The 72089-nt window shown below is 34.1% G+C and overlaps 1 protein-coding gene and 1 non-coding gene across 2 annotated transcripts; one reads left to right on the top strand and one right to left on the bottom strand.

The window, feature by feature from the left end:
- The first annotated feature begins 8650 nt into the window (after positions 1-8650).
- LOC145631965 (E3 ubiquitin-protein ligase UPL6-like) lies at positions 8651-37376 on the top strand. The gene is made up of 27 exons (XM_081684207.1): positions 8651-8856; positions 9003-9178; positions 10189-10286; positions 10526-10653; positions 14294-14405; positions 15377-15554; positions 17184-17363; positions 19821-20003; positions 20433-20514; positions 20709-20827; positions 20957-21255; positions 22293-22389; positions 24605-24748; positions 25920-26003; positions 26089-26175; positions 27343-27483; positions 27568-27693; positions 28403-28501; positions 30687-30754; positions 31098-31164; positions 32019-32189; positions 32275-32364; positions 32737-32817; positions 35194-35267; positions 36010-36081; positions 36162-36251; positions 36880-37376. The coding sequence occupies exons 2-27, from the start codon at positions 9020-9022 to the stop codon at positions 36944-36946; spliced, it is 3096 nt and encodes a 1031-aa protein (XP_081540333.1). The 5' UTR covers positions 8651-8856; positions 9003-9019; the 3' UTR covers positions 36947-37376.
- A 25086-nt stretch (positions 37377-62462) lies between these two features.
- LOC145633451 (small nucleolar RNA R71) lies at positions 62463-62569 on the bottom strand. Its single transcript, XR_014112776.1, has one exon. It is a non-coding gene; the product is annotated as a small nucleolar RNA R71 (small nucleolar RNA).
- Between the last annotated feature and the right edge of the window lie 9520 nt (positions 62570-72089).

Consider the following 72089-nt stretch of genomic DNA (forward strand, 5'->3'; position numbering starts at 1 on the left):
ACTGAACTGAACTGAAATGAATATTTTATAAGAGAAGGAAATTAGGAGCTGAGCTGAACTGAACTGAACTGAAATGAACTGAACTAAACTAAACTAAGCTGAACTGAACTAAACTGAACTGAACTAAGCTGAACTGAACTGAACTGAACTGAATTTCAACGTAAGAGAACCGAGCCTTAGTTAACTTAGTATCTGTAGGCGTCGTTTGAAGTGCGCCTACGTTAAAAGCATGTGGTGAATATGCTTGGCACTCATAGGAAGTGGGAATTGACATTACGATTAGGGACAACGATTAGGGACAAATAAAGTAGGGAGCCGCCAACAAGTTTTTAAGGAACTTGTAAACCGTTCACGGATCATAAAAAGGCAACCACGATAAGGGACAACGATAGGCAACAACGATTGACCCGTGAAGGTTACACCCCATTCATAATCCATGAGATTACTAACTCCATATGGTTCGGAACCACGAAAGGAGGATCGGGGATGATGGTACGAAGTGAGTCATGGAGTCACATTCGCCCGTATTGGCCTCTACTCGATTCTTATAGTGAAAAGTGATTCCTGCGATCTCAAAGACATACAAACAAAATATTCAATTTGCTCCAAACTATTATTATGCTAAATTGGTTAAATATTAATTCAGCATATAATTCTAAAATATTAGTGATCACTTGAATTAATAACAAGATTAAAAAGGAACCTAAACCGGTTGTCCAAATTATCTTATTAGGCGTGATTTTCAATTACATATTCCCTTTAAACATGCAATATGATGATCATAAAAACAATAGAATAAACATTAATACCAATTTAATCACAATCCCAACAACATAAAAATTGTTAGAAAAATAATAAGAATAATAAGAGCATGATCCTTACTTTGAATCTGTTTGTTTGCAACTACAAAATAATAAACGAGTTAGTAACTTCAAGGAAATAAATAAAACGATAACTAAATTAAATAAAATAAGGTTGATTTTGGGGCCAAACCCTCAAACGATTCTACCTTTCACGCCTTGTCTTAAGGACAGAACCTCGAGTGAAATATGGACTCCTTTGAGTGCTTGAAGAAGGAATTTTGAAGTGAAAAGGGTAGGCTAGTGTTTAGGTTAATAGCATAGAAGAGAGAAAATAAGAATCATCGAATTCTGGCTGCCCCGTACATCAGAAATGAGGGGGTATTTATAGGGAAAATGTGCTGAGGGAGCACACGGAACCCTAAAATGATAAAAACCCTAAAAAAATATCCCGTGACACGGTCAGACTGTACCGTGACACGGTCAGACTGTACCGTCAGACGGTACACTTCCCCGTGACGCGGGAAATTTTCAGAAAACGGAATGAAAAACGCGTTAAGGGTTTACGCGGAAAGGACACGGAGCTTCCCGTGTCACGGCAGACCTCCCGTGTCACGGGAAGTCCCAACGTCAAACGGGAAGGGTTCCCGTGACACGGTCAGACTGTACCGTGACACGGTCACTTCCAGTCCATTTTTCCGTCTAAATTCATTTTTAACCCTAATTTCTTTCGGCTTTTTAAGTGCCGATTGATAATTTCGGCTTTTTTCTGACTTTATTATTCGGGCTAAAATAAGAAAATAATAAAAAAAAAAAATGTTTGGGCCATAAAATAATAAAATAAAAAGGTTTGGGCTTAAAATTAATTAATAAGCTTGGACTAAAATTAAAACTATGCTTTTACCAAACATCAAGACTAATCCATGGACCTTTCAAAAGTATGAATTTAATAAAATACGATTTTTCAAGCACTCTCGGGATTAAATACTAAACCCGACCAATAGTGGCGGTGAAAGGTTATTTATCATCGGGTTTGGTTTTGGGGAGACATTTTTAGGTGTCTACAGTATCCGAATCATAAATAATTGTCGCATGATCCGAAACCGTAATAGGTTCATATGAATAATTCTCCCATCCGGAAAATCATTAAACCATTGTGAAGAAGAATAAGCCCTATCCAAACGCTCCATGATCAACTCCGCTCCTAATATTTTGTTTGTCCAAGTGTAACGAGGCCCCGTAAAAGGAACCTCTAAAAGATTAGTTTGGAATCTCCAATCCAAAAACACATCCAAGCCCTTTATCAAAGATGCCCCCCTAATTTATCACTATAATACTCTAATTGGTTTATATCTCCCATAATCAACACATTCGGAGTATTAGAAATAAGTCTTGAAATTTCCTCCCAAACATTAGGTCTATTTTCTTGTTTCGACGCTCCGTACAAAAACAAAATATGCCTACTACTTCCATTAATGTCCACAACATTGCAAAAGATGAAATTTGAGGAAGAAGCACTACAAAAGACATTCCCCAAATACCAACTAAACAAGGCTAAGCCCCCCTTTGTCCCCTCCGAGTCTACTCCCTAAGAAAAACTTGGAGTAAACTTTTGATAGGTTGTCGTACACCTGTCAAAAATAATTCCTAACAAAACCAACTAACAATGTAGTAAGGTAAGTAGGGTCGAATCCACAGGGAGATGGTATTCAATCTAACCTCTAAGAAATTGGAGAAATGAAACTATGTCACGAAATTGGGATAAGGAAGTAGTCTAAATTAAAATAGGAATAAAACAATTGATAAAAAGACCTAGGGTTGTGGTTCACCATGCTTATAGTTCTAAATCTATCAAATATCAATAACAATTCAATCAATCAATTATCTAGAGCAATTGCTAAGCCTACGGTCGGGTCTTAACGCTCTCAATTCAACATATGTAGTTCGGTTGCTCACATAATCAGAATTGCTAATGGTAGGTAAGCCTCTAAAAGTAAGATCTTTCTATTCAAACTCTTATTAACAAGAATTAATCAAACAATTGATCAGGTTGCAAGATTAACATTAAAACACTATCAATTAGAGAAATCAATAATCAAAATATTAAAATTATAAATCAAGATTCATAATATAAACATGGATTCCCAAACCCTAGAAATAAATTACTCAAACATGGAAAAAATAATTAAAACTAGATCTAAGGAATAAAACATAATTAAAAATAAGAGATAGAAATAAAATACCTCAATGAATTGAAATTATAAACCCAAGAATCATCCATGGAAGAATCCATGGACATGCCATGAGAAATTAGGGTTCAAGAGAAAACTTAAAACGAACGTAAAACAAAAAGTATAAAAAGGCATAAGGGAAAAATAATATCCCTTGGAGTATTTATATTATCCTAAATTCTAATCCAAAAATAAATAAAGAAAATATAAATTACATACGTTGTATTTTTATTGGACGATAGACGGTGACGTGTCACGAATAAGATCGACGGAATCGAGGGACGAGTGAAAGACGTGTAGCGATGAAGCCTCGTGGGTTGCTTGGGCTGGTCGTGTACTCGCCATATCCTGCGGCGGCAGGTCATCCCGCGCCCTGGCAGTAGCTACGGAGCCTCGATTGGGCGCGGGGTATGCTCGCAGGCTACACGCTTGGATTGAAATTGCCGTAACTTCTGTTCTAGAAGGCTTCTTGGGGCGTGTGATCTATCATTGGAAAGATATTCAAGTTTAGTTTTCAATGAAACTTGAATCACTTCAATCTGATCTGTGGAACTCAAGTTATGATCAAAAGAGTGGACAAAAGTCAGTTTTGCCACTTTGTAAAATATCGTTTTTCTTCATTTCTAACTCAAATTCAATTTCGAAAAGTGCAAAACGACCCTTGTGGATGCTATATTCATTACTCACGCATTTTAATCTCATACTAAGCTTCCACAAACACATATCCTTCATTAAGCGACCTCGATTCATTGACGTTTTTATCTTTTCATTGTCCGATTCTTCCAAAATCACTTCGAAAGCGTCCAAATAGCTATAGAAACTATCTGAAACATTCAAAAAACACAAACAAAAGCGTAATAGAGCACAAAAAGGACAACTTATGCAATTGCGATCTAAAAAGGGACTAAAAGACCTAAAATGCTACTATAAAAATAGCATAAATTTGCCTATAAAACCTATATAAATGTGACTCATCAACTTTGTCACTAATTTACTAACATCACTAAACAACATTTTAGTTTCGGAAATAAACATAAAAGTAGGCAATTTAGTAGCTAACAACCACACTAAATAAGGATGTGTAGGGGAAAGTGTGTCGTTTAAACCCCTACAATTCCATGTGATAACTCTCATTGATCATTAGGGGGTTGTTTCGGTGCAGCCACCTCACCAACAACTTCATCAAATTTTTCAGCATAATCCTTGTCTTCTTCGTGGTTTTTGGGGGATTATTGATTTTAAATGAAAGTGTGAAATTGATATATTTATGTTGTTGCTATTTTTAGTGTAGAGAGAATATATCTTGTAAAAATTGTCAAATAATTTTGGGCAAAGGAGATTTTTTTTTTTTTTTTTTTTACAATTATTAGGTGGGGTCATTAAGAGTTGGTGAATGGGTTGGGCTTTATCATAATTGCTTTAGGGCTTTATAAAAGCTTTAATTAAGATTAAAAGTTGGGTCATTGGTTGTACACAACAATGTACAACTAGCTACTTTATCTATATTATTATTATTATTATTATTATTATTATTATTATTATTATTATTATATATACTAAAATAACAACTGTTGATGTCATCACTGCCTACGTGTCACTTTTTTATTTAATTTTTTCCCTCTAAAATGCAATGATGATGTCATATTTTTTTCCTTTTTAAGCTACCCTATTTAACATAGCTTTGAAAATATATTCTATTTGAACTTTTAAATTTTAAATTTTGGGTTTTCTACACATTTTATGCTTATATATATATATATATATATATATATATATATATATATATATATATATATATATATTTGAATAGCAAAAATATTTCATTAATTAAAAGTCATACGACATCTACAATAGAGATTCGACGTTAACAAATACATAAGATATTGAATCAAATAAAATTTTCCTTCATAAACACTACGATCATCGAGTAGATCTTGCATTGCAGAGCATCTCCCGCTTATATCGCTGAAAATTACAACCTTGTTGGAGAGACAATCTAACGATCCTTTGTAGCCGTAAGGATGTTTTCCTTCTGATTCATCTGTTCGTATTCGAAAACTTGATAACTTTTTCACCAACAGAATAATTTCACGACAATCCATTAGATCTGCTACCATGGATTCAAAACTAAGAAATTTCTCCTTCGAAAAGAGGAGATAAACCTTGTCTTTCGAAGGAGGTCAAAAAACCCTTGTCTTTCGAAGGAGATCGGAAACCCTTTCTTTCGAGGGAGAAAAGTTCCTCCCAAAAGGAGGAAGTATTACTATAAACCTAAAAAAAGCAATATAGAGAAAAGGATTGGGGCTTTCCACCGATTAAAATCGATGGAAGCCCCTTCAAAATTCAACAATGGAGGCTAGGGTTTTGGAGAGAGAAAGGAGGAAAAAGGAGGAGAGAGTTGTTTCAAATTTCTTTATTTGACTTCCGTTACATATTATGCTATATATTTATTTACGAGTTGTTAACAATAGTTAATAATATAATTTAATTGAAATTTCCTAATTAAATATGAAAATTATGCACTTTTGGGAATTGTATATTCATATTTAATTAGAAATTAGTTAGGAAAACTAAGGAAGTAGTTATTTTCTTTCAATATGTGTTAAAAGTCTATAATTCAATTCTCATTTTAAAATCGTGCATCGCACGGGATTAATACAGTAAATCATTAATATTGATACCAAAATCATCTAAAACATGCATAATATTATTTTATTGATTTTAATTTGTTTCCATTTTTTATTGATTGTAAATGATATGGATGATTGAAGAAATATTCCTTTTTTGGTTTATTTAGTTGGAAGATATTTGGTAATATAATTTATTTTAATGGAATTTAATGTAGGCTGAGATATGGTTTTGAAGTCATCTCAATGTTCCTACTTTACTTAATGATAAAGGTCTATCTTCAAGTAAACATCTTTTGCTTATTGTTAGCTGAAAAACTAAATGTTGGGTAGTTTTTGACAAAATTTCGTGATTAACATTAACATTATTATCTAAAGTGTACCTATAGAAAAGTTTATTATTAATTTTGTACTAAACTCTATGTTAAAATTTATCCTTTCATATTTTTGTTACCAAAACACTTTCATATGCACAAAAAAGTGACATTTAATATATCTATATTGTTCTCATTGTTATACAATCAAGTTTTGACTAAGAGGTTTTATGTATCTATTCATTTGCACCCTTAGCTATATGTCGTGTGTACAATTTTTTTTTTTTTTTAAATGAGTGAACTGGACATGGTCCATTCTAGGCCATGTGTCACTGCAACTTTTTGTTTTGTGCTTATGTGCATATGCCAAATTTTATTATATTAAGCATGCATTGTTGCCCCAAGTCGTATTGTGTCCTGTCTAGTCATGCTTGCCCACAATCCCATGCATAATAACATGCATTAGTCTTGCAATACACATGCTTGTCAGCCCGGTGCCCTTGTTGTGTTGTGCTTTTTTCTCGCTTGTCTTTCTTATTGCCATTGTTAGCTCTCGTGCTTGTAAATTATCATGATTTAAGTATATTATATTGGATTTAATATAAACAAACCATTTATATTAAATCCAATATAAAAAACCTTTTAAAAGCACCATTTTGCGAAAAAAACCTTTTAAAAGCCTTTTAGTTAAAAAAAAAACCACTGTTTCAAAAAAAAAAAAAACCTACCACGTTTTTTTTTTTTTTTGCGAGAGGAAAACTATTTACTTAATCACCCTCTAGTTTACTTAATTAATCTCTAAATTCCTCCTATTTCTTCTAATTAAGCTCTAATCCACTAACTTACTAAATAATTATATTTAATTAATATATAAAAAAAACCACCATCCCCAACCACCTCCTCCCCATCCTACTCCCTTTCCTCCTCCCTTGGTAGCAACCCCCTTCCCCCCACCAGACCCGTCACCCAATTCCCCCACCTCCGGCGACCTACCTCCACCGCCGTCCAACCCTGTTTTCCCCTTTATCCCCGTCGGCAACCACCACCTTTTTATTTTAAAAAATAAACCCTAGAAAATCATTTTTGGGATTTTTAATTTTATGCTTCTTCTTGCAATTGATACTTGTTTTGGCTTTGATTATGTATATATGTGATGCTAGGGTGATTAAAAGCAAATTGCATTTGATTTGGACTTGATTTGAGCATGTTTGAGAAAACTAGAGCCAAACATTTGAAGGGAGGTGGTGGTCGCCGACGGTGATAAGGGAGGGAGGGAAGGTTGGCCGGCGGTGGAGGTAGGTCGCGGGAGGTGGGGTGGATTCGGGCAGCGGGTTCAATGGGGGTGGGGGTTGCTGCCAAGGGAGGGGTAAGGGGAAGGGTGGTTGGTTGGTTGGTGGTTGGGGTGGTGGTTTATTTAAATAAAATCTAATTATTAAGGGCTTGTTTGGCATCAGTTTTGGTTTTCAGTTTTCAGTTTTTTTTTTTAAAACCAAAAATCAAAAACAGGAAACAAGAAAAAGGAGTTTCCACTTTTTTGTTGTCAGCTTTCATAATTATCATAATTTTAATAAGTTTATATAATTTTTGATTCATTATGGGACTCATATCATATACTTTTAGAGAACAAAAAACCAAAAAACAGAAAACCACAACAATGCCAAACGAACCCTAAGTAATTTGATGGATTAGAGGTTTTACTAAAAAAAAAATGGATTAGAGGTTAGTTAGAAGAAATGGGAGGAAATTAGAGATTAATTAAGTAAATTAGAGGTTAATTAAGTTAATAAGTTTCCTCTCGCAAAAATAATGGACGTGGTGGATTTTTTAAACAAAAAAGCTTTTAAAAGGGTTTTTTATTTATTTATTTTTTTTCGCAAAATGGTGCTTTTAAAAGATTTTTCCTGACAAATTTTCCTATATATGTTTTTTAAAACAATATGTTTTTTAAAACAAGCAACTAAATTTATACTCAATACACTAACATTAATGAAATGGTACAAAGTATATTTTTTTTTTTCTTATTTTAAGAATTTAAATAGTTAACCGTATTAGTGGTTCTCATAAGTGTATTATAAGTGACAATTTATTGATGCTAACTACTAAATACCATTAACAATTTTCATTTAAATGTTTTTATACTTATATGTCATATACTTCTATGATACTCTGCCTAATATGGCATAAGATTTACATCACGGAGTAATAAGCTGCTAATGGAGTCAACCACCAATACCATCGATAATTTTATCCTTGTCAAAGATAAAAGAAAACTGAAACTCCCCAATTAGACCATTCGTGGAGAAATAGTTCCCAAATCAACATAGGTTTTAAAAAAAGTTTTTCTTTTAAGTCAAGGGAAAAAAAAGTTATTGTTTTAGCAGGAAAATCAATCAACTATTCAATTTATAGTACCTCTATTTCATATTATTTGCAACGATTCGACATATTTTTACACTTTATGTGAAATCGTTGCAAATAATATGAAACGGAGGTAGTATATAACATTTGTTTACTAAAAAATGAATTAAAATCAAATTGTTGCAACTAATATGAAACAAATATAGAAAATAGTACATAACATTTGTTTTTACTTAAAAATTAAATCGTTGCAAATAATATGATATTAAAGTAGTATATAACATTTGTTTACTGAGAAGTGAACTAAGGTATGCCGTCATCAAAATTTCACTCCCCCTAATATAAATTTGATTTCTTTCTTAGCATACACAAAGAAGGGGGAGGAAAGAGGGAGAAGAATCACAACTTCTATTCAATCTTTACTCTTTTCAACCAATTTTCCAAAATCTTTGCTTTTTTCCATCAATAATTCAATAATCAAACTCACATAATTAATCCCAAACTTGTTTTTAGGGCAAATTCAAAGGTATCAAGAATCAATCGAAAACCCTCTCTACATTTACTTAATTTTATTTGTTCCAACGCTAAATTTTTCTTTTCACTTTTTCAATTTAATGTAATTGTTACATTTATTTCATTGAATTAATTGTGGGTTTTTGTTTTTTGATGTAGAATTTTTGCAAGAAACAATGTTCTTCTCGGGCGATCCATCTGCTCGAAAACGGGTTGATTTAGGTGGTCGGAGCTCCAAGGAGAGAGACAGGCAAAAGCTTTTGGAGCAAACTAGGTTGGAGCGGAATCGTCGAATGTTTCAACGCAAGCAGAATTCTGCTGCTGTTAAAATTCAGGTATGTTTGTTTTTATTCAATGTTGATTTATTTTATTTTATTGAATTGCTATCATTTAAATTAAAGTTCATTTTTAGAGCATTATATGGGTAATTATGTGCTGTTTATGTGAAGAAATGAAGAATTATGGTGTTATTTTCTAGTTTATTGTTGCAATTTTTGCATTTTTGCTTGGTGGGTAAGTGGTAAATTCTTGAATGAATTAAGATAAAAGAATGTTATGCTATGATAATTTATGGGTGGTTAACATTTTAGTTTATTGTTGCAATTTTTGCATTTTTGTTTTGTTTTGGTATTTTAAATGAAAGATTTCGATGTGGAAGTAGCTGTTAAGCCATTAAGGTATGTCTCTAATTTCAATAATGGTGTGATACCGTCCGTGTCAATCGAAGGTTCAGTTCTGTGCCGAATACTGTGCTCCTTCCTATACTCATGTCAGTCAGCTTACTTTGTGTGAAAGTAAATTTTTGCCCTCGCTGTATGGTTGCACGGAATCTACTAATTGGTCTGTTTGGGCTAAAAATAATGCGTTAAATTGTTGAAGAGTACAGTGGAGAGATCAATCCATGTTTGGAATTTTTGGGCTACCACTTGGTTTGTGATCTTAAGGAACTCTTAAATGTTACTCTGAATTGATAATGATGGTGAAAAGGTTTTAGGAGAAACTTTAGACATTCAAATGGTTGTGGCTGAAAGCTCCATACTATTTGGCTCTTTAAGCTAGTTGCATTAGCTCCTGATAGAAAAACTTGAGAACACCTTGAGAATAAGTTAAATACTAAAATGAAAATATGGTATGATTATCTTGCTGAACATAAAATGCTTATCCATAGACTCATCGTTAAACTTGACTAGCAGCTTCATTTATCTATAAATATGCTTACTTTTCCGTGTCCTATGCTCATGCTGTTTCTTCAAGAAAGGACTTTCAACTCAGTGGGTTGGTAGTCAAGTGAGCTACAAAAGCCTTTTGTACCTATATTTGATCACCACGTGCTCACTAATTGCAGAAATGCTACAGAGCCTGGAAGGTTGTTGAAGTTGAACATAATAAGGTGCGAGAGAAGTTTTTTGCTACATACGGGAAGCGCTGCCAGAATGTTGGCAGGTAAATATGATATTTGTTTACTTTGACCCCTTAATTTATCTCTCTCTCTCTTTCTTTCTTCTTCTTTTTATTTATTTATTTATTTTAATGTGTATCCTTGGTTGATATGGCTTGCTATTATTTACCTTTGATGGGACTTGGATGTATCTTCATTTATTTGGAAATGGTTATGTTTCATATGTAGGTTTAGCCTTTTATTTGATATCTGTTAATGTACATTTTGTGTTTTTCTTTTTCAGACAATGTTTTGCTCCGGATTCAAGGTATCTCTGCGAGTTACTGTTTTTCTTCAATCCGAGAAATCGGGATGACCTCTTTGCTCTTGCAGAGACCTGTCGACTACTTCAGCATTTTTCTAAAGATACTGGTAATTTCTTTGTACACTGTTCAACTTTCAATTGAATTTTATGATTGTTAGAGATTGTCTTCTTTGGTTCTGTGTTTTGTTTGGTAATGTGCTGGGAGTGCACATCGATTTTAGTGTTTTCCTGTGGAATTGTTATTTATTGATATTTATCAAATTACTACGTATATACTTAGAATCCCTTCACCTTTTTGTGTTCATACGGTCTGCATACATAGCATGATTCTATTGATGGCCCATTCACATGCTCCTTAATTGATGGTTGATATGCTATGGGTGTGGGCTTTGGTAAGTGGGTGCTCTCTCAAGGTTATTTAGTATGTTGATGCTGGCTTATTTATATAATTAAATAACAAAGTCTTGGACGTAGATGCTGGAAGTTGGTCCAGAATCTTTATGAGGCATGTGAAGAGATTTAGATTGGTAAGATGATTGGAAAGAAAATATAGGGTACATTTAGAGTTTAATGTTAATCTTTTCTGTACAATCTATAGTTGTTCAATTAAGGTATGTGATTTTTATTTTACGAGAAATAAGTATTTCTATAAACAGATATTGGATTGAATTTTTTTTTTGGGATCTTACACTATGACCTTGCTTAGATTATGTGATGGAAAGTGTTTATCAAATGAAAATGACATGTTTATCAAGCAAAAAAGTTTAGGTACAAACACATTCAATGAATTTTGTTTTGTTAGTTTCAGAAAAAAGTATAGACTTATAATCACAATTCAAGTCTTAGAATCTTACGATTCTATGACTTATATATGGCCATTTGATTCGATTTACGATTCTACATGATTTACATATGCATCTAACTAGTGAAAACTTCACAAATCTAAAACATGCCTACAAGATTATTAATAAACATATATTGTCATCCGTGTTTGGCTGCTTCGTGGGTAAACAACTATTTTCTATCATTTATTTATGTTTTTAACTAATAATATGAACACATTAAATGAATTTGAGTATAATGTCTTGATTATACATTTTTAGAGAATATTACGCTTCTATTTTACAATTCGGTTATGAAAGCCCCGATAAGTTCAAAGTAGATTCATGATTTTGATATCTTTAGTATAGACTACGTAATACGTGCGCTCGTGCACGCACGCGCGCGCGCGCATACACACATGGTTTCCCTAAAATTGTAACACGTAGAAATGATACATATATTAAAAAAAAGAGGAGAGATTTAGAGAGAATGTTTCACCTACCTCTATGCTTTCCACCAATCCTTATCTACCTACTTCCTCCACTTTATGAAGGGTATTCATTGGTGTTTTAATTAATGCTCTTTTGGTTCCTACGAGTTCCCTACATTATAATTATACACATTTGACAATGCATTAATTTGATTATAAATATCTTTAGCTGGATATAGTAAAAACTGTAACAATAGAGTATTAATAATATATATATATATATATATATATATATATATACTCCTTGAAAGTGTTTGAAAAATCGCGCCCTAGGCGCGCTGGGTGAGCGCTTATTTTGGTCTTGGCGAGGCGTTTTGGGTCCGAGGCGCACTTCAGCCAAATTTTTTTAATTGCCCATATAGTGCACCACTGCGCCTCACTTCAAAGAGGCGCACGCAGCAGAACCCTCTCGCTTTAGTGTGCCTTGACATTTTTTATACATTGCTCCTTGAGATGAATCAAATAAGACCTATCATCGATATGTTATGTTTTATATATTGAACGTAATTTATCTCATTTTAAGAATAGTGTCAAGATTTCAAATGGGAATAACCTTTAGGGATGGAGAGAATAGATCTTATCAAATGTAGAACTGCTGTATTTTTATCCCTTTTATGTATGTGTCGCAATCTTAAGAAAGCTGATATTTTTTGGTGTTTAGAGAGCCACGAGGGCGGGTGATGAGAATCAATCCCAGGATCTTCTTAAATATGACGTGTTTATTAAGAAAAGTGATAATATTTCACCTACCCTATACTACCTATCTATCCTTATCTACCCCCTCCCGTCCACTTTATGAAGGGTATATACAGGGTTGCGGACGATCTATGTTAAGTCTAGATTAATTTACTCGGCTAAGCTTGATAAGAATTATTAGTGTTCGAGGAGCTTGAATAAGCTTTTCAAATTCTAAGCATTTGACTTGTTCTAGCTTTTGTTCATGAATGTGCTCATTTGCATTTACGCTTTGTTTGGATAGCAAAGAAGGAAGGAAAAGAAAGGGAGGGAAAATGGAGGAAGGGAAGGGAAAAGAAAGGGAGGGAGAGGTGAGCTCCATTTCCCCTCCAAATCTCTCCAATTTTAGAGAGATTATGGTTATTAAAGAGAGAGGGAAAATGAATCCCTCCCTCTCCTTCCCCTTCCTTCCCCCAATCTTTTACCCAAACAAGAGATTTTGTCCCCCTCCATTTCTCTTCTCTTCTCTTCTTTTTCTTCCATTTCTTCCTATCCAAACAAAGTGTTAGTGAGCTTAAGTCGGGCTTGATCAAATAATTGAACCGTAAGTTTATTTTTATAAAAAAAAAACTTTTTCTACTCCATATTACTTACAAAGCTAAGATTTCACGCTCACCAATGTACACTTTAATCTATTAATATCTTTGGTTGTGTTTTATGGAGTAGTAAAAGTTAATAAAATTAATAAAGTGTAAATTGAGACGAATCGAACACCAGATGACTATATTTTTTCTTTTGTATAAATCACAATATTACGTAATAAGAGTGTATGAATAGTACAAAAATCTTAATGTTGCTAGTAAAATAAAGAGGAAGTATGTACTTTTAAGTTTTTTTGCATCCATATAGTTTTGTTCAAGATTTTATCATCTTTTTATGTATAGAAAAAAGCAATGGCTATGTTTTCATGCCTATATTGATGAACTAATTTGTAATTTTTACAAATGTGTGTGAGGAACAATGATAACATGCAAGATGATGAAAAGGGAAGATACTAAATTGGGTTTAAAATATTAGGTTTTTTTTTTCTTTTTTTTTTTTTCTTTTTTTTTTCCCTGAGCGCTTTAACCAAGTTATTGTTAGACATGAACAAGCTTATTAACAAACTTAAATGAGTTGTTTTTGAACACTATTGAGTAGAACATGATGTTCGAGCTTTGCTCATGTACTTTACGTACTTAAAGAGAAAAAAGGTTTTTTGTTCAAGTATGTTTTGAATTTAACAGATTCTGACCTATCTTGATTGCAAGTACTTCATGAATGTATTATCAATTACACTCCAAGGTATATACTAGTGTTTAAATTAGTAAATCTTATTAAATGTAGAAGTGCTGAAATTTTATTCTTTTTAGGCAAGTTTTGTAATTTTGAAGTAAACTGTTGTGAGTGTTATCTACTTACTTCGTTTTCTTAAAATTGTAACACATGGAAATGGCACATTTATTAAGAAGTAAATAGGAGAGAGAATGTTTCGCCTACTCTATTTTACCAATCTATCCTTATCCACCCCCATTTCCACCCATTTTATGAAGGGTATTTTTGGTGTATTAATTAGTAAATCTTAACAAATGTAGAATTGTTTCAAATTTATTCCTTTAGATAGAGATAGAGATAGATAGATATATTGCCATTAGTGAGCTTCTTTCTTTTAAAATCAATGTGTGTATAAGGCAGCACTAATAATTTTGAACATTTTGCAGGGGGTGTCATTTCATTGTTTACAGGCATGGATTATTCATCGAACCACAGTGTAGTGGATTACCGGGTGAAGCAATTGAGTTATGCGTGTATACGTGCTGTTCATGCTTATAGGTTCGTTTGGCAATTTGGCTTTTAGCGTGTACTATGGCTTACAGTATTTTCTTTTGGAGTCCAAATCTTAAGCCGTATCTTGTGCATTTGAAATAAGGTGCTCTTTTCTTGCTTCCCTCCCTTTCTCGTGAGAGATGAGAGAGAACTGGCCTCTTAGGAACAATGTTGTAAAACTTGCAATGGAAAGAGGCTGGAAAAAACACACACACACACACAAAAAAAAAAAAAAAATAAATCAGAAATTGAAAACATTTTTTTTCTCTTGTTCCCCTATGCATCTGGGAATCAGTATCTTTGGAAATTGTAAGCCTGAATTGGAACATAAGTCCATTACTCTAAAATCATATTGGAAATAGTAGGTTCACTTTTGTTCTTGAATTAGGATATAGCCAATCAGTACACTCTACAATTGATGGCAAGCTTCAGAAATAATAGATTTTTTTTGGAGAGGTTTCCTTGTCTGATTGCTGTACTGTATCTTTTAATACTAATGTGCACCTCACTAATTCTAAAAAGAAAAAAAAAAGCCTTAGTTTCCAACTTTCCACCTATTTTATATCTCTTTGGATTGCTTTGCTGATACTGTACGTGTATCATTTTTTGATTATTTTTTTTCTTTACTTGTGGGCTTGCGGCATTATGGGAAAAGGATGTGATTTGGACTAAGGTTCACATCTTCTCCCCCCTCCTCTCATCTTCTCTTTGTTGATTAAGCAGTGTGTTTTTGCTTTCTTGCATGTTCACATGTATCTGTATCCCCTCTCTTCTTCTCTTTGTTGATTACATACTGTGTTTTTGTTTTCTTCCATGTTTACTGGATCTATTGTGCATATGAAATTGCTATGGATTGATGTGAAGAACTTTTTATTCTTCTTTAGGGTGAATGTTTTGTTAAATTCACTTGATACTTTGTATCTTACACTCTATCCTAATCATTGATAATTTCTTATTTTTTTTAACAACCTATGCAGTAGTCAGTTCAAGAAACAATCGTCTTGGTCAGTGTCCAATCTACATATCTTAGCAGGTTTTTTGGAAGCTTTGGTTAAGTTGATTGATCCTGAACTTCCATGGGCTTGTGGAACAATTAGCTATCTTTTGCAAAGAAATACCTTTACCTTGTTTAGAGAGATAACTCTTGCTGCAAAGGTATACTTCCTTATTTTATATATAGAGTTGATAACCTTATCCTTGATAATGTCCATCTTTGTCTCTTTGCTGTCCCTTCAATACTTACTAATTTTGTTTGGAGCTTTAGTTTAATTGATTTCTTTATAACGTGTAAAATTTTGCTTACAAAGTGGGGAAACTTATCAGTAACTAATGCCAAGCAGTGTTAACTAATGCCTGAAGTTTCTCTTTTCATCTTGCTTTTTTAATATTCACTGTCAGTAGGCATTATTCTTTTTTAGTTTTCCCTAACTATCTTCATCTTCTTATTCATGTCTTTGGCAAGAATCAGTGGTGACTCTTGTGAGTGCCTGTTAAGATTTGTCATCCATGGTCCTTGGACTCTTCATTGCACCTCCAACATATATGATAATCCATACGACCATACTCAACGTGGGTGTGGAGGCTTCACACTTCATGTTAGAGATCACAATATATATAATATAATACTAGAAAAGGGGCGGGGGAAGGAGTCACATGGTTACTAATATCAGAAGGGAAAGTGGGCTTTCAATTCTTCAAATGAGGGAAAAAAAAAGGAAAAGAAAAGGATCATTATTCCGAACTTTAAGGGCTTGTTTGGCATCATTTTTGGTTTTCAGTTTCCTGTTTTTTAGAAAACTAAAAACCAAAAACTGGAAACAAGAAAAAGGTGTTTTCACTTTTTTGTTGTCAGTTTTCAAAATCATCATGATTTTAACAAGTCTAAAATATTTTTGATTCATTATGTGACATATATAATATACTTTTAAAAAACAAAAAACCAAAAAACAGAAAATCACAGTGATGCCAAACGAACCCTAAATTTTCAAATGTTATTACTAAATATATTTTTGAAAATTTTATAAAATTTACATTTTTTGGAAAGTACACATTGAGATGGATCCCTGTATATAATAGTTATTCTTATATGCTAGTGTAAAATAATTGTCAATGTTTAGTCAAACTAGTTCATTAAACTAGACCTCACCAAAATGTTCTTAAGGTGTTGGATGCAGTGGTAAGAAGATGGAGCGGTAAAGAAAAGTAACAGAGTAACAAACTTATAATATTGTGGTTTTGGTCTATTTGCCACTCTGGAACAGGGTTTAGATTTTAGAATTGTGGTGTCCAAAACATGTTAAGTGGTGAAGTTGTTTTGGAAAGTTTATTTTGGAGTTATTTGTTTTATTGTGTGCCAGGTAGGTGCAAAACCCCCTTAGTAGTGATTAAAGTTCTCAAGTGTTATCTATGAAAGTACTGCTGCTTTTTATTCTCTGATTTGAAGTAGTATCAGTATAACTTAGACCTCTTTATATAAAACATAGAAAAAAAGGTTTGCCAAGTATCCATTAGACACACAGTCTTGTGCCTAGGTTCTGGGACCTTGTGCACCTTGGTGTGCCTTGTGCCTTTTTAAACTAAAAGTTTGTGAGGGTTAAGGCTAGTTATCTTGGTCATCTTTCGCTCTTACTCTACCTTTGGGAAAAATAGGTTTGCTGTTATGATTGTTTTTCTGCTTTGGCCCATTATATTGTTTTGTTTTGCAGTTATATTTGGATCTCCCTTGAAGTTTATGTTTCTTGATGTCATTTTTGATAACTAAATAATGTGTTTTATGCTGTGAAGGAAAGTTTGAATTCTCAGAATATGATTGAAGTTTCTTCCTTGGAGCTAGTGCTTACCCTAATAATACCACATGTTGGTGAGAAGCCATGTGTGTGCCAAAATGCTGATCAATGGTGGAGCTTTTCATCACAAATTCTTACTATACCATTCTTGTGGAAATTTTTTCCACACCTAAAAGAGGTAGGTTTGCTAAAAATCTTTTCAGGTTCTCTTGTTAAATTGGATACTGTTTCTGGTCAAGATGTTCTCTGCTTTTGACCCAAAAATGAATCAGATAACCACAAATTTGAATGCCATTTACACAAATTTCACCACATTCCCCGAGATCTCTACTGATACTACCTCTGTTTTCCTAAGTCATACTCACTTTTCATTTTCATCCATTTTCTAGTTCTACTCACTTTTACTTTATTCGTTTTGTGACAACTTTTTATTCATTTTTTATCATCCACAACCCCATTTCGTGGGGCCCAATTTTATTTATTTAATCTTACTCTCCGTCTCTCTCCTCTTTAATTCAAAAGTACCCACATGTATGGTCCCAGTTTTCACTTTTCCTTGGTTTGCATAGCTACAGTAATTGAGTAAGACTCACCAATATGGAGGTATTTGCAAAAAATCTTAAGTGCTTCATGTCCCTTCTAGCATAGCTCTTCTTATTTTTCTTTCTTCTTTTTGTTACACATGTCATATTCTAACTGTTGAGTATCTTATTATTATGTTTTGCATTAATCTTGTTCCATTATTCTTTTGTAATCTTTTGTTAACTGCTTTTCTTTCCTTTTTCTTTTTTAAACATTTAATTACATTATTATTTTTTAGGAAAAATTGCTCCCATTAATCTGAACTTTGCCTCGTCCGCCGAAAATAATCCCAACTTTCATTTATTATCTATTGCACCGAACTTTGGGGGGTATTAATTTTCGTTGCACCCAACAGGTCATCTAACCTGATGTAGCAAGTTACCTAGACACGTGTCAGCGTATGATTGGCTTAATTTTTTTTTTAAAAATTAAAAAAAAAAACAAAAAACAAAAAAATAAAAAAAAACCCACAAACCACCCAAGCCCAGCGGCTGCCACCACACCCCCACCCCCACCACGCCGGAAAATCACCCCCACCCTCGAAAAACCCCTCCCCTGCTGCCGGAAACCGCCGCCCAACCTTCCCCCTACCTTGAAACCCACCCTTTCCCTTCCCCCACCCCCGAAAACCATTCCCCCACCCCCGAAAACCCCTCCCTCACTCCCGGAAACCGCCGCACAACCCTCCCCCTTCCCTCAAAACTCCCCCTTTCCCTCTCCCCACCCCCGAAAACCCCTCCCCCACCCCTATTTCCTCCGTCACTCCCCTCTCCCCGCCGTTTTCCGACCCGAATCCCCTTCCCCTTCGTTTTCGCCGTTTCCCCCTCCCCGCCGTTTCCGCCCCCTTCCCCTTCGTTTCTGACCCAAATCCGGCCTCCCTTCCTATATCCTCCCCCACTGCCATTAACGGTGGCTGCCGTTAAGGGTTGGCTGCCGTTAAGGGTGGCTGGGTTTTTTTTTTTTTTTTTTTTTAATTTTTTTTTTTAAATTTTGTTTTTTTTTTTTTTTATTTTGTTTTTTTTATTTTTTTAAATTTTGTTTTTTTTTTAATTTTTTTTATTTGACCATTCATGTAGTGACACGTGTCCAAAAAAAAAATGTAACACACAAATGTTGACCGGATTAACCGGTTGCAGGTAAATTGGGTGCAACGAAAATTAATACCCCCCAAAGTTCGGTGCAATAGATAATAAACGAAAGTTGGGATTATTTTCGGCGGACGAGGCAAAGTTCAGATTAATGGGAGCAATTTTTCCTATTTTTTATTGGTTGAATGAAAATGTTAAAATTTATGAATATAAGTTTGCAATTTGAGAAAGAATGCCTTAAATTCTGATTAGTGCATATAAGAAATTTTTTAACATATAAGCATTAAATAAGTAATTTTATTAAAAATTCAAACAGTGCATTGCACATGTTAAATATTAGTTTGCATAAATTCAGAGAAATCTATGTTATGAGCTTATGCTAAAAGACATCAGGCTTATTTAATTTTTTTTTTATTATAGGGGGTGTTTGGTTAGGAGCTTTTTGGAGTAAGAAGAGCTGTTTGACTATTTCAAAAAGTTCTTTGGGGTGTTTGGTTAGGAGCCGTTGAAAGAGCTTTTTAGATCCAAAAAGTTCTTTTTGAAATATCTCATATTAGGAGCTTTTTGAAAGAAGCTTTTAGCCTTTTGTTGTTTTATACACTAAAGCAGCTAATTGCTAACAGATAGTTACCAAGCACTTTTACACATATAGAATTACGATTAGCTAGTTAAAACAACTAATGCAAATGGCTACCAGCTAATAGCTAGTCAAATCAGCTAATCGCCAAACAGGGCCATAGTGATTCTATATGCTGATCTTATATTGTAGCTATGCTTGCATATTTTCTGCTGTTGTGGACTCAGGAAGTCATTTTTTCCCCAAAGCCTTTTCCCCTGGCCCTTGTGTCTGAATAAGATGCATTTAGTCTGATATTGCAATTGCAGCCTTTGCAGGGCATGTTAATTTTAGCTTCTATTTGTGGCTACAGTGTAATCTTGAGCTGGTGCTTTCATTATCTTTCCAGGTCTTTGCTAGGCAGCAGTTGTGCAAGCATTATGTACACCAGATGCTGTCATATGTGCGAAGTAACACTCATGTTCTACCAAAAGATGTCTCAGCCGAGTATCCAAGTTATGCTTGTCTACTTGGAAACACATTAGAAGCATCTGCACTTGTTTTATCAAAGGCTGACTGCTCGTTTGAGATGGTATTGATTAAAAACTGTTCTTGTAGACTCCTCTTTTTTTTTTTTTTTTTTTTTTTTTTCCCTACATCATTTGTTATCCTCCCAGAAGGAATGTTAATTTTTTTTTTATTTATTTTGAATAGAGAAGGAATGTTAAATTTGTATTTTGTATTTGATTGCATATGATCTAGTTTATATGCTCCTTTTCAATGCATAGATCTGTTTTCTTTGTTGGTTGAATGAAATTTTTTATTTCCAAGATATAATTTTTGATAAAATTTGTGTGCTGCCTTGGTCAAACTTTTAAAGTTGTGTGAATTATTTATTTATTTATTTTCTAATTTTTATTTTATAAAGATTCTATAGATAGATCTTGTTTTGTTGTGCTTTTCAGAATAAGTCTAGAGTCTTGCTGGTATAGATGATTGTCATTTCTTTGTTATCTCTCAGGCTATTGATTTAGCAGCAGCAGCGACATTTTTACTGGAGATGCTACCTCGTCTAAAGTCAGTCAGTAGAGAAACTAATGAAAGTAAGATTATTTTAGACTTTATCCATATTTCTTTTCTACATTTGTCTTCTGTTCTACTGGGGTCTTTATATGGATCCCTTTCTTTTTATCGTTCACTTCTCTTAGTTTGTTGAATTGAAAACTCTTCCGGAGTCTTCGAGTGCAAAGTGTAACTCATTCCTGAACTCATATTTGATTGTGCAACCTTTATTCAGATTCTGCTGTAGAAGATGAGGATATGACTGACGTGGAAGAATCTAATGAAATTGTTTTAAGCAAGGATTTGGAATCCCAGATATCTAATGCGATAGACCCACGGTTTCTTCTCCAGTTGGTGTGCTTATAGCCTGATTTTCTGTTCTCCTAATACCTTTTTTATTTTAAGATTCACTTTCACCATCACAAGAAGTCAAACCTTTTTTTTTTTTTTTCCATCACAAAGTGATACCCTATTTTTTTGCAGATAAATGTTTTGCTGGGAGGAATTCCTTCGTTCACCAATAATAATGTACCTGATGATAGAGAAGTGACAGCTGTTGGGACAGCATGTGCGTTCCTGCATGTGACATTTAACACTTTGCCACTTGAACGCATTATGACAATCCTAGCATACAGGACTGCTCTTGTTCCTGTTCTTTGGAGCTTTATGAAGCGGTGTCATGAGACTCAGAAGTGGTCATTGGTGGCAGAACGATCCTCTTATCTGCAAGAAGGTGTACCTGGTTGGCTGTTACCTCTGGCTGTTTTCTGTCCTGTATATAAGTAAGCTGCCTGTTTGCTTTTGATGTTTCTGGCTTATTGTCTCCTTATAGTTAGCCTTCTTTATTTTTACTGAGAATTTATAAACCCTATCACCTCTTCACTATTTTATTTTATGATTGTAATCTTTAATCCTGTATCGCTCTTCGATTAAAAATTATTTTCCAGGTTTTTTTCCCCTTCCATTTTCTGTGGATCATTTTGAATCTTGTAATGATTTGTTTCTTCACCTATCCTCTTGTTTGGTTGTCTGTGTTTACACGTTTGTGTTATCTGGGGGTCTATTAGCAAAAAAAAAAACAATGTCATTGCAATTACTGGTTTAAACATGGTGAAGACAAAACAATTTTTGTGATTTAGTGTTTTTAGCTTTGGCTGAATCTGTACCATATATGAGTGAAACTCCCTTACCTGATTTCGAAACTAATTGAAGAACTACTAAACAAAACCTGCTGAAAAGACACCTGTTTGGTAATACATATACTGGTAATTTGATTGAATATGTATTACTCGTGGAGCTCTGTGGACAGTACTGTTATTCTCCATTTGGATTCTTTTCTTTTTTTCTTTATTTAAAAGAAAGGTTCTCTTTTGTTTCGTACTTGTATCAGGGCTATATGAAATCAATTTTAGTGTTCTATACTTCTATTGCACTGTTTGTTTATCTTAAGATAGAAATTAAATTGACCTTTGTCCAGATCGTATTAAAGGAAGAGTGTCACTTTTATTAATCCTTAACGTAACACCACAATTTACAAGATACTCCACCCTTTCATTACATGCTTCATTTCAAAAAAGATATGATTGCGACATACTTCCTTTGTTTTTAAGTTAAAGGCGTTGAAAGTGCTTAAATTTTGTCCATAGAATTTTCTCTTGTGGTTCTTTGAGCTATCAACTTCTTTTTCTAGGAAGTGTATTGTTTCTGAAATTTTGTATTGATAACCTATTAACCACTAAAGATTTCCTGATACTACTGTTTGTTAATTTCAATTGTATAAACTGTGCAAAGGTTAACATTTCTTTCATTGTGCTGGCAGGCACATGCTTATGATAGTTGATAATGAAGAGTTCTATGAACAGGAAAAACCGTTGGCTCTGAAGGATATTAGATACTTAATTGTTATACTACGACAGGTAATTTTTGCCAGCTATGCTCTTCAGTTTTCTTTTGTACCCTCTAGCCATTGTGATTTGATCAAAGACAGTTCTGAAATTGTCTACTTTGATAGTTAGCTGTCCTGTATATCTATATTGTGTTACTCGAACTCGGATATGGATGTTATTTATGGGTATGGATCCGAGTGTTAGACCTCAAAAAACTCGAATTTTAAGATATATTTTAATTTTAGACATGGGTACAAGGACGCAATCAACAAAATATAGGATTTTAAAGGTTTTTCTTTGTATAGTATTGAAAAATTAAATTGAAAATGTCAAAGAAAGCTTTAACTTTACAGTTTTTACATTACTGAAGACTTAAAAATCAGCTTTTAAGTGAAATAGGAAGTACAGCTGAAAAGTATCACATGGGTTTCCTATTTTTCACATACTCACACTTTGTATGACTGATTTATTCCACCCCTCCCCTGCATACCTTTTATTGGAATAAAAATTAAAAATAAGACATAGCAGGCAATTTGAGTGAAAAATTGGAGTTGGTCACCAGTACTCACCACGACTCACCGTTGCCAAAAGACCACTGGAGTAGTGACCATCATGAAAATCCGTTCAGTGTGATCAGATTTATGTACTTAGCAAAACCCATCTTTCAAATATAATTTCGGTAAATTTCACCCCAAATAACTGACGGTCAGTTATTGACCTAGGAATCTTGGATAAATGGAATGAAGTGATTCTTGCACCTTTTCTTTTTCTCTCCTTACCATCTCTCTTTTTTATAACCTGCTGTGTCTCTACTGGACAATCACAGATCTGGTAGGGATTCCATACCGGATCGTCTCATGTTAAGTATGGGACCAAAACAGCCATGTCGGAGTAACATACATAGCTTTTACTTGTCATCTTTTGATGATTTTGATTGAATGGAATATGCATCATTTACACGATACACAGTGTGTATTATGCATGATTTTTATTTTTTAAATATATCTTACAAATGCCTCAAATTTTTCTTAATCTATTCTACATGTGCAAAGCTCATTGACCATTGATTGACTCACATGCTTACTAAAATCTATACCTAGTATATTGAAAAACTATCCTTTAGAGACAGGTGTCACCTGACTAACCTCCTCCTTTTATCTTCATGTTTATCCTATTTTTTTTTTTTCTATGATCTCTTTGTTTTCCTGATATTTTCCCTTTAAACATTGAACATTAATGTATCAATTTAAATTCTTTCAACCTTTAAGTCCAATCTCTCATTATTGAATCTAACTCTCAAATGTTGCTCATCTGTGTCCAACTTTGTTTCAACCGTTTCAAAGAATTTGTACAATGATGCATTTATAATAAATGAAAGAAAAAATTTGAAAGGTAGAAATTGTATCGTTAATAATATGCTATTAGATCAATCAGTGGCGTATTTTCTTAGTTTTCCTTCATATACAATCTTAATCAAATTGATATAGAGTGCCTTTCATCACTTTTAGCCTAATATAGGATGTTCATTGCATTGGCCAACAATATAGTTTCGAGTAAAAATATAAACTTATGAAACAACAGCTTCATGATTTTCATATTTAATTAGTTTTGATTTTGCACGATGCACATGATTTTAATTTCTTAATATAACTTTTTACTTTGCTATAATATTGGTAATCTTGGTCTCATATATTGTGGCAGAAGGCAAGTCACTTATAGCATGATAGTAAGGCATTTGTATACATTGATGCTATAAAATATAATAGTTATGGTGATCACGAGGGAGATGAGGAAAAAGGATTTGTTGTTAATGCAATTATGCCATGGAAATTTTCCTTTTACTCTGCTATTGAAATGTTGCACTTGTTACTATTAATTTGTTCCAGCATCATTTCTTTTGTTGGCTTGATCAGTTAAATGTTGAAACATATCATATGAAATAAAAGTTCTTGGGTTTGGGCATTGATGATGTTTGATGCTTCATTCACTCTTTATTTCTGAAATGCCTTCTAGTCTTTTACAAAATAGACAATGCCAAATCATGAGTATACCTGTGATGGAGTCTTACAGAAATTTACCTTTTTGAATATATGGTGTAGATGTATATGGTCATGCATGCATGCTCTGTGAATGCTTATATTTTGTCAAATTCTCGTGTACACTTATCTTCAACTATAAATTTATGTAATTTTGTTAGTTGGTATATCCAACTTTACTGAATCGGTGATATAATTTGATCTTACAGGCATTATGGCAATTGCTGTGGGTGAATCCAGTGGCTCCATTGAACTTGGTTAAGTCTAATAATGAGAGTATGGCTTATAAGAAGCAGCCATTAGAATTTTTGCAGCATAGGGTCAGCGTAGTTGTGGCTGAGCTTCTCACTCAGGTATTCAAGGCTCATGAACTAAATGAATTATTTTTATTGACTTGTCTCTCTGTTGATAACAGGATTTTAGGTAGAAAGATTATGTTAAATTTGTGAAAAATGTACTGTTGGGTCCTTATTGATAACAGTTTAGATCACTTAACTGTAAATTTCTTTCTGAAAATATTTTTTAAATCCCATTGATAACAGTTGGGTCCTAATAGTTTGATCTGGATAATACAGTTTGGATCTGACACAGGGTGTGGTTGTGAGAATTTGATTTTTGATTTGGGTTCTTGGTTTGAGGGATATACAGACTTTATTCAAAGAAATACTGTGATTGATTTTTGAGTTCTCAACAATATGCGTCAGTATAACTTTGTGGTAGCTTAAGGAACATGAATGGTACTCATTGGTTTTTTGGGATCAAACAAGAGCTGGGTGGATTCATTTTCTATTCAGTATCCTTGACTTTGTCAAAACTATTGTATTTCATAAGGTGTTATGCTCACAATCATCTTTTTAGGATGGTTGATTATTACATGCTCAGATTTCCATTGAGGGACTGGTGTTCTTGAATATATCTTGTTATTGGTCTCTCTTGATTAGATTATGGTGTTTCCAGTATTGGTTATGTGACCATATATAGAGCAAATGTAATCAGCTGTTCAGCTCTTCTCTACATTTATGTTTGGAAGCCTAAGTAGCAGTCAAAGCTTTTGTTTGGCCAAATTCTTCTGTCAACTCTATACCAATGAGGGCTATGACTAGTATCTAGGAGAACCTTAAAATATGTTAGTCTGGTGATGTGTTTTGGTTATTTAAAACAAATTGAATTTTGTTCTTTAATTGCGAGCTGATTGAGCTTGCTACACGTTTGTGAAGGCAGCTTTTAAAGCTGTAGGGATCAAGTGTGTTCATTCAGCTACTATCCTGGAGCAGTTGCAAGTCTCTTGTGCGTGTGTCAGTTTGCATGAGGGACAGTTTTCTGCTCTTCTTTTTCTCTCTTTCTTTTTGGGGGGCGAGGGGAATAAGGAGGGGAAATAGAGAGGATGATGCATAATTGCATAGTATGTGAACTGAGATTGTTGATTTTCTTTAGCGTCTATAGACTCTAAACACATCTACATTACCTGAATTAAAGCGATAAAAAACTCATGTACTTGCTTTACATGTCATGTCATTATTACAGTTGCAAGATTGGAACAATAGAAGGCAGTTTGCCCCCTCAAGTGACTTTCATGCAGAGGGTGTAAATGACTATTTTATTTCTCAGGTATTTTCTTTTTATCTGTGAACCCTCAACCCTCAGAGACACCAGCTTTGTCCAGTGCTGACCCTTGCAATATATTTTCTCCCAGGCTATGCAGGAAAACACTAGGGCACGTGAAATAATCAAGCAAGCTCCATTCTTGGTTCCGTTTACAAGCAGGGTCAAAATATTTGCTGTGAGTAATCATCTAGTTGTTTCCTTTTGTTCACCATTGAAATGTGATTTTATGCTCTTGAAAAATTGATGTATTTGGTCTCCTTTGATAAAGTTTTGTTGCTATTTTGTTCAATGTATTTTGCTTTCCATTCTTAGTAGAGGTGGAGGCATCGTACCGTTACTTATTGGATTTTTAGCTTTCTGTTGTATAAAAGGCTGTTATATGCTGACGGCCGAAATTTGTATTGTTACGTGTTGCTTATTTTATTAAATTGTAGAAGTATAAATTATTTTTGTCTTAAATTTTGCTATATTACTTCTTAAAATATAAGATGTATATTCTCAAATTGGTATATAACTTATATTCAGAAATTATATCAATTTTATATTTATAGAAAACTGTTGTGATTATTGTATAAATAATAATGCTTTGGAAGGTTAAGGAAGATAGATGAATTATGCAGCTAATGAAAGAGACAGAAAAGGTTTATGCAACCTTTTAAAAAAAAAAAGATTAAGTGGGTAAAAAAAAAAACCCAGAAATTCTAGAATATGATGTTAAGTAAAATTTGTGGTCGTGGTTGTCAATGTAAAAAAATAAAAAAAAAAGGATGGAAGAGGATAAGTATGAGTTTGTTGAAATTGGGAGGTGAAACTAATAGAGTTGGAATGAAAAGGCATGAATGTTTCTAAAAGAAGAAATGGAAATATAAGGTGGATTCATGGCATCATGGTACTTTTATTAAATTTAAGTATAAACTTCCTCATATTCTTTGCAGCTGCCACTACAAGTGAGAGTCTGATATGAAGGTATTATTGTAATTGTAGGTAGCTGTAGCTGATATTTTGATACTGGACTTGAGCTTTATTGTGCAATTCCATAAATTAAACAGTCAGTAATGGAGCCATAAACTCAAAATTAGGTGGTCACTTTAGGTTAGATTAACATTTTCACACGTACCGTTGCATGGATTTATAGAGGAATCTAAGTGTACAGGCCTGTCTTTTCCTACTGGCAGTCTGCAGATTCCCATCCTAACTCTTTTAGCAACAATTGTGTAAAATACTCTGCTGAATTACTAAACCTTCGACTCTTATGTTTTTATTCATTGCAAAACCTGCTCTTCCAGTTTTCATTATTGGCAAGCTTTGGTTGTAACCTGTGATTTTTCATTCCTTTTATTAGTCACTGCTGGCTGCAGCAAAGAAATCAGATGGTTCTCGTGCCGTCTTTACTAGAAATCGGGTCAAAGTACGGCGAGATCACATTTTGGAAGATGCTTTTAATCAGTTGAGTACATTGTCAGATGATGATCTTCGAGAGCGGGTAATCTTCTTATTTTTAAATTAACATCGTTTTTTTTCCCTTGGGGACGATGGGTTTATAATGGGAGCTGTTCCCATTTTTCAGATTCGTGTAACATTCATTAATGAGCTTGGGGTTGAGGAAGCTGGCGTAGATGGTGGTGGTATTTTCAAAGATTTTATGGAGAATGTCACTCGAGCTGCTTTTGATATACAGTATGGATTGTTTAAGGTTGTCAATTTCCATGAAGTTATACTTTGTAATCTTATCCCTTGCTGAATCTCCTATTGCTTGCCTGTTATTCACACTTCATAGTTGTAGTTTTGATTCTTTTGATGCAATTAAAAATCTGGTTGGATTACTTATACCATAATATTGAAAATTTACTAATTGGATTATGAGGTTGCTTATAATTCTTTTGGGCGATTTTTTTTTATAACACTTTGATTGTGTGACCTTTTTTGCTTTTACTTATCTCCCCTCACCCTCGTCTTATCTCCTCTCCTCCCCCCTTGTACCTCTGATATTAGGAGTATACCTTCTAATCTAATTTTGAATTCTAGTTTACTCGGCAAAGATGTGAGGGTTGTTGGCTTGGCTCTACTCAGGCTTGTGACTGTGTATGTGTTGTTAGTATACTATGTATGATTCCCTTTTCAGTGCTATATCCTCAGTTTCTCACATCTATTTATTTTTGTCTATGAATTGAAAAATATTATCTTGGTTGTTTATGTCATTTTGGGTTTTATGTCAAATATGTCACTTACTGTTGTTCTTCGGTTGAGGTAGGGATTTTTTAATTTATGGTTTATACAAAGTAGCTGACTACAACTTTTATAATACAGAAATAAGTTATGTTTTGTTCTGACTTACATATTTAAGCTAATGATACCTGTGTTGCTTTTAGTTCAGAAGATTTACTTGTTCTTTATGGATCCAGGAGACAGCTGATCACCTACTCTACCCTAACCCAGGGTCAGGTCTAGTCCATGAACAGCATCTGCAGTACTTCCATTTCTTGGGAACAATTTTGGCAAAGGTAAAATTTATATTTTCTACTCTTAAATCACAGATCCTACCCTTTTTTGGTACTGGAAATTATTGTGTTGGCCTTAGTTAACTTAACATATGGAATTGATGACAAGGTAATTGTTGTTGCTTCTGTAATCCATTTCCAACCTGTAAAATTTTACTCATTTGGATGTGAATTTCTGGTTATCTCAGAAAATAGCTGGGGATGTTTGGTTCGAAATTGATACTCTTAATTTTTCGCTAAGGATTATCTCAATTCAGTTATGAAAAGCTTTTCTAGACTTTTGATTCTTTCACCTAAAATGTTGAAAGGTCTTCCATGCATGAAGTTGGCACCTACCTTGATATGTCATGTTCATTATGACTGTATTTTGGTCAGTAACTTCATATTCCTCCCTGTGAAATTGAATATTAGGGAGCATACTTTTCTGATACTGTAGTGCCTTTTCTTCTCGGTCTTCTTTTGGAATGTGTTGAGGGTAACCTTCATTTTTTTATTGCATGGTTGAGAATGTATTTCCTAACTTTTATGAGGCCAATAATTTTTTGATATTCTATTCCCTTCTCGTGTTTCGGAATCATGTGGGTAGGGTAATGATATCATGAATTGACACTTGACAAGTTGACAGTGTCTCCGAAAGAGCTGGCACAAGGAGTAGGGTCTATAATTTAGCGGGATAGTTTTCCAAAACAGGCAGTAATTTGATTATACATAAACTTCTGTTCTTTTCTATTGTTAGATACTCCCTACATTCAGTTCATAGGCTAGTTTTCCTCTTTTACATTGTCCCCCAAATGTATTATGCATAGTTTGTATTTATGAGGTATTAAATAATTCTTCACTTGTACCAATTACTCTTCACTATTTCCTCACAAGTAGCTCTTGTAAAAACTTAGTGATAAATTTGGAATATCAATGAAAAAGTATTGTGAATTGTGATTGTGTTTTTTCACAAACTTGACCCTCTCCGGTCTTCACCTAGTCATGTACTTGCCCTTATGAATTGAAATGGAGCTTGGAGGAAACACAAGTGTTTTATTACAACTCTTTCTTTTCTTGGTCATAATGAAATTCACTTTCAGTATATTGTATGATGCAATGTGCTGTTTAGAACTATTGATTAGAGGCGCTGAACTTTGGCTTATAATTAGAATTACATAATATCATAGACAAATTATCAGGGAGATAGCCTTTAGCTATACGAGACTATTTTGTGGTCTTTGAAGATTTTATAGCATTGAGTTTTTTGGGTATGTTATTTAATCTGTACATAGGGGTAGTTGCATGTATTGAGTGATTACAGTAATAAAGTTGATTAAGGGAGGCCTCAAAATTTGTTGCTTTTTTTTTTTTTTTTTTTTTTTTAATCTGTACATAGGGGTAGTTGCATGTATTAAAGATGGATGGGTCGATAATTTGAGTATGAATAAACATCAGAATTTAAGATGTAATAATGTCATGATATAAAATTCTTCCCTGTAAATACATTAATTCTGGTCAGTATCTTTGTATGTTTAACTCTTTTGGCCACTTGAAAATATCAAACTATGTCTAGTCGGTAGTTATTTATGTTAACTCTTAAAATGAACTATTGGATGAGGTATTTAGACATTTACACTGTAATGAAATATATTCACTTTGGTTATCTTAGTTGTTTAATATTGGAAACTGGAGCTTTTTTCTTATATAATTGTTATTTGTTAACGTACACTGAGATCAGGTGTGTCTTGACTAGCTATTTTCAATTATGGAATTATGGTATCTTATGTCTTGTGACCTCTTTTACTAGACAGTGGATAACCTCTACCCATTCTTCTATGATTGTTTCTTACTAATATATCGTACTATATATTTTCTTTCTTCTTTTTTTGTGAGTACTGTTGACAAATTTAATATTTTTATGTCTTAGTTGAAATTCTTTCTTTAGCTCCTCTGCGAAAGGTATTCCAGAAAAAAGCCTCCACTTTTGCTGGGTTGAGGTGTATTTGTGTGCCTGTCACCTTCCTAGACTATGCTCCAGCTGGTGTATTGCTGGATTGCAGTTGCTATGGAAGCTGGCTTACTTTGTACTGCAAAAATATATTAATAAAAAATATTTCAACTTCCAACTATAATGAGTTTAGTGAAAAACCTCAAAGTCTCAAGATTTAAATGAATTACAGTTTCTTATTTGCTTTTTCTTATTGGACAGGCAATGTTTGAAGGAATTCTTGTGGACATACCATTTGCAACATTCTTCTTGAGCAAACTAAAACAAAAGTAAGGCCCGGAAACTAATCTCTGTATATTTCACTATGTATTGGAACTATGTCCAGTCAATTGTTTATTCTTGCTATTATGTACTTGACTACTCTGAAACTTTGACATGGCACTTAGGTACTTGTTTCCTATTTTTGTGTCACCTACACCTAGTTGCATTTTTGTCTCACCTACACCTAGTTGCTTAATCGGCCATTGAGCCAAATATGTCAGACCTAGTGTTTTTTGGCTTATGGTATATTTCTTTTTGTGTGTGTGTGTGTGTGTTAAAACTTCTTGATTACCAGCACTGCTATGATATAGTTCACTTTGGATTCACCTTCTTTTGTGTCTTTGATCCCAGGCATAACTATTTAAATGACTTGCCTTCACTGGACCCAGAACTATACCGCCACCTTATATTTTTGAAGGTATGCATCTTGGTCTTGGTTATGTTTTGGAAATCTTATCATAACTTTTTTGCAACTTTGGTTGTATGTGGTTGTTGGCAATGTGATCGATTATAACAATTCAAATCATATATGTGATAGCTAATGATTCTCATCAATATAATGCTCTAGCATATCTTGCTTAACGATCTTTAAAAATTTAGCATTCCAATATCTGTTATTACTGAATTTATACATAATATGACTGCTGATACATCATTTTCTAAAAAAAAAAACAAAAAAGTCTTTTTCAACCTGTACTCTCAATTTTCTGCTTGATGTGAATATTTGTCAAATGTTTCCATATCTTGGGCTTCGTTGAAAACTTTATATGATATTTAGGTATTATTTGACATGAATTAACAGTTAAGGCTTTAAATCGTCAGTTAGGCAGTAAAATGTAGGGAAACACAAATGTATTCTGTATTGACTCTCGATGAAACATAAAAAGGATACTTTCAGTATCCCTCCTGTTCGTTTCCTTTTAGCTTAGAAGTGTTGGTGCATATAATTAACACATTTGCTTTGTGGTTCCTTTAGTATGTACATTTTTTTAAGTCCTTGCGGGGTATACATCCTAGGTTGTAAAGTAGTCATGCAGGTTGATTTTCTTTTATTACTGAGATTGGTTAGTTCTGTATGCATTATCTTTGCCTTTTCTTTCGTGAGATGGAAGAGTAGTAAAGAAAATGTCAAATGTTATCTCTTGTTGTTTAACTGATTGCTGTCAGTTATCACCTGCTTTCCTTGTTTGCCATTTTACGATGTGTTTCAGAATCTACCATCTTTTGCAGCTAATTGGTATTGTTTTACTTTAATCTTGTATCTACCTGCAGCATTATCAAGGTGATGTTTCAAACTTGGAATTGTACTTTGTTATTGTGAATAATGAATATGGAGAACAAACTGAAGAAGAGTTGATTCCTGGAGGGAAGAATATTCGTGTTACAAATGAAAATATGATTCCATTTATACATCTAATAGCGAATCATCGATTGAATTATCAGGTAATTCATATTTCTTTATGTATGTACACTTGGCTTTCTACTTGCAACATAAATCTATGAAACTAATGAATACTACTACTATCAGATACGTCAGCAAAGTTCGCATTTCCTCAGAGGATTTCAGCAACTCATACAAAAGGAATGGATTGATATGTTCAATGAGCATGAACTTCAGGTATTGTCATCTTTTTTCTCTGAAAAGAGTGTATTCCTTTCTTCTGTTGTTTCTGTATTCTATCATTTTGCCTTTTTCATGAAGAAGGAAGCTATTAATAAAATTATAAGCAGCTTAAAGCTCCTGTATAGTGCTAAACTTTATGGGTTTCAAGCCGATTTAGGCTGGAACGCTGGGGATGGAGAGTTTATAAGTGCAGTTATCATATAATTTACAAGCGAGAAAATATTTCCTTGCAAATCGTCTACTGTTCTATGCTTTCTTCTCATTAAAATGTGTTATTTTGTTGTCTTCTATTTAAGTAATTACCTTTTCTGTTCTGCATCAATTTGTACTTGTGGGATGGCCCTTAATTGTTCTTCGCCTGTGTAGATTCTGATATCAGGTTCACTTGATGGTTTGGATATTGACGATCTACGTTCTAATACCCAATACTCAGGCGGATACCATGCAGTATGTCTTCTCTCTTTGCCTTTTCTCCTAACACTAAATAAATTGCACTCAGCTATCTTAATGCAGAAAGTTACTTTTTTGTGAGAGAAAAGTCTGGGGTTTGGGATGCAGAAAGTTATTTTGTTAAGCTTGAAGTACTAGAGAGTACAATAGTGGCTTGTTGGTAATTTAGGTTAATGTTTTTATATTTCCATTACAATAAGAATGGAAACCATGGTGTACAAACCGTACAAGAGTCCAGTTTCAAAGTTTAGAAAAGATGAAAATGCTAGCTACTAATTAATGAGAAGATTTTTTTAAAAAAAAAAAAAAAAAGGCTAGGTAATTAGTCCCATAAAATTTACCCTTATTACCCAACTACTTTTATTCTCTCAAAATTACTCTTAAACTATCAAAAGATACCCATACTACCCAGTTACTGTTATTCTCACAAAAGTTACCCGTAAACTATCAAAAATTACCCACATTACCCAATTACTTTTATTTTCACAAAGGTACCCTTAAACTATCAAAAGTTACCCATTTACTATTAAAAGTTACCCATAGTGTCACAAAAGTTACCCATACTTCTCTCATTTTTCTTCCCGCCACACATTAATTAATATACACCTGGTTTTTGTAAAAGTTTTGTCTTTCCTATTCTCTTTAATAAGCATAATCCCTCCTAATTGGAGAGATTTGAAGGGAAAACAGAGATCACCTTTTTCCTCCCTTTCTCTTCCCTCCCCTTCCTTTCCTTTCCCTCTTTGCTATCCAAACAAAGTGTAAATAAATGGTTAAAGAGCCAAAGGATAGCATAAAATACAAACAATATAACTACTTGCCCTCAAGTTGGATCTGTATACAACGATCACCCAACTTGCATAATAAAAATAAGAACTATTCCTTGCTCAAAGTTCCTATAACAGCTCAGCAGGTTGGTACTTGGTGCATAGATGCAGTCATAATAGTTCCATCTAAGAGAAGCTCACACCCAAAGTGACAACTTATCAAAGGCTATTCGTATGATCACGGTAAAATATTAATATAAAAGACGAATTGGATGAAGATGGATAAGCCCTAGAGAGTTTATGAAATTTCTTCAACCACTTGATTTTACAACATAAAAGCCATAGAATGGTATACCACCTTTCATCCTTTTGGAGAATGAGCTGATTGAATGCCTAAAAAACAATTCTACAAACTTAGGCCTTTAAGTGTGAAGGAGTTGCATGTTACCAAATTAATGCCAGTAGAAGCCAAGTAAATCATCAACATAGACTAGATCAATTAGAAACACATTCTGTCTTTCCATACTGTACACTAAGGCCATTATGCATGACAAGGGTACCCAAAGACTTGTTATTGATTAAACTGGGAGGGGAACCAAATCTCATAAACATATTTCCTTGAAGTTGAGCTGTTGGCTTCCGATGTATGACATTAACGGTAGCAAGGACACTCTCCCTATAATTAATTACACAATGAACCTTAATTTGAAAGATGATGTCTCAATGTGAAAATGTTTGCATTGTATTCTTTTTGTTTGTTGTGTTGTTCCCACATTTGATGTTCGTTGAACTAAAGTAATGGATTGGAAGTGAATTATTTTCCTTGTCATAACTAAATACATTGATGCATTCCTGAATGAGGTTTTGACCATCCTTGTATTCACTTATCACATATGTCAATATTGGTGGAGGTGGGGGGTATGATGGGTCTATATTGTCCAGGGTTTCTGCTGGCACACTCCTCCCACCCCCTTTCCCCTGGTTATGGAAGACCCAAAGCAAAAAAGTCTTTTCTTGTCAAGGATGCTTTTGCAAGTTGCCATGCTATCATTTGAATGGACAGGCATGGGTTCCCAAGTTGCGTGTTGAAGCTTTCTTTTACAAGAGCCTCATTATCAAAAATGAGTTTGTGGCATCTCCGTGTTTTTTTTAGCCTTTTTTTTAAAAAATTTATTTTAGAAAATTTTTCTTTGCAGATACAACTTGAAGTAATGTTCTGTGAATTTACTCAAGTGTTGTGTTATCTATAAGTTCAGTTCTAACATAAAGGCTTTCATCTTTGGGTACTTATATACTTGCAAACTACAAATTGTCATCAATTCAAATGCCTAATTCCCTTGGTGTGTATTTTGTCCAAATTCTTCTAAAGATTCAATCATTGAATAAGACAGGCTGTTTTGATTGAGGATATTGACTGACCTGTTGAAGATTTGACGCCCTTGAGAGTCATCATTAGATTTTTCGATTGTGCATTTTCTGGTCTTTTACATTTTTTCCCCTTACTGTTACTTGCATTACTATTGTTAATTCCTCTTTTCAAAGTAATTTGAAGCAAGAAGTAATTTTGCGTTGATAGATCTAGCTAACCTGTTGTTCCTTTTGACAGGAGCACTATGTTATTGAGATGTTCTGGGAAGTCCTCAAGAGCCTCTCTCAGGAAAACCAGATGAAATTTCTGAAGTGAGTGTTTTAGTAGTCTTTTTGAAGCCAATCTAGATACCATTCTTTTATCTGATGCTTTTAGTAAAACATATGGATTGGACAAATAAGAACAATTTCCCCATAGATCTCTTAGTGATAGTGTGGGTTTGAGATTCCCAGATGTTTGAAGGAAAACTTGTCTTGGGAGCTTTTACATATATATTTTCAAAAATCAACTCTTATGATTTCTGCTAAAATACAACTTAAGACATTAAAATTAAGCATGAAATGTATTTTCAAGATATGAACTTTTATGATTTCTACTAAAATACAACTTAAGATATTAAAATTAAGCGTGAAATCCCCAACATTGCGATTAAAACAGAATAAAGGTGTATACATTTTTCTATCTATGCATTTCTTAAATGTTGGATATGCGTTATTTTACTGCTGAATTTGATTTAGTGTCAAAATCATGTATCCCCGTAGAAAAAGTGCTGAGCATGTGGAGTTTAATGTATAATATTCCACTGTGTTACTTTGTTTTTCAAAATTCGTTACACTTCCCTTATGGGAAGTTGCATAATAATTGCAACATTACTTTATTTGGCTAAGGTTTTTCTATTACTTTAATTGCATTATTTTGTGTCTCTCTTCTTGCATTCCCCTCATGTTGCAATTTTGTAGATGGAAGTGTTTTTAGTACAAGTGTGAGTGAATTGAGTTCTTGCATGAATTTCTGAATAAGACTCAAACTTTTGCTATTTCTTTTGCTTCCTAGATTCGTCACTGGATGCTCTCGTGGACCACTTCTTGGATTCAAATCCCTGGAGCCTCAGTTTTGCATACAAAGGTTCTGCTTTTTTCTATATAAAGACATCATTGTGTGTGGAGATGGCACGTTCTGATTAATATGCTTGATTACTTTTGTAGAGCTGCTGGTAGTGCTTCAGAGGAAGCTCTTGAACGCTTGCCAACATCAGCAACTTGTATGAACCTTCTGAAGCTTCCGCCATATAGAAGGTTAGTGTCTTTGTCCTACTTTTCTTTCATCAAGTAGACTTAACCATATCTTTTGCTGCCAATCTCCATTGAAAATCTCACAGACTCTGTTAAATGCTGCCTTGGCCTAGCCAATCCTTTCCATGCCTAGCTTAATTTTGGGATTAGTTTCTGAGTAATAATATAGTGCAAGCTGCCTTGAAATAGCCATATGCTGGCCATCTCACATCTATTGGCGCTCTCTTTTATTTTATTTATTATTTTTTTTATCATATGACCCTTTGTTCCCTACCCCCGCCCCTCCTGTTCAATAAAAGAAATGTTCTGTCTTTTCCACATCAAATATCAGCAATGTCCAAAATTTGAAATCAGCCAAGCAGAGCAACAGTTGCTCGTGAACTCTTTTAAAGGAAGCTTTTGTGTAGCAATGTACCCTATTTTGAATTTTCCTTGTGCCCATAACGCTATTTGATGAGTCTGCATACATAATGCCAGCACTGAGTGGCCAATTTTCTCGTCTTCAAGCTTCTAGCATACTTTATTTAATTGGACTTTGCTCTGTGCATGCATTTGTTCCCCGGATTTTTGCAGCAAATAAAACTTGTCTTTTTTCAAGTGATGAATTCTCATTAGTTATTTTGTCATATAGCAAGGAGCAATTAGAGAGTAAATTGCTCTATGCTATAAGCTCAGATGCTGGATTCGACCTGAGTTGATACACCCGTGAATTTTCTGCCAACACCATATCTCATTTCTTCAAGTGATCAGAGACATGCTCCTTGGGTGCTCTCAATCGGCATTCAATTACAGCCACAAAAGTCCAACAGGCTTATTTATTCATTTTCAAAGGCACCATCAAGCAAAATCACACAGGAGAGAGATGGCCAAGATCAGGCAAAGAACCATTGTAAATAAAAGTATATGATCAACTTGCTTCATATACATGTATATGTCTGAGTTCAAAGTTTTAGAATACTAAGCTTTGCAACGTTGTATGTATAGGGTGATAGCCTACCTTGCATTGAGCAATGTTAGCTTTTGTGGAATCAACATATATTGGCAGGTTTAGAAAAAGCCATGCTCCTTGAGTGTTATCAATTAACATTCAATTACAGCCGATTAAAGAGACCTGATATTTTAGACAAGAGTATATTGCTTGTTCAGAACTCATATTCAACTATTCAAGGTTGGCTTAGTTAGGATAATCAGTGCTCAAAACTCATGCTTAGCTTAACAAAACATGTTTTCAAAAAAAATTCAAGGTTGGCTTAGTTAGGATAATTTTTGTAGGGGACTTATTTTATTGTGACTGAGATGGTAAAAAAATAACAGTTACCGATAATAGAACGTGTGAAAATGGTGAAAATTTAGTAGGTTAATCCTTACATGTTGACTTAAATAAAGTGCAAAAATGATCTTATTTTGGGATAATTAAAAAGTTGTTTTATTATTGAAAAATCAATCAAAGGTTATATTATTCTTGAGAATTTATGCATAATATAGAATATATGTATGTTCTTTAAGAGAGAGAGAGTCACATGAGACTTGGATCAAATTTTGACGATACTTCTTGAGAAATTAGGGTTTATAGAGAGGATTGATGAAGAAGAAATTAGGGATTATTAAAGGAAAAGGGGGGACAAAATCAATTAAAAGCGATCACTTGGAAGTCACATAATTTTTTTTCCCGGAAAACAAAGTCAATGATCGGAATCCGGTTCGTTAAAGGATCTTCTTCACAAGCTAAGAGAGATAAAAATGACTTATGTTGCCACCCCTTTTTTTTTAATAAAAGAACTTTTACCACAAAAATAACACCAGAAATCACTGAAACCCTCCCCCTAACGCTGGATACCCTCGTAACTTCCTCCCTTAACACCGGTGGACGGGGTTCAATTCATGATCTGGGTGGTTTTCGAGAGGTGGTTGTGGGGGATAGGGTGGTTTTCAGAGAGGGGGAAGGGAGCAAGTGTTGGAGTCAGCAGTTTTGGTGGGGTCAGGGGATTCCTACAGTTGGGTTTGGGCTGTCCGCGGTAAGCTTTGGGCTATCGCCGGCTAGCTTTGGTGGTTTCGGTGGTGGGTTGGGTTAGGTTAGGGTTTAGGTTTTTTTTCCCTTATTAATTTTGTTTTTATTTTTATAAACAAGTCACTGAGTGACACGTGTCCACGGTGAGCCCCATGATTCCATCCAAGAATCCATTAGGTGGTGGTAAAATCAAATTTTTTTTATTTTTTTTGTGGTGTTATAATAAAAGCTTGAGATTTTGTGGTTTATAATCAATTTTTTGTGAAATTTATGGTGTTATTTTCTAATATTTTCTTAAAATAATGGTGAAAAAAAAAAGAGAAAAGACACTCTTATTGGTGTTAAAAATTAATGCATAGATACATAATTTAACTACCCAAGTATGATGTTTTTTTAATATACAAAATATGTATATATGGTCTTTTGATTCACATAGGAAGTAGAACAACCCATAAATTTCAAATATAAGGAATTAAATTTCATAATTAAATTCATGGCAAATTCCTAAAATTGTTTGGTTACCAAGGTCACTAATGAAGGAATTAGTAACTTCCAATGAGAATTTCTATTATGTTGAGGGTTTAATGACAGGGTAAAGTCGTATCCCCTTAATCAAAAGTAATTCCTAAATCCTCTAACTAATGTAGATAGGGAAGTAGGGTCGAATCCACAGAGAAACGAGTTTTTCTATTCCTAATTAATTAAAGTAATCTAAATTATAAAGTAACCAATATGTAAATTTGGGTATGAAACTAAACTGCGAAGATTTAGAATAAGGAGGAAACAATGAATAAAAGGTCTAGGGCATAGGTTCACCAATAAATAATATTCCAGTGTAAAACATAATAATCAATCATCAATGCATACATTAATCAGATCATAAAGGGCTTTCGCTACGTATTACAATCACACAATTAATTTACCGGTATTAAATCTCATCTCTCGAATCTCGACTTAACCATTTATAAATTAACCTGCCTATTGAAACTAGACTTAAACATTAATTCTCATCTGTCGAATCTCGAATCAATATTGTCAAACTCATGCATAAAAGATCTGCGCAAATCTAGTCACAGAGCATTAAATCAATCAATAGGAAATTAATCTAGCATTGACAATTAACAACAATAAATTACCCTTTCATATTATTTATGGATCCCCACAAACCCTAGAAATAAAACTACTCACACATAATTAAATCTAAACTAATCAAAGCAATAAAACAAAACATGATCAAAGGAATAAAATAAATAACTAAGATTAAGAGAAGAGAAATCGTTACCAAAGAAATCTGGAATTAAGAATAAAGTTAAGAACAAAGTATATGAGAGAGAAACTAATTTAAAAGCTAAGTAGAGAGAGAAAATCTAAAAGAGAAGGTAATTAAAATTACGTACCAAAATCGTACTTAAACCTCCCTAAAATAAATCCTAATTGAAAACTAATTAGATCCCCTAAAAAACACGCGCCCGATCGGGCGGGATCGGGCGAAGGGCCGCCCGATCGGGCCGCCTTTTTCTCTGCGTACTCTTCTAAACAGCCGCGCCCGATCGAGCTAGCAGCTCACCCGATCGGGCGCGCCTTTGGCCACGCACCAGCACACTCTCACGCCACGCTCGATCAAGCTAAGCTTGCCCGATCGGGCCCTTGCTTCACCTCGAAGCTTGGAACTTCGATTGGGCTTATTTCTTCGGCCCAATCTAGATATCCACTTAGGGTCTTGATCATTCGGTCCAAATACCTCGGTATCCCGATTACCGAGCCCTTAATCACCGGCTTGATGACTAACCGGCCTTGGGCTTCAAAGATGGTTGTGCTCCTCTAATTTCCGTAGTTGATATATGAAAACCCGGAAAATTGCTCCAAAAGTGCAATTTCCTACAAAACTCAACCAAAACTACGAAAACACTAAAAAACACTAATTAGTAATAAAAGTGGCTCAAAAGAGCCAAAAACACTACTAATTATGACCAAGGGACGGGGGGTAAAATACTATATAAATTGGACATATCATTTAACTAAGTAAAGTCCTACATTTTGCGAGAAGTGTAAATTTTATGGGAAGTGTATATTCCTAGGAAGTTTGACTTCCCTCGTTAGACTAAACTTTTGTCAACCAAACAATAACACAACTAACTTGTAATCCATAGAAAGCCTTAAAGTTTAATCTCTAGGATAAACAAAAATCGTTTATCACACGATATTTTGGTAAATAAGTCAACAACATTATTTAGTCATCATCACCGTGGGACTCGCTTTTATTGAAAAAGTTATTGATTAATTTACCAAAATGTCATGTTGTAACACCCTAATAATTCTCTCTTAAAATCTGTAAATACGCTGAACAAAATCCAAGAGAATTACTGGCGTGCTACCGCAACGTGTTCAAACGTTAAGGCTATATCAAATATTAGCAACGGAAAAACTAAATCAGTTATAAATAAGTTTCAAAACCAACATATAACCAAATTAAGTGATACAAGCTGGAACCATTAAGGCCCTTATTCAAAACTCAAACCAATAGAAGTGGTATGAAAGTAAAATTGAGTTTAATAACTTCAAAAGTAAATAACATTAAAATAAGAAAAGCAACCAACACTCCACTCAAGATCCCACCACCTAGATACGGATGCTGCATGTGTAAGAACCTGTGGTTAATCTGCTCCCAAATATTACAAGTGTAAAAATTGGATCGTTACATGGTCATTGAAAGGCGAAGGCCATGACCAAAGAAAGACACACAAAGCACGCAATCAGCAAAGCTGAGTACAAAGTTATTAAAATCGGGATTGTAGACATCCAAATGTGTCTCCCCAAAACCAAACCCAGTGATGAATACCTTTCATGTCATTTAATTATCGAACAAAGTGAAAGTGTGAAAAGTTTAGTGATGAGGATGTTTTTATTAAAAATATCTCTTCTTTTGGTTTTTGAAAATATTTCTTTTCTTACCCTATTTTTGAAAAACGTGCATTCCAGTTTAGTTTGGTCCATGATAAGGGTCCAATAATGGTGTAGTTGGATGGGGCTTGAAAAGACATTTCCAACGATATATTATAAGCCCAATTCCGATGAATAATGAGGAAGTTATGACCAAAATACTAAACTGAGTCCGGTTTGAGCCTTATATGCGGCCTAATGATCTAGAGGAGGGCCTAATATGGATTTATCATTCCTAATGCAATTAGGAATGGTTTTAGTCTTCTAGATTCTTCTAGAAGGTTCTTTTCATTCCTAATTCAATTAGTATTGATAAATTGACTTTTGTTGACTTTTTAGAGTTTTAATCAGAATAAAAGAGTGTTTTGAGGAAAATACGATTTTATCCTACTGTACGGTCAAATTTTATCTGAATTTAGGAAACGCGTAAAAATTTTTATTAGCGCCTAACGCCAGTCATTAGCACCTGGCGCTAAGCCTGTCGCCTGGCGCTAATGTCAGCGTCTGGCGCTAACTTCGTTTTTTCATGTCGAAACTCTAATTTGGTTTTTTTTTTTTTTTTTTTTTTTTTTTTTTTTTTTTTTTAATCTTTTTGGCTGATTTTATCTATAAATAGCCTTCCTAAAACTCCGTTTTGAATCATCTACAATCACCAATGCTCCAATTCTCTAATTCTCTTCTCTCTCGAAGCTAAAGCTTTCTTTCTCTCTCTTTTCTAAACCAACCTTTATACAAAATTCCTCATACATTAGCACTAGACACACCTAGCCAAGTTCGAAGTTGCCTTCGCCCTAGATGTGAAAGGTTTTAATTTCTGAGGGTTTGGTCCCAAATCTCTATTTCAATTATTTAATTTAATTGTTGTTTATTATTTTCCTTGAAGTTACTAACGTGTGTATTTTGTTATTAGAAAGAGGTATGAGGCATCCAAGTAAGTGCTTTAATTGTTTGCATTGTTATTATGATATAGAAATCATTTCTAGGTTGTTATTATGATTCCTAGTATCATGTTAGGATGCTTGATGTTTTGAATGACAACAATGATTCCTAGTATTATGTTTTAGAGAAAATGTTATAATATCAAATATGCTTATTATGATTCCTGCGATGCTTCCTATTTTCTTTCCTAATATCATGTTAGTATCATGTTAGAGCTAAATATTTGATCTTTGATGCTTAGTGACATGCTAGGGTTTGTTATTAATCTTGTTAGTATCATGCCTAGGATCTTACTATTAATATTATGCTTTAACATGATTATTATAATTATGATTATGATTATGATGATTATGATTATGATTATTTTTATTATTATGTTGCTTGATATTTATTGTTATTGCTTGATCACACCTTTTATGTATGTTTAAAGGGAATTGGTACTTGTAATCACGCTTAATAAGATAATTAATAATCTTGTTTAGGGTTAATTTGATTATAATTCAAGTGATTGCCAATAATAGATTTATTTGTGCATTAATATTCAACCAACATAGATTAAACAGGTTTAGGGTTAACCTAATGATTGCATGTTAGTCAGAAAGCACACATGAATACAATCAGAATAAAGTAGAGGCCTATTATTAGGGCAGGTTCAATCTCTTTTAGGTTGGATTTGTACCTTCATCCCCGAACTACCAGTCATGGTTCCAGACCTATTGGAGTTGACGATCTCCTGGATCGTTAAGGGGTGTAACCTTCACCCTGTGAGCGGTTTACAAGTTCCTAAAACTTGTTGGCGACTCTTTTGCTCTAGCTTTCTTCCCTTTGGACGCCACCGTACTTTAGTGTATGATCACAGTGAGGTTCAAGTTTGGGGTAATGCTTGAAATATTCCCTAAAGGGATTTTACTTTGAATCGGAAGGGGCTATCAGAATCGAATCGTAAAATCAAATCGTAGAATCGTAAGATTCTACTGACATGCATAATCAAGACGACGTCAAACATAAATTTAATTAAATATATTGAAATTATGAGTTTGAAACCTAATTATTGATAGATAATAGTTATTTAACCATTAAGCAATCAATACTTGACAATATTTATTTATAAAAACCTATATAAACATGTTTTTTACTTGTAAGGATTTCGCTAGTTCAGAAAAATATGTAAAATCGGGTAGAATCGTAAATCGAATCGTATAATATACATGAATAGTAAAATCGTAACATTCTAAGATTTAAACTGGGATTTTAATAACAATGGCTGAGTACATACAAGCTACGAAAAATAATAAAAGAAATCCCTAACATACTACTAATAATCAATCATCACGCATCATTAGTTTGTAGACTCATCCAACACATGACTCAACTATCACTTTACTAAGACTCCACTAATTAAAAGTAGTTAACTCATCATTTTTATTCATTGGATTAAGCAATAGACAAGGTTGTCCAACCCATGCTTCATTTGGAACATCAATAAAAGAAAACCCCATGCCTCCTTTCGGAAACATCAATAAACATCCAACGACCACGGGCGCGACTCCGTGATCGTAGCTAGTATGAGATCTCATCTAACTCCTAGTTTTGAAAAGTATTTGAAATAAGAGACTCATAGATCAGACGACCTCGAGAAAAGTGCACGGTAATACCCCGTGTACCCCAACCCCTGATTGTCATTACTCCAGATGTGCACAAATCTAGAGTTTTATTACTCATCCATCTTGCACTTTACGTGATTTACAAGTTTAAACTTGGTGATGACTCTTTTGCAAACAACACAATCAATCCATTATCAATTCAATCAAGTAAAGCAAACTTTCAAATTTAAATTCTTGATTTATTAGTGACAAACAACATTTATTATTTAATCCTTTAACTACCTCGGTGTATAAACACCTTGGGTGCATAAGGCACCCCACAAACTTAACCTCGTCATATAAGACTTAAATTCTTCCTTTAATTTACTCATTTTGTTTCCACAATCATGAATAAGTAATAAATTAATCATTTCACCAATCACATACCTTTGCCTCTAAGCGCACCTTGCATAATTAGAGCATAAACAATACTTGCAATATAGAATAGTGCACGTCATACAAAAATTCACAATGTATAACCAAACAATTTAACCTAGTCATCCCTATACATGATACTAAGTTTTCGATCCGTCCTTAACATGCACCTAAAAGAAAGGTTTCGTAACTCGTACGTACCTTGAATAAACGAATTGGTATGCCACTTTACTATCTAGAAATCACCTTCAATAAACTCCTCTCCTAAACCACAATACCCAATCAACCAAATTTATAGCAGTACTAACTTACTTTAAAACCTTCAAAATCCAAATCAAACAACACTTTAAAACCTTTCCTTTAGTTAAAATTAAAGGATTATATATAGTTCTTTAAATTTTCTTCATAAAAACCTTAAAATACACTCTTAGACATGAAATTACAGCAAGTTTAAAGTTTAATAAAAATTTGAAATTATTTAAAAACCCCTAATAATCTCCCTTTTTAATGGGTGATTAAACCCTCTTTATAAAACATCAAAAGTAGTACTTAGAATATATTTCCAGCACTTTAGATTAATTAAAATCCCTTCAAAACTTTATCAACACATCACTTTTATACTCAATTAAAAGTCTCCTAGGAAATAATCACTTCCTAAAAAAAAAACCAACAATTAATATTACTAACCCAAGTAATTTCCAACAATATATCATGATGAAAAACCTCTTACAACTTCTATAAAAACATATATTTATGCTTAATTAACTTTAAACATTATTAATTTTATTAATCAAACTTAAGGAAAAAAATTTTAAGCATAAAAAAAAACTTCGTTAAAATAAAAAACTGTCCGAAAATCATATTTAGAGACTGAATTTGGCCACGAGAGGGCGGTGCTCACTACCAAAGGTAGTTATTAGTCTTTCGTAAAACGTTATTTCACATGGAAAGCAATACTTTTTTTTTATAATAATCGCATGAGTTCAGAACCTGATTGGGATTAAAACGGGATTAATATTAACGAACGAAAATCTAAAAATTAAAACACGAATTTACGTGCTCAAAATATTCTGGAATTAAGTTAAACTAATCAATAGTTATAATCACCAAAATTTCAAATCATCATTACTATAAAAGCCCTAAATCAATTGTTCATAAAAACCCTAAAATCATGATTTTCAATAATTAAAAACCGTAGGTTATAAAATTTACAAAATCTGAAAATTATGACATTTATAAAATCTGAAATTATAAAGTTTAATCATAAAAATACAATTTGATACTAATTAAATTAATTTCAAACAATAAAATCAAAACCCATAAATCAATAATTATAATTACACAAATTAATAAAACAAAGGAGAAAGAAAATAAGACTAACCTTTTTGTGTGGGAAATTTTTGGGGATTCATGGGGTATTTATAGGAGAGAATTGTAGGGTAGAATCCGGCCTGGTTAAAATAATGGGCCAATTAAATAAACAAATGGGTTAGGCTTTGTTTTTATGATCATGGATTGTAGGATATAGGTTCATAAAATAATTTGTGCTAAAATAATTTTTTTTTGACCCAAATTAATAATTTAAAACTTTTAAAATTAAGTTACGGAAAAATACAAATAAATATTATAATAAAATAAAATTTCATTTATAAAATATTTTAAAATACGGGGGATTACACATGTGATAAACAATAATGGTGTATCTCGGAGATGAACTTGTATTTACCCGAAAGTCTCATTTCTCATGTTATTTTTTAAGCCTTTGGTCTTCGTAGCAAATTGTACAATTTGTTATTTAATTTGCCAAAAATAATACCACCTTTCAGCGACCTTGCGAGAATAAAACGACTTTTGGATTATTCCAAAATAGAACGACCTTTGGTACACATCTGCCAAAAATGGAACATGACCGGTTGGTAACCTATTTAAAAGGTTACCTGTGACACGTGTCACACTATCATTGGTTAGTTTTTCACAATTTTTTTTAAAAAAAACTTAAGACTTAAAAAAAAAAAAATCCCTCCCACCACCACCACTTGCCAGGGATGCCACCACCGCCGGCGCCTGAAACCCTTTCCCCGTGTCGTCTTAGCCATTTTGTCGGTCGTCTACACCCCCTTCCCCCTTTAACCCACCACCAGATAGTCGAAAACCCCTAAAACCACTTGATCGATTTTGGGGTTTTAGGGTTTTTAAATGGTAGTTCAAAGGGGGAAGGAGGTGGTGATGGCCGGGGGAGGGGCGAAAAGGCTTCGCCGGCACAGGGGAGTGGATTTGGCCGGCGGCCGGTGAGGTGAAGGGGGTTTTCGAGGGGAGGGAGAAGGGTTTTTGGGTGGAGGAAGGGGGGATGGGTGGTTGGGCTAGTACTGTAATCCCCCATATTTTTAACTTAATTATCATATATTTATTTATTATTTATACAAATATTTTTACTTCGATTTCATGGTACGAATTATTTTGATGTAAAAATAATAAAATTTTTCGTTATTAGTAAGCTAAAACTACAATGTTTTTAATTTGAATTATAAGCCTATCTTAACTTAGTAGCCCAATATTTAATTTCTACTCAAGCCCAAATTACACAATTCCTACTCCTAATAAAACTAGGGAACTAAAACTCAAATAAAAACCCCAAAAACCCTCACATTCTTTCCCTCTCACGTAAAAAAAAAAGGATTTCACTCTCTTCCTCCTCTTCTCCTCTTTCACGACTTTCACAAAAGAAAAAAAAAACAACTTTGAATCGCCACTGCTGCCGCCGAGTACAGCCACCGCCGCGCCGCCCTGCCCGGCCACCACCCGCAGCCACCGCAGTTGTAACACCCTAGAAATTCCTTCCGTTTTAAAATACCTGTTTTGCCCTGTTTAAAACTTTAAATAGGAATATCTAAGACATTACCGCCACCGTGACAATGGTTAAGGCAACTATCAAAGACACATAGTGGAAGACTAATTTCAAAACATTTCAAACCAAGTCAATATTGAAAATCAAACAGCGAAAGTAAAGTCAAACCAAAGTCAAACGAAGTAAAATAAAATCAACCAACAACTTGGAACCATTGTAGGCCCTTATTAATCAAAACCGAAATCCAAAACCCTTTTTGTTAGACACAAGAAATAAATAAAGTCATAAATAATTAAAGCAATAACACATTCATATACTTATGGAAACTAGCATGATTCGCTCTTCACTCATGCTCATTCATGAAAATGTTTCATCACCTGAAAAGCTTATCTCTACTTGCTTCCACTACTCTCCATTAAAAATGGGTCATCATAGGGCCAAGGTAAGACAAGGCCAACAAACACACAAAACACACAATCAGCAAAGCTGAGTACATAAGTGTAATTAACATATTAGCATATAATTTCCTATCAACACACAACTTACCTTGTTGCACCAATGTTTCAACCATACAACATTCAATAAAAGTTCTCACTAGAAACTATATAATTTATTTAATATTGACTACGCATCGAACGAGTTTTCCCCTAAACCTCCCCCAAATAAATTTGAGGTTACTGACGAGCTAACAGTGCCAACATCAATAACCATACATAGGTGTCGGAATTCCTGCGCATAATAATAATAAAAGGAATGTACAGCGTCCTGTACTCCATTAGAAGTTATGATAAAAAATAAAGTCACATAACTCCCCCCCCCATATGTTCATACTCAAGGTGTATACGTTCCAAGAGTTTTGGTGCGTAATCTCTTTCACTTTACGTTATTTACAGATTATTAAATTTGGTGATGACTCTCAAATTATAATTATTCAATCAACAATAATTATTCAATCAACCAAATATACCAATTTGATTCTTGAATAATTAGTTACCACATAATATTTAAATGTTGAATCCTTTTTTAATTTTGTCTGGGTGCCAATGACACCTTAAACACATAAAGCGCCACAAAACCTATCCCTCGGTGTTAAGAACACCTTAAGTGCACTAAGGAACCAACATACAATTTATTCCTCGTGTACATAGACACTTATATAGCTCTTTCCTCACGTTTATAGCATCAACAAAAATTATATGAACCATAATAAAATTTCTTTTTAATATTCCAAACCAAATTAAACATTTAGTTTAATTAAACATGCTCTCTAACATGCCATAAATAAATATGTGGTTCATAAATAATATTCCAAACTATTATTTTCTATTCAATAATCCATCACAAATAAATCATGCTTCACAATCTAATCACCAATAATATCCAAATCATGATTTCCAATCCAAACCAGCAAACACATTTAGCATGCTACTACATCAACATAATTATGCTAAGTACGCGAACGTACCTTGCATACGATCTTAGAATCGCCAAGACTAGTAAAAATCACTCACTTCGAAGTCTCCTACAATTTAAAATTATAGAAGAGTATTAAAATCCACATTACACAAATTTCCAGCAATATATACTATTATAAAATCCCTCATAATTTAATTAAAACATGCTGAAGTTATATTTAAAAAATCATAATTTAGTCCCAATTAATGGGTAATTAAAATTCCTTAAAGAAACTTTATTTTAAGTGCTCTACTAAAAATTCCAGCTCTATATTTTAATTAAAACTTGCTGTAATTAAGCCTTAAAACACTTTAATCAAAGGTCTAAAGCATTATACATCATAACCCTTCAATAATTTACAAATCAAGAACCTAGGGTTTCAAAAATTAGGGCTTTTTAATTAAAAACATAATCTGAAAATTAATTAACATAATACTTATAATCAAACATCAAAATCAAATCCCAAAATTCATGATTAACAATTAGATTTAGGAATAAATTAGTTTCAAGTAATAAAGATTCAATTTTTTTTATATTAATCGAAAAGGGGGAGATGGGTACTGGTGCAGCATCAGCCACCACACCGGCTGCCAGCGTCGGTGGTTGCCTGCTGCCGGCGGTTGACGCTGCTGGCGGCGGCCACCTGGTGTCGGTGGTCGGCAGTGGTGGGGGGAAAGAGTAGCCGAAAAAAAAGAAAGGGGAAGGGGGAAAAGGAGAAAGAAAAAGAAAGAAAAATAAGGAGAAAGGAGAGAGAAGTTTACCTTGGGTTTTCTCCACTTTGGTCAAAGTTTGATTTGCCTCATATGTGGGATATTTATACCCTTCTCTACAAACCCTTTTTCCCTAACTTTCCTCTTTTAATTTTCCTAATCCCATCCCTAATAAAACTTTACTAAATTAAAACTTTCCTTAAATTAAACCCCAACTTAATTAAATAAACTTTCCTTTTATAAATATTTCCAAACTTATTTTAAAAAATTAATTAAAATACCTTAAATAAAGTAATTCAATTTCATTAAATACTTCTCAATATACTTATTTTATTTAAAAATACGTATAAAAATACGAGGTATTACATCAGTCCGCATCTCTTCTTCCTCCCTTTTCTTTACTTCTTTTTATTTCAATAAATTGATTTAAAGGTTCACTCTTTGTTTAATTTTGATTCTAAATTATTATTATTATGGGTTGATATAATACATGGGTTATAAAAGACTATAAATCTATGAATTTTAATATGTTTTATTTACAATACAAAATTTCAGATTTGTTTAATTGAGAAAATAAGGGTTTAAGTATTGATTTTTCATGTTTTAGGGCTTGAAAACGTCCTAATCAAGTTAACTAATCATACTAAAGTATAATTATTTTTATTATGTATAAAATTTTAGATTATTAAATTTCCAATTTTTATGAACAAGTTGTGTTAACTTCATTTTTTTTATGTAACTAATCTTCTAAAATAATGTTTCATGATAAAAAAAGCATTGAACTTTAAATTATAATCTCAAGAATAAATTTTCAGATTTTATACTTTTTATTTTGAATCCTCTAATTGCACTGAATTGATATTTTTTGGGTTTTTAACACACTAACCTACTATATAATGATTATTTCAAGTAATTATGTTTATGGGGTTATTTTATATACTTAAACCAAATTTTCAGATTATTCACTTACTTTAAAATTGCTGGAATTTTATGTTATAAGATATATTTTTATGATTTTAGCACATATACTTATAGTGAACTAATGAATTATTAACTTTGACTATTGGGAGCAATTTAAAAGCATTAATTTGATGGTTTTAGATGTTTTAAAGTAGTTTGGTATTGTTGTAAGTTTACTTGGTAGGGTGTTGATTTAATTCTTATTGTGTTGTCTAGGAGAGGAGTTTGTAGAAGGAAACTTCTAGTTCCTAAAGTGGCCAACCAATTTGTTTACTCAAGGTGCGTACGAGTTACGAAACCTTGCCTTTAGATGCATGTTTAAGGATATAACGAGAACTTAATATCAAATATAAGGAAAATTGGGTTAAATTGTTAGGCATGTTTGAGATATAAGTATATGACTACGGTTGTGGGTGATGTATAAGTGATTGTCTTATCAATTGGATATGTTATGTATTAATTAAAGGTTATGGATTCTTTGTTGTCGATAAGTGGTATTGATTTTGATAATGGTTCTAGGAGGTTAATTTTTAATACCCTTTCATGAATTAATTATGATTTGAGTAGAGGGAGTTTATTAAAGTTTTTTAAGACGAGGTTCAAGATTTGATGTGCCCTATGCACTTAAGGTGTTTATACACCGAGGTAGTTAAATGATTCAATACTAAATATTGTTTGCCACTAAGAAATCAAGAATTGAATTGGAAATTTGGATTGCTTGGAATGATGTGATATTTGATTGATTGTATTGTTTTGTATACGAGTCATCATCAAGTCTAAACTTGTAAACCACGTAAAGTGAAAGATGGATGAGCAATAAAAATCTTGATTTGTGCACACCTGGAGTAATGACAATCAGGGGTTGGGGTACACGGGGTATTAGCCATGCACTTTTCTAGAGGTCGTATGATCTACGAGTCTCTTATTTCAAATAATTTTCAAAAACTAGGAGTTATATGAGATCTCATACTAGCTACGGTCACGGAGTCGCGCCCGTGGTCGTTGGATGTTTTATTGATGTTTCCGAAAGGAGGCATGGGGTTTTTCTTTTATTAATGTTCCAAATGGAGTATGGGATAGACAACCTTGTTTATTGCTTAATCCAATGATTATAATGAAATTAATAGATTTTTCGTTAAATAGAGGAGTCTTTGTACGTAGTGTTTGAGTCGTTAATTAAATTGTATGTCATGATTGATTATTAGTAACATGTTAGGGATTTCTTATTATATTTCGCAGCTTGTATGTACTCACTTTTGTTGATTGCATGCTTTGTGTGTTTTTCTTTGGTCATGGACATCGCCTTTCAATGACCCTGTTATGATCCAATTTTTACACTTGTGGGGAGCTGATTAATCACAGATATTTGCATAAAGTGGGGCTTGCATCAAGTGATGGGTAATTGAGTGGAGAGTTGGTTCTACTTATGATTTATTTATTTCAAAGCATTACACTTTCTTAAACTCTGCTTTGATTTAAATGCTACTTTGTTAATTGGGTTTTGAATAAGAGCCTTAATGGTTCCAACTTGTAAGATTTAGTTTGTTTTTTTAATTATTAATTGGTTTGAAATTTTAATTTAATTGAACTAGTTTCCGCTGCTAAATTCTAAAATAGCCTTAACGTTTGAACACGTGGCGGTAGCACGTCAGTAATTCTCTTGGATTTTGTTCAGGGTATTCACAAGTTTAAAGAGAGAATTATTGGGGTGTTACAAAGTGGTATCTCAGAGCTTAGGTCTATTTTAATTAACACAAAATATAATTTAAAGTTTTTAGGCGCCTAACGTTTTAAGTCTTGTGATTCTTGATTTAATTACTTGATTTGAAGTTAAACTTTATTTTGAAAATTATTTTATTTTAAATAAATTAATTCAGCATTTTAAAATAAAAATATTTATTTTTTATAAATGATTGTGTTATTAATTTTTAGTTGAAATAAAATGAATTTGGTAGTTTAGGATGGGCATATAAAATAAATGATTTCTTTCTATGTGCATCGTATTTAATTCTTTTTGTGTTGTTTATTTTTAAATGAATTGTTTATGCAAGATATTTAAATTTTGTATGTGTTATACAATCGTGTACGTTTGGTTGTAGTTACCACCTATATTATGTTTAAGGATTAAAGCGTGCAATATAGAATAATTATGAATTGTGCAATGTAGAAGGTTTGCGTGATCATTATAGGAAGCTTATATTTATGTGACTATTTATGTGTTTTATTGGATGATATTATTTATTTAATGTTTGACTTTTTAAGGAAGATATTTCTTTCTTTAATTTGACTAACCTCCAAACCTTACACCCAATGAGAGTTTATTTTATTTGAAGAATCGATGAAACATGTGGTGATAATGAAATATTGAATTGAGTATTGAGTTATGACTCTCTTGTTTTTTTTTTTTTAAAGGTTATTACTTGGAAATTTTTGAGAATAAGCTTATGAAGGAATTGAGTAAGTTTAATTGGTAATTTAGAAGAGCACTTGGTGAGCTAGTTAATAAGTATTAAAGTGTGAATACGTGAGTTAAACTACGAGTGTTTCGTACAGGATTGGGAGATGATTGAGAGGAAAACTACCTACAAATTAAAATTATAATGAAATGCTTGGTGATGTTGTTTATTGAGGTAAGTTACGGGGGCATAACTCTTTTCTTTTAAGGGGGTAGAATGCGATGTAATTTCGCGTTTTTTTTACCTCAATTATTCTATTTATTGCTTGAGTTTGCATGATTTTGCTTATTAATATGCATTATTATTGTGTTTACATACAATAGAAGTATGTAAACTTTGGCCAAGTACGAGTTCAATAAGCATAAAGTTCAGTTTGTTGATTGTGCATGTTGAGGATCAAGCAATTTACAGCAATACAAAATACAAAAGTTTGAATGGTTTTGGAACATTTATGGTTTTCGGGTTAAGTTTCGAAGGCGAAACTTCTTTTAAGAGGGGTAGATTGTAATCCCCCATATTTTCAACTTAATTATAATATATTTATTTAACTTACACAAATATTTTTACTTCAATTTTATGGTACGAATTATTTTGATGTAAAAATAATAAGATTTTCGTTATTAGTAAGCTTAAACTACAAAGTTTTAATTTAAATTATAAGCCTATCTTAACTTAGTAGCCCAATGTTTAATTTCTACTCAAGTCCAAATTACACAATTCCTACTCCTAATAAAACTAGGGAATTAAAACCCAAATAAAAACCCCAAAAACCCTCACACTCTTTCCCTCTCACGTAAAAAAAAGGATTTCACCCTCTTCCTCCTCTTTCACGACTTTCACATAAGAAAGGAAAATTTGTCAAGAATATTATGACCTTTACCCGGTCTTCCATAAATATTATGACCTTTTGGTTATCCCGGAATAAAATGACCTTTGACAAGGATCTTCTCTAAATAGGACATTTTACATGGTAACCGGGTTTTGCAGGTTAATGGCTCACGTGTAAATGACCGTTGGGAATTTTTTCCATGTAAAAAGATTCCCATTCTTATTCATTTAGCCCCTTTTGTTTCTCTCTCCCCTGTTCGTAAAATTTTTTTTAAAAAAATTATGGCTTTAAGAAGGCAATCTTCTGCTAATTCTGGATCTAGTTCAATACTCATTGTGAATTTTTTAGATGGGTTAATGGAGATAGTAATGTGGAAGACTATCAATTGAAGATTTTGGAGAAAGACACAATGATATGTGAAATGGAGTGTGAGCAAAAGTTAAGAGAAGATAAAATTAAGAAATTACAACTAAAGAAGGAGAATTTGGAGGAAGACATACAAGAGATGAAAAGAGAGATCTCATGCATCAGGATTGAGTTAATGAATGCTTGTAGGAATAAAAAAAAGTTTGATGATAGCATTGTTGTTGTCTTAGATTTTTTTTGCTGGAACTCTTTTTTATGTCAAGTAACAAGATACATATAATGTACTCTGTTATTGTAGTACCAAAAAATTAGCTATGTTAGGAAGTTGTATTGTGTTAAAGGTTTGACTTTGTATCACCACTTAAGTTGAATAAAATGGTTTCAGTTTCTACTAATTAAGTATTAATTTTGCGAGCATAACATAACAGCATAAAGTGTACATTGCATTGCATTGCAGAACAACTTCAGTTTAGTACATCCGGCCACCAGTACTTTGCGAAACAAAATGATAATTGTTCATGCAAAATAAGCATAGTGGTTAGTACTTCATTACAGACAAAATGTTGGCAAGGCATTAAACTAAATAAAGGCCTTAGATTTTGTTCACAAAGTTCATAACAAAAGGCACAAGTGAAGGTCAGATTGCAGTTATTGGGTGGATTGTGATCCTCTTCCACGACCTCTACCCTTTCTTCTACCCCCTCCTCTAGTGTTAGCCCCCTGCAAAACACAAAAAAAGTTAAAACCTGTGTAATCCCACTACAATCCCACCAACAAATCCCAAATAAAAGTAACAAGGACTTACCTCAGTACCACAATTTCGGCTCGAACTTCTTTAAATACCAACTTTGCTTTTTCTCACCAACAATCGCTCCAATAATCTCCGGAACACTCCAATTGCATGCGCAATTTAATGATTCTGAGCAATTTTGTGGTTGAAACGTGTTTACATGAATTGCCTTAATTGGAAAATTCAAAGAGGGATGAGAGAGACTGAGAGAGGCAAAGAGAGAGTGAAATTAATGGGTGTTTGGGTAATTAATGCCACGTAGACTTCATTTGGAGGGAAATAGAAGTCAAGGGTTGACCACCCACCTAAAGAGCAAGTCACAACCGGTTAAAGGTAAAATGTCCTATTTAGAGAAGATCCTTGTCAAAGGTCATTTTATTCCGGGATAAACAAAAGGTCATAATATTTATGGAAGACCGGGTAAAGGTCATAATATTCCTGACAAATTTTCCAAAAAAAAAAAAACAACTTTGAACCGCCACTGCTGCTGCCGAGTATAGCCACCGCCGCGCCGCCCTACCCGTCCTCCGGCCACCACCGCAGTTCACATCTCTTCTTCCTCCCTTTTCTTTACTTCTTTTTATTTCATTAAATTGATTTAAAGTTTCAATCTTTGTTTAATTTTGATTCTAAATTATTATTATTATGGGTTGATATCATACATGGGTTATAAAAGATTATAAATTTATGAATTTTAACATGTTTTATTTACAATACAAAATTTTAGATTTGTTTAATTGAGAAAATAAGGGTTTAAGTATTGAATTTTCATGTTTTAGGGATTAAAAACGTGCTAATCAAGTTACCTAATCATACTAAAGTATAATTATTTTTATTATGTATAAAATTTCAGATTATTTAAGTTTCAATTTTTATGAACAAGTTGTGTAAATTCATATTTTTATGCTTCTAATCTTATAAAATAATGTTTGTGGGTATTTCATGATTAAAAAGCCTTGAACTTTAAATTCTAATCTCAAGAATAAATTTTCAGATTTTATACTTTTTATTTTGAAGCCTCTAATTGAATTGAATTGGTATATTTTTGGGTTTTTAACACACTAACCTACTATTTAATGATTATTTCAGTAATTATGTTTATGGGATTATTTTATATACTTAAACCAAATTTTCAGATTATTCACTTACTTTAAAGTTGCTGGAATTTTATGTTATAAGCTATATTTTTATGATAACATAGTTTTATTTGCCTTTACTTTTTTAAAAGAAAAAGAAGGCTCATTTTCTATTAAACTTCTGAACTCCTTGAACTTTTGAAAGACTTCAGACTTCTCTGCTAAGAAATATAGCACATAAAATTTTAGTGAACTAATGAATTATTAAGTTTGACTGTTCTTCAAAAAAAAACTTTGACTATTGGGAGCAATTTAAAAGCATTATTTTGATGGTTTAAGAGGTTTTAAAGTAGTTTGATTTTGCTGTAAATTTACTTACTTGGGTGTTGATTTAATTCTTATTGTTTGGTCTAGGAAAGGACTTTGTAGAAGGCGACTTCTAGTTCCTAAAGTGGCCAACCAAATCGTTTACTCAAGGTACGTACGAGTTACGAAACATTGCCTTTAGATGCATGTTTAAGGATGTATCTAGAACTTAATATCAAGTATAGGGAAAACTGGGCTAAATTGTTAGGCATGTTTGAGATATAAGTATATGACTACGGTTGTGGGTGATGTATAAGTGACTGTCTTATCAATTGGATATGTTATGGATTAATTAAAGGTTATGGATTCTTGGTTGTCTATAAGTGGTATTGATTTTGATAATGGTTCTAGGAGGTTAATTTTTAATACTCTTTCATGAATTAATTATGATTTGAGTAGAAGGAGTTTATTAAAGTCTTTTAAGACGAGGTTCAAGATTTGAAGTGCCTTATGCACTTAAGGTGTTTATACACCGAGGTAGTTAAAGGATTCAATACTAAATATTGTTTGCCACTAAGAAATAAAGAATCGAATTGGAAATTTGGATTGCTTGGAATGATGTGATATTTGATTGATTATATTGTTTTGTATACGAGTCATCACCAAGTCTAAACTTGTAAATCACGTAAAGTGCAAGATGGATGAGCAATAAAACTTTGGATTTGTGCACATCTGGAGTAATGACAATCAGGGGTTGGGGTACACGGGGTATTAGTCGTGCACTTTTCTTGAGGCCATCTTATCTACGAATCTCTTATTTTAAATACTTTTCAAAACTAGGAGTTAGATGAGATCTCATAATACTAGCTACGGTCACGGAGTCGCACCCGTGGTCGTTGGATGTTTTATTGATGTTTCCTAATGGAGGCATGGGGTTTTCTTTTATTGATATTCCAAATGGAGCATGGGTTGGACAACCTTGTCTATTGCTTAATCCAATGAATAAAAATAATGATTTACCTAATATTAATTAATGGAGTCTTAGTAATGTAAATAGTTGAGTCATGTGTCGAGTCTACAAACTAATGATGCGTGATGATTGATTATTAGTAGTATCTTAGGGATTTCTTTTATGTTTTGCAGCTTGTATGTACTCAGCTTTGCTAATTGTGTGCTTTGTGTGTCTTTCTTTGGTCATGGCCTTCGCCTTTCAATGACCATGTGACGATCCAATTTTTATACTTGTAATATTGTGGAGCAGATTAACCAAGGGTTCTTACACATGCAACATCCGTTTCTAGGTGGTGGGATCTTGAGTGGAGTGTTGGTTGCTTTTATTATTTTAATGGTTACACTTTTAAAGTTATTTAAACTCAATTTTACTTTCATACTACTTCTATTGGTTTGAGTTTTGAATAAGGGCCTTAATGGTTCCAAGTTGTAAGATTTATTTTGGTTTTGGTTATTGGTTTTGAAACTTATATATAATTGATTTAGTTTTTCCGCTGCAATTTTCTGATAAAGCCTTAACGTTTGAACACGTGGCGGTAGCACGCTAGTATTTCTCTTAAATATTGTTCAGGGTCCTCACAGGTTTAAAGAGAGAATTATTGGGGTGTTACAACGAGTCTCTTATTTCAAATACTTTTCAAAAACTAGGAGTTAGATGAGATATCATACTAGCTACGGTCACGGAGTCGCGCCCGTGGTCGTTGGATGTTTTATTGATGTTTCCGAAAGGAGGCATGGGGTTTTTCTTTTATTGATGTTCCAAATGCAGCATGAGATGGACAACCTTGTCTATTGCTTAATCCAATGATTATAATGAAATTAATAAATTGTCATTAAATAGAGGAGTCTTTATACGTAGTGTTTGAGTCGTTAATTAAATTGTATGTTATGATTGATTATTAGTAGAATGCTAGGGATTTCTTATTATATTTCACAGCTTATATGTACTCAGCTTTGCTAATTGCGTGCTTTTGTGTGTTTTTCTTAGGTCATGGCCTTCGCCTTTCAATGACCCTGTTATGATCCAACTTTTACACTTGTAATATTGGGGAGCAGATTAATCACAGGTATTTGCATAAAGTGGGACTTGAATTGCATCAAGTGATGGGTAATTGAGTGGAGAGATGGTTCTACTTATGATTTATTTCTCGCAAAACATTAAGCTTTCTTAAACTCTACTTTGATTTAAATGCTACTTTGTTAATTGGGTTTTGAATAAGGGCCTTAATGGTTACAACTTGTAAGATTTAGTTTTTTTTTTTTTTTTTTTTTTTTTTTTTTTTTTTTTTTTAAATATTGGTTTGAAACTTTAATTTAATTGAACTAGTATCCCACTGTTAAATTCTAAAATAGCCGTATACACCTAATTGTGTCTCCCAAAAAACCAAACCCAGTGATGAATACCTTTCACGTCATTTGATTATCGAACGAGGTGAAAATTGATGTGTCTATTTTATATAGTATTTTATCCCCGTCCCTTGGTCATAATTAGTAGTGTTTTTGGCTCTTTAAAGCCACTTTTATTACTAATTGGTGTTTTCTAGTGTTTTCGTAGATTTGGTTGACTTTTGCAGGGATTTACACTTTTGGAGTATTTTCCCGAGATATTTTGGAGCAATCACGAGCATTGGAGATGCACGACCAGATTTTATAGCCCAAGGCCGGTTAGAGCCATCGAACCGGTGATTAAGGGCTCGGTATGTGTGATACCGGGGCATTTGGACCGAGTATTCGAGACCGGAAGAGGAAATACAGATTGGCCCGAAGAATTGGAGCCCAATCGTAGTCCAATTAGTGGCCCAAGAGAGCCGCCCGGCCAAAAAGGCTGGCGCCCGGAGGCACGCCCGGCCGGGCGGGAGAAGCAAAGGTTGGCGCCCAGTGACGCGCCCGGCCGGGCGCGAGATTCAACCTAAAGAGCAAAAAGGCGCGCCCAATCGGGCGGTGCCTTGCCCGATCGGGCGCGTGTTATCGTTTGGAAACGATTAGCGCCGGTTTAGTTTGTTTTAGTTTAGGATTTGTACGGAGTATAAATACTCCTCCGTAATACGATTTTAGGATCTCTCTTTTACTCTTTCTTGACTCTCTTAATTGTTTTCTTAGATTTTCTCTCTCTTAAACCTTTGTTCTTAATCTATTCTTAATTCCAGATTTATTTTGGTAACTATTTCTCTTCTCTTAATCTTAGTTGTTTATTTTATTCCTTTGATCATGTCTTGTTTTATTGCTTTGATTAGTTTAGTTTCTATTATGTGTGAGTAGTTTTCTTTCTAGGGTTCATGGGGATCCATAAATAATATGAAGGAGTAGTTTATCGTTGTTAATTGTCAATGTTAGATTAATTTCCTATTGATTGATTTAATGCTCTGTGACTAGATGTAGGGAATATTTCAAGCGTTAATCCCCTAGCTTGAACCCCACTGTGATCATATACACTAAAGTACGGTGGCGTCCAAAGGGAAAGAAGATAGAGCAAAAGAGTCGCCAACAAGTTTTTTTAGGAACTTGTAAACCGTTCACGAGGTGAAGGTTACACCCCTTAACGATCCAAGAGATTGTCAACTTCATAAGGTCTTGAACCAAATAGGGTTTGGGGATGAAGGTACAAATCCAACCTAAAAGAGATTGAACCTGCCCTAATAATAGGCCTCTACTTTATTCTGATCGTATTCATGTGCGCTTTCTGACTAACATACAATCAATAGGATTAACCCTAAACCTGTTTAATCTATGTTAGTTGAATTTAATGCACAAATAAACTATTATTGGCGATCACTTGAATTATAATCAAATTAACCCTAACAAGATTATTAAATATCTTATTAAGCGTGATTACAAGTACCAATTCCCTTTAAACATGCGTAAAAAGTGTGATCAAGCAATAACAATAAATATCAAGCAACATAATAAATAATCATAACAATAATTAAAATAATAATAATGATAAAAATAATCATCAAAACAATAATCATCATAATAACAATTATAATAATCATAATCATAATTAATAATCATAAATTATATTAAAACATAATAATAGCAAGATCCTAGGCGTGATACTAACAAGATTAATAACAAACCCTAGCATGTCACTAAGCAATAAAAATCAAATCTTTAACCCTAACATGATACTAAGGATCATAAATATTAGGAAGAACATAGGAAGCATCGTAACAATCATATTTTAATATTAAATCTACCCTAGACATGATACTAGGAATCATAATAACAACCTAAACATGATTTCTACATCATAACATCAATAAAAATCATAAAAATACTTACTTTGATGCCTCGTACCTCTTTCTAATAACAAAATACACACGTTAGTAACTTCAAGAAAAATAATAAACAAAACAATTAAATTAAATAATTGAAAGAGAGATTTGAGACCAAACCCTCAGAAATTAAAACCTTTCACGTCTAGGGCGAAGGCAACTTCGAATATGGCTAGGTGTATCTAGATTTAATGAATGCAGAATTTTTGTATTTGAGAAAAGGCTAGTTTAAAAAAGAGAGAGAGAGAGAGAGAGAGTAATCAAGAGAACCTTGAGAATTGGTAGATTGTAGATGAATGAAAATTGGTTATTGAAAACGGAGTTTTTAGCACGTTATTTATAAAGAAAATCAGCCAAAAAGATAAAATATCAAAACAGAGTTTTGGCGCACCTAAAACTGAATTAGCGCCAACGCTGGCTATTGGCGCCAGACGCCAACACTAGCGCCAAGCGCTACAGCTGGCGTTTGGCACTGATTCAGAAAATCACGCGTTTTCTTAAAATCAGATAAAAATTGCCGTACAGGAGGATAAAATCGTATTTCCCTCAAAAATGCTCTTTGATTTTAATTAAAACTCTGAAAAGTCAACAAAAGTCAATTTATCAATGCTAATTGAATTAGGAACGAAAAGAACTTTCTAGAAGAATCTAGAAGAATAAAACCATTCCTAATTGCATTAGGAATGATAAATCTATATTAGGCCCTCCCCTAGATCATTGGGCCGCATATAAGGCTCAAAACGGGCCCAGTTTAGTAATTTGGCCATAACTTCCTCAATATTCATTGGAATTGGGCTTATAATCTATCATTGGAAAGCTCTTGTCAAGCCCCATCCAACTACACTACTATTGGACCCATATCATGGACCAACCAAACTTGATTGGCTGTTTTCTTAAAATAAGTCTTCAAAAATAGAGAGAAGAGAAAAGAAATTAAAACTATCCGCAACACTAAACTTTCCACACTTTCACTTCATTCGATTTTGATTCGACGTGAAAGGTACTCATCACTGGGTTTGGTTTTGGGGAGACACAAATGGGTGTCTACACTAGATTAGGCCTGATCTTTTATGCATTGAGTTTGACAATATTGATTCGAGATTCGACAGATGAGAATTGATGTTTAGGTCTAGTTTCAATAGGCAGGTTAATTTATAAATGGTTAAGTCGAGATTCGAAAGATGAGATTTAATACCGGTAAATTAATTGTGTGATTGTAATACGTAGCGAAAACCCTTTATGATCTGATTAATTATTGCATTGATGAATGATTATTATATTCAACCCTGGAATATTATTTATTGGTGAAACTATGCCCTAGATCCTTTTATATATTATTTTCTCTTTATCCTTGATCTCCGTAGTTTAGTTTATTATTCAAATATAAATATTGGTTACCTCATAATCTAGATTATAATAGTTAATTAGGAATAGAAAGATCCGTTTCTATGTGGATTCGACCCTACTTCCCTATCTACATTAGTTAGAGGATTTAGGAATTACTTTTGATTTGGGGATACGACTTTACCCTGTCAAAATTTGGCGCCGTTGCCGGGGAAACGGTTTTATTTTTATTTATGATTATTTTGGTAGTTTAGGTTATTTATTTTTGTCTCAGAGAACGTTAGTTCTTTGAGGCAAATCTCATATTTGCTTTTAGTTTTTTTTGTTTATGCCTAGGTGTTCCAGATCAGGGTACATCCCATTCGATCCTGAGATCGAGCGATCCTTTCATAGACAGAAGAACTTCTACAAGAAAATCTTGGCGGATTCTGGTGATAATAATAATCACCGAGACCCTCCAACTGGCTCTAGCGATTCAGAGGTATCATCAGATCCAGAATCAGAGATGACGGCTCCAAAGAAGCTTAGTGATTACTCACAACCAAAGCTCACAGATTTTCCACATCTCACTCCAACTCCGACTCTTGATGGGGTTCAATTTGAAATTAAACCTCAATTTATAACGATGATAGAGAGGAAGCAATTCAGTGGAGCTAAGGGTGAAGACCCAAATCTTCACATTGCCGACTATTGTCAATATTGTAATACCATCAGGCAAGCCGGGGTCACTCAAGACCAAATCAGAGAGATTCTCTTTCCCTTCTCTTTAACTGGAAAAGTTAAATTGTGGTTTAATGGCTTAAATAGAACTGCACTTGGTATAACTGACTGGGAAACTCTTGTTTTGAATTTCTATAACAAGTATTATCCTCCAGAGAGAACAGCCGTACAACGGAGTGCGATTCAGAACTTTGCCCAAGAAGCTGATGAATCTTTATATGAGGCTTGGGAGAGGTTCAAGGACCTACAAAGAGAATGCCCCCACCATAATTTAGCACAATGACAGTTAATCCAAGCCTTTTACAATGACATTGGAAATTCTTCTAGAATAATTTTAGATTCTGCAGCTAGTGGGAGATTTATGAATCTTACTGTTGATGATGCAGGTCAGGTTATTGAAGATATGGCGATACACAATTCCCAATATGGGAATCCTAGAGGATTTGCTAACAAGGGGAAGCATAGTGTTGACTCTGTATCATTTTTGCAAGCTTAATTGACCTCTATCTACCAAAAATTAGATAATCTTAGCACTGTTAATGTAGCTAATGTTTCTGCAATCAATAATAATTCTAATGAGGCTTTCTGTGAAAATTGTGGAATTTTAGGTCATTGGGAACAAGATTGCAGGATTTCCGTGGAGCAAGTTAATGCCTTCCAAGCTTATAGGCAGAATAACCCATACTCCAACACCTACAATCCTGGGTATCGGAATCATCCGTACCTTTCCTACCGGAGTACTAATGTTCAAAATCCACCACCACAAGAACCACAGGCGCCACAACAACAGCAGCAGAAATATTACCATCCCAATGCTGGCCAGAAAAACCAACCACAACAATCCTCCTCATCTTCCGACCCTTCTTTGGTGGAAATTAGAGCGATGTTGGTTAATATGCAGAAGCATATGTAGAGTAGATATGCGCAAATTGATTCAATCCTAGCGCACAATAAAATTGTAGATAATCAAATTGCGCAACTTTCCGCTACTCTACAAGCCCGCCAACAGGGAGCTCTGCCAGCACAGCCGACCAGTCCTACGGATCAAGCCTATGAAATTACTCTAAGGAGTGGTTCAAACTATGAAGGGCCCCCTATGCCCAGAGTTGATGAACCTGTTTTATTAAAAAAACGCTAATCTTGATTCCGTTAAACCTGACGATGTAGCTAATAGCCATGCAGGGCTAAAGCATAGTACTAATATATCTAATTCTACATTGCAGGATACTACTCCAGAGAAGGTGGCACTTCCAGATAAGAGCAATAATGCTCCAAAGCTAATTATCAAACTTCCATTCCCCAATCGTCACTTGAAGACAAACTTGGATAAGCAGTTTGGTAAGTTCCTTGAGATGGTAAAAGGTTTGAAGGTAACAGTTCCCTGCACTGAATTAATCACACAAATTCCTTCATATGAAAAATTTATGAAAGAAATATTGACAAGGAAAAGGTCTATTAGTGAGGTAGAGACAGTAGATTTCACTGCAGAGTGTAGTGCCGTACTTTAAAATAAGTCTCCACCTAAATTAAAAGATCCAGGTAGTTTTTCTATCCCTTGTCATATAGGCAATCTAATGATTGATAATGCATTGTGTGATTTGGGTGCTAGCGTTAGTGTCATGCCATTATCTGTGTGTTCCAAGTTGAATATGGGTAAATTAAAAGCTACTAATATTACTCTACAAATGGCCAACCGTTCTTTCAAATACCCCTTAGGTGTTTTAGAGGATGTCCCCGTTAGAGTAGGTAAATTTTATATACCTGTTGATTTTGTTGTTCTTAATATGGCTGAGGATATGCAGACCCCGATTATTTTGGGTAGACCATTTCTTAACACTGCAGGAGCAATCATAGATGTGAGAAGTGGTAAGTTAACACTATCAGTGGGGGATGATAAAATTGTTTTTAATCTTAATAATACCCCTAAAAGCCCCATGACAGAGGAGAAATGCTTTAGTGTCAACGTGGTTTATAATTATTCTAACAAGCCCCAAGCTCTTGAAAAAGATCCCTTGGAGGCGGTATCTTGTGTTGCATCCCTTTCAGATGAGATAGACAAATGGCAGAAGGAATTCGATGCAATAGAAAGAGCCCTATATACTCTTGGTCTTGGTTTTGAGGACGAAAAGGTGGAATCAATCAATCAAGTTGTGCGATTTGAGCCTACGGTAAGTGTTTCGCCAGATCGAGTTGCAAGTGTTGAATGCAATGACAATTTGAAGCAACCCTCGATCAAAGAAGGATCTTTGGTGCGTAGCATTGAAGAACCCCCAATCCAAGTCAAGGAGGATCAACCAGACAAAGTGAATTGGCGCCCCACAGGGCATGTCAGGAAGCCGCGCCGCAGCCAAAACACCGCTAGACCGGGTGAGAAACCGCCCGATCAAGCGTTAGGCCAAGGGTCCTAGTTGTTGTACTTGGTAAGAAGGTCGTGCGGGACTTAGATAAACCAGCGCTTTGCGGGAGGCAACCCGTATTTTTAATGCTTTTTTAGACTAGTTCTTCTTTCTTTTTCTTATGAGAGGAGAGATGAGGGAATTTAATAAGTTTCTATGAGTTTTTGTACAGTTTTGAAGGAAAAGAGTTAGCCAAATTTTGGAGAAAAGAAGAAAATAAAAATTCAACAATTTAGCCTCGGGCCCGATCGGGCTCGAGAGCAAGGCTTCAAAATCAAGTAATTTCGCCCGACCGGGCGATGGGCGCCCGACCGGGCGCGAAACTCGTCGTATACGGACATATTTGTCCGTCCGATCGGGCAACTCTTGCCCGACCGGGCGCGAGAAGAGGTGAAAATTTGAGCATTAGATCGCCCGACCTGGCGAAGGGCGCCCGACCGGGCGCGAGAATTGACGCGAATCGGGCATTTAGATCGCCCGATCGGGCTAATGGCGCCCGACCGGGCAAGAGAGCTGAACAGATTTTACAAATTAGATCGCCCGACCAGGCGAGCCCCCGCCCGACCGGGCGCGATGGACCCAACGCCTTTTCTTCTTCTTTCTTCGTCCCTTTTTCTCATTTCACTCTATTTCTTTATAACTTTCTCTCTCTAAAACTCAATTTCTCTCTACCTTCTCTCTAAGATTTCTTCTCCAATTCTCATCCAATTCCAAAACTTTTTACATATTTGCAATCCCCTCTTCATCCTCCACATTTCCATATAAAAATTTTCGAATTTCTTTCAAATCAATTTCATACCCATTTCCACCATGGCTTCAAAGAGGGCTCGGTCTATTTTCGGTAGGAGCTCCAATTCGAGGGAGGAATACGACCCGGATTTGCAACTCCCGTACTGGCCGACGATCCGTATTGCTAGCCAAGAGCAAAAGGAGCGGCTAGAACACCTAATCGGGCGCGAGGTAATTCCTTCTCGGTGGTTACACCGCCCTACTTTAGAATCATTTGGTTTGTATGATTTTGTAAAACGGTTATTAAATGACATTGGCATGAGAAAATTTGTTGATATGCACTATCCTACATACCGAGAACTAACTTGTGAATTCTTGTCTTCTTTAAAAGTTGTAAATAGTAGAAATGGGACGAATTTAATTTTTAGGTTGAACAATAGGAATATTAGTTTAACTTATGTAGAATTTTGTAAATTATTTGAATGAAATTCTGAATTACCATTCCAATGGCATGATGATTACAAAATGGGTGATATATATCATGCTTTGACTGGTTTTCCTACTCTCGACCCCCAACATGCTAGTACCAAACCTATTCATCACCCTGTCCCAAAAATCTGGCAAAGATTTGCGGGTTTGTGTTGTTTAGGTAGGAACGAGCCCCATAACGCCCAAACTAACAAACTAGTTGTCATAGGACACTATGTTTATGGGTTCGGGAAATTGAACATAGGTAGGTATATTATTCACCATCTGAGAAGGCATGCCACGGCCAGTACCACATCTCGCACCCCCATCCGTATAGGAGGCCTTATCACTCGAATAGCAGTGAAAAAGGCCGGTTTTGTAGTGGATGGACCCCACCAACTGACCAACTGTGGACCGGATACCTATATGACTGCTAGGTATTTTGAGGAGTTGGGGTGGGTACGACCGGATAGCAAGCAAACACCCTTTTGGTGTATTAGGACTGGGAGCGAGCAACCTTTGCCCATCTTTCCCCTACTCAGTCCTGACTTGACCGCCTTTCCCCTAGGGCAACCATCCTATACATATGATCTTTTAGTTGCCAACGCTAGGGGGCAAGCACCACCACCACCAGTTCCACCACCTCAGCCTCAGCCCGAGGTGGCATTCTCTCCACCTCGCATGTCTCACTCCGTCTCTCATGTTGACTCTAACCCAGTTTGGGACCTTTAGAGTATAGGTCAGGCCTTAGGACGTATCGAGCATTCCCACACTGACCTTAGGAGGATGGTAGGCTCCATAGAATAGAGGTTAGGGTACCTAGAGAGGAACCAGGGTAGAGCTCTCTAACCTATGTACGATGATTATGCTCGTCGGGGCAACATTCCCGACGATGCTATTTACCATGACTGGTTTCAGCCTCCACCCCAGGGATACGATAAGGATCCCACTGCCCATGGTATTTACACTGACTATTCTGCCTTCCATGGGTACGGTTAGGACATTCCTTTCGGGGGACCGGCGGGGGGGAGTTTTCAGGCTGATTATTTTGGTGGTAGCTCTTCTGGTGCAGGTGGTGCAGGTGGCAGTGGAGGTGCAGGTTTCGGCTCCATGGATGAGGATGATCAGGACTAGCTATGTTGGGCTAGTTCCCGAGCCAATGAGGACATTGTCTGATTCTGGCTTGGGGAAGGTTTTGGATTTGGTATCTTTCTTTTTCTCTTTTCTTTTATTTTTGGTGTGTTTTCTTAGTGTAGTTTTTATTGCTTTCCCTTATGAGAAAAATACAAAAAATAAAAAATTGAAAAATAAAAAAATCTAAAAATACGTTCCAATGAATTGTAAATTATGCTTCCCTGTGCCCCTTACTTGAGAAAATTGTTTTGATCCTTGGTATATGATGATAAGCATTGTGGATTAGTTGATCATGATTTGATGTTTGATTGCCTTGAAACCTTAACATGAGTCAATTTTGTCCAACTACTTGTGAATATAGTGCTTGACTAGTTGATTTGATTAGGAATGTGTGTTAGTTCCTGGTATGTCAATGAATTTGAGTATTGGTTTGCAACTATGAGTAATGTTTATATGACTCATTATTATGCACATTGTGGAGGACGAAGGCATTTGTTCTTTTAGGTAGCCTCCAGATGATTTTAGATACATTTGTTCCCTTCTTGCTACCCATGTTGTTGCCTTGACTTTTTATTGTTCATTAGCCACATTACAAGCCTATTTTGCCCCATTGGTTACTAGTCCCAAGCTTAGCTTGGGGGAGCTATTAGTGAGTGAGGTGAGGGAGTTTGTAGTGTGCTTATTATTTGCACAATTTGGGTGGGTTTTGAGAAGTAGTTTTGTTTTTGATCATGTTTATTTTTGACGACTTTGAGAGTTATATTTTCTTGAAAAAGCATGGTGTTATGAAAAAAAAAGAAGTTAAAAAAAAAGAGTGAAAAAATAAGTGAACTTCAATAAAAAAAAATTAAAAAAAAAGAAAAAAAAAATGTTCAATGTTCAAATGTTCTAGTTGGAGGTTGATCAAAAGAAAAAAAATAAGAGCTTCAATGAAAAATTCAAGTTGGGAAATAAAGTTTGTTTATTCACTCCACTTCTTCATTATTATATTTTTTATGAGTGAAATTGTAAGTGTTGGGATTGTTTATTATGATTGGAGTATATTTGGTTGATTGATGTTAGAGTTGGTTATGTAGGAGATGTTGATCATTATTTATTTTGATCATGGGCTTTATTAGGATTTGCTCCCTTAAGCATAGCTTTTCTCTCACTTGTTCCCAAATGATTCCTACCTTTTACCCTAGCCTTACATTACAAGCTTTAAAGACCTTCCGACCTTTGTGCATTAGAATGGTATGAATGTGAAAGTGTTGTCTATCAATGCAAGTTATGATTTGACATATTTCGAGTCGACTAGTAGGTTGAGCGTTCATTGTTTTATACACACAAGAGTGTGAGTTGGGAGGGCATTGTTCACATAAAGGGTTGGTTGGAGAGCGATCGAGTACATCTTTTACTCGCCACATAAATGAGAGTTGAGTGTGTGAGCACTAGTCTTGAATTCTATATGCTCTTGTGGTTTGCTCTATTTGACAATTGTTAGGGAAGATTGGTAGTTAGATGGATTTGATTGGTTGATTTTGAAGCATGTTTATTTGATTTACCCTGGATCGTTTGTGCTTGATTTTTACTTTTTGGGGTGTAGCATATTTATTGATTCATTGATGAGATCTTTGCTTAGGGACAAGCAAAGGTTTGGCTTGGGGGAGTTTGATGTGTCTATTTTATATAGTATTTTACCTCCATCCCTAGGTCATAATTAGTAGTGTTTTTGGCTCTTTAAAGCCACTTTTATTACTAATTGGTGTTTTCTAGTGTTTTCGTAGATTTGGTTGACTTTTGCAGGGATTTACACTTTTGGAGTATTTTTCCGAGATATTTTGGAGCAATCACGAGCATTGGAGATGCACGACCAGATTTTATAGCCCAGGGCCGGTTAGAGCCATCGAACCGGTGATTAAGGGCTCGGTATGTGTGATACCGGGGCATTTGGACCGAGTATTCAAGACCCGAAGAGGAAATCCAGATTAGCCCAAAGAATTGGAGCCCAATCGTAGTCCAATTAGTGGCCCAAGAGAGCCCCCCGACCAAAAAGGTTGGCGCCCGAAGGCAGGCCCGGCCGGGCGGGAGAAGCAAAGGTCGGCGCCCAGTGACATCTAAAGAGCAAAAAGGCGCGCGTGATCGGGCGGTGCCTCGCCCGATCGGGCGCGTGTTATTGTTAGGAGACGATTAACGTCGTTTTAGTTTGTTTTAGTTTAGGATTTGTACGAAGTATAAATACTCCTCCGTAATACGATTTTAGGATCTCTCTTTTACTCTTTCTTGACTCTCTTAATTGTTTTCTTAGATTTTCTCTCTCTTAAAACTTTGTTTTTAATCTATTCTTAATTCCAGATTTATTTTGGTAACTATTTCTTTTCTCTTAATCTTAGTTGTTTATTTTATTCCTTTGATCATGTCTTGTTTTATTGCTTTGATTAGTTTAGTTTCTATTATGTGTGAGTAGTTTTCTTTCTAAAGTTTATGGGGATCCATAAATAATATGAAGGGGTAGTTTATCGTTGTTAATTGTCAATGCTAGATTAATTTCCTATTGATTGATTTAATGCTCTGTGACTAGATTAGGCCTGATATTTTATGCATTGAGTTTGACAATATTGATTCGAGATTCGACATATGAGAATTGCTGTTTAGGTCTAGTTTCAATAGGCAGGTTAATTTATAAATGGTTAAGTCGAGATTCGAAAGATGAGATTTAATACCGGTAAATTAATTGTGTGATTGTAATACGTAGCGAAAGCCCTTTATGATCTGATTAATTATTGCATTGATGAATGATTATTATATTCAACCCTGGAATATTATTTATTGGTGAACCTATGCCCTAGATCCTTTTATAGATTATTTTCTCCTTATTCTTGATCTCCGTAGTTTAGTTTATTATTCAAATATAAATATTGGTTACCTCATAATCTAGATTATAATAGTTAATTAGGAATAGAAAGATCTGTTTCTCTGTGGATTCGACCCTACTTCCCTATCTACATTAGTTAGAGGATTTAGGAATTACTGTTTATTTGGGGATACGACTTTACCATGTCAAAAGTGTGAAAAGTCTAGTGATGTGGTTGTTTTTATTAAAATATCTCTCTTTCTGTTTTCAAAAATATTTCTTTCTTCACTCTATTTATGAAAAATAGTCAGTCCAATTTAGTTTGGTCCATGATAAGGGTCTAATAATAGTGTAGTATGATGGGCTTAAAAAGACCTTTCCAACGATATATTATAAGCCTAATTCCGATGAATAATGAGGAAGTTATGGCCAAAATACTAAACTGGGCTCGCTCAAACCAAATTTTACCTACGACCCAACGATCATGTGGAGGGTCCAAAGGTTTAATCCCATTCCTAAACTAATTAGGACTTATTAGAATATTCTATGAGTTTCTAAAAGATCTTAATTATCATTTTTGTAAAGATAAGATCAAAGAATTCGAAATTGAATAAAACTTTCCTTTTTTTGAGAGTCCTAATTCTATTCGAATTTAAAGATATTCAAAGACAGTCAGATATTATTTTTTTGCCTCATAATTTTTATCCAAATCTTATATGTTTGGATAGATCTTGAAATTATCTTTCCAATGATATATTATAATATTAATTTCGACCTATAACAAAAAAAATATGAAAGAAATACGAAACTCTATCCAAAACTGACACCCTTCCCGTATTTCGGCCGTGTTTTTTTATCTACGAAATATTTTAATCTGATTCTAATTGGGTTGGAAAATAGACTTCAAGAGCTTTCCAAAGACATAGTATGTGACTTTTTTGGACTTCTGGATCAAAAGATATGATAAAAACAAAATCCGCAAAAAAACTGTCCCAGCGCCAAACGACAGGTCTGTTGCCTGGTGCTGCTCTTGTCGTCTGGCGCTGAATCCTGTCGTTGGCGACAGGAGGTCTTTTATTCCGAATGAGACTCAAACTCTTTTCTTTCGATTTTTGTGCTATCTTTTCTATAAATAGGGTCCAAGACCCCCGTTTTCATTTACACCCATCATCTAATTCTATTCTCTCCTCTCTAAAGCTAGAAGCTTTCTCTCTCTATTCTTTTTCTAAACCTTCCCCTCTTACAAAATTCCACACACATTAGTTCTAGACACACCTAGCCAAGCTTGAAGTTGCCTTCGCCCTAGACGTGAAAGGTTTAATATTTCTGAGGGTTTGGTCCCAAATCTCTCTTTTAATTATTTAATTAATTGTTTGATTTAATATTTTCCTTGAAGTTACTAACGCGTGTATTTTAATATTAGAAAGAGATACGAGGCATCGAATTAAGTAATTTAATTACTTTAAATTATTCTTTTGATATAGAAATCATGCTTAGATTATTTTGTTGATTCTTAGTATCATGTTAGGATGTTATATTGCTTCCTAGTTCCTAATATCATGTTTAGGGTTAACTAATATTTCTAATGATATTATTATGCTTCCTATTTATTTCCTAATATCTTGTTAGTATCATGCCTAGGATCTTGCTATTATTCTTACGATTTATTATTAACATGATTATTATGATGATTATTATTATGTTGCTTGATGTTTATTATTGTTATTGCTTGATCACGCTTTTATGAATGTTTAAAGGGAATTTGTACTTGTATTTACGATTAATAAGATATATAACTAATAATCTTGTTTAGGATAATATGATTATAATTTAAGTGATCACCAATAATAGTTTTGTATGTACATTAATATTCAACCAACATAGACTAAACAAGTTTAGGGTTAATCTATTGATTGCATGTTAGTCAGAAAGCGCACATGAATACGAGAAGAATAAAGTAGAGGCCTATTATTAGGGAAAGTTCAATCTCTTTTAGGTTGGATTTGTACCTTCATCCCCAAACATCCAGTCATGATTCCAGACCTATTGGAGTTAACGATCTCCTAGATTGTTAAGGCGTGTAACCTTCACCCTGTGAACGGTTTACAAGTTCCTAAAACTTATTGGCGACTCTTTTAGTCTAGCTTCCTTCCCTTTGGACGCCATCATGCTTAAATGTATGATCACAATGGGGCTCAAGTGTGGGATGTTTGAAATATTCCCTATAATAGCC

Source organism: Chenopodium album, chromosome 5 (assembly GCF_948465745.1).
Source record: "Chenopodium album chromosome 5, dcCheAlbu1.1, whole genome shotgun sequence".
Classification (NCBI taxonomy): domain Eukaryota; kingdom Viridiplantae; phylum Streptophyta; class Magnoliopsida; order Caryophyllales; family Amaranthaceae; genus Chenopodium; species Chenopodium album.

What these genes read in the sequence shown, in the direction of transcription:
- LOC145631965 (XM_081684207.1), top strand. Translation starts at nt 9,020, where the DNA reads ATGTTCTTCTCGGGCGATCCATCTGCTCGAAAACGGGTTGATTTAGGT. An exon ending in AGATAACTCTTGCTGCAAAG is followed by an intron (nt 15,555 to 17,183) that starts GTATACTTCCTT and finishes TATGCTGTGAAG; the next exon opens with GAAAGTTTGAATTCTCAGAA. An exon ending in GCCACCTTATATTTTTGAAG is followed by an intron (nt 31,165 to 32,018) that starts GTATGCATCTTG and finishes ATCTACCTGCAG; the next exon opens with CATTATCAAGGTGATGTTTC.